General features: G+C 40.4%; 5 protein-coding genes across 5 annotated transcripts; 2 read left to right on the forward strand and 3 right to left on the reverse strand.

Annotated features, from left to right (window-relative positions):
• Window positions 1-5,178: 5,178 nt before the first annotated feature.
• Window positions 5,179-10,221, forward strand: LOC309382134 (C-type lectin BpLec-like). The gene is made up of 6 exons (XM_081933642.1): window positions 5,179-5,216; window positions 5,487-5,565; window positions 7,216-7,307; window positions 7,436-7,576; window positions 9,152-9,266; window positions 9,978-10,221. Exons 2-6 carry the CDS (start codon window positions 5,499-5,501, stop codon window positions 10,043-10,045), a joined length of 483 nt encoding a protein of 160 aa, XP_081789768.1. The 5' UTR covers window positions 5,179-5,216; window positions 5,487-5,498; the 3' UTR covers window positions 10,046-10,221.
• A 9,331-nt stretch (window positions 10,222-19,552) lies between these two features.
• LOC309401321 (C-type lectin lectoxin-Thr1-like) lies at window positions 19,553-22,896 on the forward strand (the record flags this gene model as incomplete). The annotated part of the gene is made up of 5 exons (XM_081970389.1): window positions 19,553-19,565; window positions 19,714-19,808; window positions 19,893-20,036; window positions 20,172-20,286; window positions 22,829-22,896. 5 exons carry the CDS (start codon window positions 19,553-19,555, stop codon window positions 22,894-22,896), a joined length of 435 nt encoding a protein of 144 aa, XP_081826515.1.
• A 4,998-nt stretch (window positions 22,897-27,894) lies between these two features.
• On the reverse strand, window positions 27,895-30,578 carry LOC309401322 (C-type lectin Cal-like; the record flags this gene model as incomplete). Its single annotated transcript, XM_081970390.1, has 5 exons — window positions 27,895-27,974; window positions 28,318-28,432; window positions 28,626-28,766; window positions 29,182-29,273; window positions 30,512-30,578. 5 exons carry the CDS (start codon window positions 30,576-30,578, stop codon window positions 27,907-27,909), a joined length of 483 nt encoding a protein of 160 aa, XP_081826516.1. The 3' UTR covers window positions 27,895-27,906.
• Window positions 30,579-41,071: 10,493 nt separating this feature from the next.
• LOC309401830 (C-type lectin Cal-like) lies at window positions 41,072-43,040 on the reverse strand (the record flags this gene model as incomplete). The annotated part of the gene is made up of 5 exons (XM_081971117.1): window positions 41,072-41,139; window positions 41,721-41,835; window positions 42,022-42,162; window positions 42,564-42,655; window positions 42,974-43,040. The coding sequence occupies 5 exons, from the start codon at window positions 43,038-43,040 to the stop codon at window positions 41,072-41,074; spliced, it is 483 nt and encodes a 160-aa protein (XP_081827243.1).
• A 14,302-nt stretch (window positions 43,041-57,342) lies between these two features.
• Window positions 57,343-62,447, reverse strand: LOC309381591 (C-type lectin Cal-like; the record flags this gene model as incomplete). The annotated part of the gene is made up of 5 exons (XM_081932750.1): window positions 57,343-57,468; window positions 59,815-59,929; window positions 60,121-60,261; window positions 60,694-60,785; window positions 62,381-62,447. 5 exons carry the CDS (start codon window positions 62,445-62,447, stop codon window positions 57,401-57,403), a joined length of 483 nt encoding a protein of 160 aa, XP_081788876.1. The 3' UTR covers window positions 57,343-57,400.
• Window positions 62,448-72,089: the final 9,642 nt, after the last annotated feature.

Raw genomic sequence — 72,089 nt, forward strand, 5'->3', positions numbered from 1 at the left:
CCAGCTCAGCTCCACTGCACATGCATGCACGCCCCCCACTGGCCAGCTGATTTTTGCGTTTTTGCTGTGCATGCACCCCGTTTTTGGTCCCAGGAGGCTTCAGGGAGGCCTGCTAGGCCCAAAATGGGGCATGTGGGGGTGTCATGTGTGCATGCATGGGGAGCACAGGGGTGTGTCACACATATGCGCAGGGAGCGGAGTGTACAGGGGGGTGTCACGCACACGTTGCATTATAGGTGTGGGCACATGTGCATGTGCTGTCATGGGCATATGCATGCTTTTGGCACGCGAGGGCAAAAAGGTTAGCCATCACTGGATTAAATTACAACTGGAGAACAGTTATGCAACATTGCCTTCATGGAAAGCTAACCATTTTCCCTAAAGGGTATAACAGGTGGGGGAAAATATTAAATAATGTACTAGAGAACAGTTATCCAGCTTTTTCTTTATGGAAAGCTAACCATTTTTCCTAAAGGCTACTATAAAAAAAATACAGATATAGAAACAAAGACAGAGAGGACACCTACAGCTTTGAATGAGGAAAATTCTATGGAACCTATGGGCTCCATTCCTCTGTCTTATGGGATGACTCTAAATTTAAAAAAAAACACCCAATCCCTATTTTCCTAATAGTCCTGGCTGGTTCATCAAGGATGAAGATTTGGTTCATCAAGGACACCAGGTAAGAAGAGTTGACTTACCTGAGAAATATGTCAGCTCTACACATTGCTCCACCTGATTTGTGTTTTCTACCCAGCTTATCACCTAGGCTTTTAGTTGTAGTCCTGAATTAAATCTTTTCAATTGGGAATAGATATGAAATCTTCCAAATGACTAATTAGCATCATGCCATACAGGAGTCATTGGGGAAGATTTCAATGTCTGAAGGAATTACTATTACTAGCCATAATGTGGAAAATTAGGTTAAAATGGGAAATCTGCCAAATCAACTGTTTAAATATATTCATTTTATTAGTGCATCTCAGCAGTACAATTTCAGAATGCTGGAAGCAGCATAGAATCCTATCTAATCTGTATAGGATACATGGAAATGTCTAAAGAGCTTACTTATCTAAGTTGTTTAATTTGCTATTTTTTCCATATCATGATTAATTTGGGGGGCTCACTCCCCAAAAAGGATTGGTGGTCAATATTCCAAGACAACAGAGGCTGATGTACATGGAGAGGCCTATCTTCTGGTTGTCCTTTAGGAGAAAAAAAAGTAGATATAATAGAAGAATTAATAGAGCGGGATTCATATTAGCTGACAGGGAAAAAAAACAATTTTTGAATTCCATAGCTTAATTTTGATGCTAATCTACTTGCAAACTTTCTATTGCAGTTTCTTGCATACAGCTCACATATGTAAGCTCTATTGGTACTTTAAAAAAAAATCCTCTCCTTAGCAATGCCATATCACTGAATAAATAGCCAACACTTCCCAAGAATAGCTTCAACCCAGTGGCGTAGCGTGGGTTGTCAGCACCCGGGGCAAGGCAAGTAATTTGCGCCCCCTAAAGCGAGGGCGGCCCGACTGCAGCTGCCCCTGGGTCGGCATCAGTCAAGTGAGGCTCTCCATGCTGGCCTCCTGCCTTCCTCCCGAGGAGGAGCTCGAAGGGCAGCGGGAAAAGGCTCGACTGAAGGGAAGCAGGTGCCGCGGGGGTGGGAGGCGCACCGGGGGCTTCGGGAAGGCGCCGGCTTCCCGGGGCGCTCCAGGCGGAGCGGGAGGACGCGGTGGCGTTGCAGCGGCGGGCAGACGGAGCGCAGCGCAGCGCCGTTCTCCTTCGGCTCCACCTGGAGCGCCCCGGGAAGCCGGCGCCTTCCCGAAGCCCCCGGTGCGCCTCCCACCCCGTGGCACCTGCTTCCCTTCAGTTGAGCCTTTTCCCGCTGCCCTTCGAGCTCCTCCTCGGGAGGAAAGAGACGGCCACAGTCCGGCAAAGGGCGGCGCAGGGCGAGTCAGGGCGCCCCCCCAGATGTTGTGCCCGCTGCGGCCGGCCCCCCCTGCACCCCCCACGCTACGCCACTGCTTCAACCTCTTTCTTTGTGACGTTTTTCAACCAGAGAGGTTAAGTTAGTGAAGGATTGGACTTGTGGACTTCTAAGTAAATAGTCCCTAGATAGGCCTGATACAACATTAAGTTGGAAAATTTTCAAATCAAGGATTTCCTGGTCTATCCTCTTCTTTTTCCCATAACTGAGGAGAAAGCAAGTGAAGCTCAGGTTGAAATATAGTTGGCTACTTTTTCCTTAGGTAAAGAAAGGAGTTATGAAAAACCAATACATTGATTCCACATCTTAGTGGGAAGCAAACATCATGCCTCATTAGTCATGATCATATTTACTAGATTTCTTCATTTTATTGATTTTAACTATCATGGTTTCTCGCCTATATTATGTCAAATATTAGCATAATTCAGGAAGACACACAAATCCTTCTCTCAGATTTGCCCTGAGAAAAACACACTTTGCTTGCATTTAAAAAAAAATAAATTTTATTAAAACTTTTACAAGAAATATAAAAGCTAACAAAAGCCAAGAAAGAGCAAAAAAAAAAAAAAGCAAAGATAAAAGAAGAAAGAAAGAAAGAAGAGAAGACAAGCACTCCAGAAAGAGAGAATAAAAAGAAAAAGAAAAAAAGAAGCTTAAAGTCAGCAGAGATTCTTTTGGGACATCTTTGGGACAAAAAAGAACTTTCCAATTTCTTCTGCAGAAAATATTATACTTACAATGTACTCTTATTTTATGACTTGACTTTATGATTACCAAAAAAAAGAGCTCACTTTTTTATAATCTAGTATTTTTCTAATCATCAAAAGTAGATGTACCAGATCCTGAAGATGAAACTCAAGCACTTTGGCCACCTAACGAGAAGGAAGGACTCACTGGAGAAGAGCCTCATGCTGGGAACGATTGAGGGCAAAAGAAGAGGGGGACGACAGAGAATGAGGTGGCTGGATGGAGTCACTGAAGCAGTCAGCGTGAGCCTAAATCAGTGCTTCTCAATTATTTTCTGTCATGCCCCCCCTAGGAAGAAGAAAACATTTCGCGCCCCCCGCGCGACTGTAAATAGTATCATTTGTCTATAAAATTGTTATAAGTACACCTCTGCATAACACTGTATCCTTATTAACGTATAAGAGAATAAAAAAAAGAAAAATGTGGATCAATTTACAACAAAGAATAGCTTTATTAACTGTAGCAGAAAAGATTTAAAGGAGCACAGCTAGAACATATACATACATATATTTATATATAGAGTATCACAGAAGTGAGTACACCCCTTAACATTTTGTAAATATTTAAGTATACTTAAATATTTGCAAAATGTTAAGGGCTGTACTCACTTCTGTGATAACACTGAAGAAATGACACTTGTATGTGCATGTATACACACACAAACACACACATATATTTCCTGCACGCAGTGATTTCTAGAAACAACACCTGCTCGTCTCAGTGGGAAAGACCCACGCATCCCAGATGCGAAGACAGTCCAAGTGGTCTCTCCCTCTGTCTCTCTCTCTCCCTCGTCTCTCTCCCTCTCTCTCTCTCTCTCCCTTTCTCTTTCTCTCTCTCCTTCTATTTCTGTCTGTCTTTCTGTCTCCCTCTCTCTTTCTCTCTCTCTGTCTTTATCTCTCTCTCACTCTCTCTGTCTCTTTCTGTCTCTCTCTCTTTGTCTCCTCTCTCTCTGTCTCTTTCTGTCTCTCTGTGTCTCACTCTCTCTGTCTCTCTCTTCTCTCTCTCTGTCTTTCTCGGTCTCTCTCTGTCTTTCTCGGTCTCTCTCCTCTCTCTCTCTTTCTGTCCCTCTTTCTCCTTCTGTCTCTCTCTGTCTCTCTCTCTGTGTCTCTCTCTCTCTCTGTCTATCTCTTTCTGTCTCACTTCTCCCTCCCTCCCTCTCACTAGCTCTCTCTTTCTCTATCATCTTCTGAAGGTGGGGGGGGGTGAAAAGGGGCCCATTTTTTGTGCCTCCTGGGGCATCTGTGCACCCCATTTTTCACCTCCCCCACCCCCAGAAGCATTCTACTGGCAACAAATGGGCAAAAATTGCCCGTTTTTTGGCCAAAACCTGCCATTTTCACCCATTTTTTGTGCTTCCTGGAGATTTTCAAAAGACTTGATAGCAAAAGCTTTTGCTTCCGCTTCCCCTCGCGGCCAGTTGCAGGGTGTGGATCCTGCTCGGAGAAGGCGGAGCGGCAGCTCCTCCCTCAGCCAGGAGCCAGTGGGGGCTGGTCGGACAGGCAACCTTGGCGGGAAACTCCAGTCCGCCGCCTTCGCCGTTGCCGCCTTCGCCGCCGTCATTGCACCCAGATGGAAAGGGAGCCTTCGCGCCCCCCTTTACGGAGCCTCGCGCCCCCCCTGGGTGGCGCGCCCCACTATTTGAGAACCACTGGCCTAAATGGACTCCAGGGGATGGTAGAGGACAGGAAGGCCTGGAAGAACATTGTCCATCAGACACAACTTTGCAACCAACCACCACCACCACCACAACAACAATGGCCTGACATTGACACTTATGCTTTGTGCTTTGGATAATTAGAATAAAACTAGGTTATAGGAAAAAAAAATTAAGGTCTTTTTATGTAATCATAAAGTAAGAGTCAAAATTGCAATATAATATGTTGCAGAAGAAATTGGAAGGTTATTTTTTTCTGTTCTTTTTTGTTTTGATTTTCTGCACTCTTTGTCTTCTTTTTTTCTCTTTTCTTTCTTTTCTCTTTTCTTATTTTGCTCTTATTAGCTTGGGTTAGCTTTCATCTTCCTTATAACACTTAAAAAATATAAAAAGCAAAAGTGGAGGAATAGTGGGTTTTTTTTTCCTTTAGGGTAAATCCAATGGATTTTTTTCTTAATTGTGTTAATATTTGACATAACGTACGCTAGAAATAATGAAAGTTAAAAACAATGGAACAAAGAAATCAAGTAAATATTATTATGTTTAATGAAGGGTGGTGTTTGCTTCCCATTAGGGTGTGGAATCAATTATTTCTTTACCCAAGGAAAATGTAGCCAATTATCTTTTGACCTCAGCTTCACTTGCTTTCCTATCAATTATGGGAAAATGAAGAGGGTGGACCAGGAAATCCTTGAAGAAAGTTATCTATTTTGATGTTAGGCCAGACCCTATTTGGAGACTATATAATGGTGGCTCTGGAAATGAGAATCCACCAGTCCAACCATTTACCAACTCAATCTCCCCAGTTGAAGAACTTTGCAAGGTGAGAGGCTGAAGGCATTCTTGGTAAATATTGATTAGATATTCTCTGTTATCTGTACAGTGATCTGGCATTGCAATAAGATAGGTTTTTGAAATAGCAATACAGTTTTTCATGAGTTGTATGCTAGGAACCACAACAGAAAAGTTTGCAGGTGGACTAGGATCAACATTAAATTATGCAACTACAAAATTGCCTTTCTTTCTCAGTAAGCTAATACAAATGCCACTCTATTAATTCTTCTATCACATCTACTTCTCTTTTCTCCTAAAGGGCAACCAAAAGATGGGACTCTCCATATACATTGGCCTCTGTTGCCTTGGAATATTGATCACCAATCCTTTTTTGGGAGGTAAGTCATTCACACACACATACACCCCAATAGTAATCATGACATGGTGAACGTAGCAAATTAAACAACTTAGTAAAGTAAATAGCATCTTCTGATATTTACATATGTAATATACAGGTCAGAATTTTCATGCTGTCCCCAGCATTCTGAAACTGTACTGTTGAGGCACACTAATAATATGGGTATACAGCATTTCAGCAATGTGATTTCCCAGTTTCCACATTTAAATGTAATTTTCCATCTGAAGTGCAGAAATAGTAATAATAATTCTTTCCCTTAGACATCAAAATCTCTCCCAATGACTCCAATGTGGCACAGTTTTAGAGATTTAGAATAGTTCACATGAGATTTTGGGAATATTTTAAGGCAGAATATAAGGTATGGGGAACCTTTGGACACTAATATTCTCCCAACCTCCTTGAAGGCCTTGAAATTGGTCTGGAAAATAGATTTTGGACCACTTTCAAGGTTGTGAAGGATCAGGTGAGATACTAATACCATTCAATAAAGCCTTAGTAGAACCAAACCTAGAATACTGCTTCCAGTTTTGGTCATCACACTATAAAAAAAGATGTTGAGATTCTAGAAAGAGTGCAGAGAAGAGCAACAAAGATGATTAGGGGACTGAAGGCTAAAACATATGATGAATGGTTGCAGGAACTGGGCATGGCTAGTCTAGTGAAGAGAAGAACCAGGGTAGACATAATAGCAGTGTTCCAATATTTGAGGGGCTGCTACAGATAGAAGGGAATCAAGCTATTCTCTAAGGCACCTGAAGTCCAGACAAGGAATAATGGATGGAAACTGAACAAGGAGAGATTCAAACTGGAAATAAGGATAAATTTCCTGACAGTGAGAACAATCAACCAATGGAACAGCTTGCCTTCAGAAGTTATGGGAACTTGATCCCTGGAAGCTTTCAAGATGAGACTGGACTGCCATCTGTCAGACTCAGAAATGGTGTAGGGTCTGCTTGGGTGAGGGGTTGGACTAGACGATCTACAAGGTCTCTTCCATCTCTGTTAATCTGTATCTGAAGTGGAAGTTGAAGTATTTTGTGTCCCTGGATTGTTTTGCTCCATCTTAAAATCCTTATCCCTCAATTGAGAAAAACTCCTTCCTTTCATGCTAAACGAGTGATCGCTAACTTTTTTGGTGCTGAGTGCCCAAAGCGCGGGTGCACGAAACCTCAAAATGCAATGTGAGCACCCCCCATGCATGCCTCCTCCCACCCACCCATGCATGCCCCCCTCCCCATTTTTTGGCTTCCAGGTTGGTGCAGGAGGCCTTCCAGGCCCAAAAAGGGGTGGGGCGGGGCACACACAACCCCCCAAAATGCAATGGGAGTGCCCCCCATACATGCACTCTGCCCCTGCACATGCACACCACCCGCATGGGCAGCAGAGACCCGAAGGCCAGCTGGCCAGCTGGAGGCGGGGAGCGCTTGCCCTGTAGAGCTGAGCTGGAATGACAGCTGGTATGACTGCAGAGAGGGTTCTGCCTGCCACAGGCTCGCCATCACAGTGCTAAACCATAACCCTCAATCCTTCCAATTGTGTCTACACCCAACTGAAGAGATTCCATTTACGGACATCTGCAATCTATCCCGTTTACCTATCATTTCTTTTTCCTCATTTTGTCTCCCTACAGCCAAGGCTGCGCATTGCCCCAGAGACTGGTTGCAGAAACAGGGGAACTGTTATGGATATTTTGATCGGGGACTAAGTTGGGATAATGCTGAGGTAAGAACCATTTTTTTCACAGCCCAGAAACCAAATCTGCACAAATGGAGACGTGCATGGGTTAAAGTTTGCAACCATCACGCCCACGAGCATGTGGTGCCATCTTCTTGTCGTCTCTCTGTTCCTAGCTTGAGTGCCAGAGCTATGGCCCAGGATGTCACCTTGCCTCTATCCTCAGCCCTCAAGAGTCCTCACTGGTGTCTGTATTCGTCAAAGACAAACAGGAATCAAATAGACATGTCTGGATTGGGCTCCGTGATATCTCTGGGGTGAGCCTAAAATTCCTGGTCTACATATTACATTCTGTATAAATGTTATGTTGTTGTTTTTGGTGAACTGATATATGATCAGAGATTGTTTGTTGGTGCTCATAACTGCAGCCTGTGCTGGATTTAGGCACACACTAAACGAAGTACAACTGAGGCCTCATAAAAGATTAGATTTTCTTTCTCTTTGGTTTTTGGAAATTTATGTCTTATTTTATATATACTGTAGCTGTTAAAATCTTGTGTAGCCATTGTTTAAACAGTAATGTTTATTGATGTTTAAAAATACAAAGATAAAAAGATTCCAACTCATTAAGATTGAATGATTGACAGTGAGGTATGGATGAAGAGATCTTAAGCTGACATGTTAGAAAACGTGATAAATGACTGAAATTGTCCTGAAGAAAGGGGAAGCCATTTCTTTATTATTATATTTCCCTTTTTAAACACATATCCTTTCTTGTTTTCAAATTTTTAGTGAGAAATAGAGAATGATTTTCTTAAAGTTGTACCAGATATACGTTTTTTGATTTGGCAGATCATTTCTTTATTACTTATAAAACTGATCTTGATTACTTATTTTGTCAGCACCGTGCTTTTGTGCACATCTGTATGTGTGTTTAATGTGTGTATAAATTAGACACACACAGAGACACACAAATTATACACACACATACATAGGTGTGTGTGTGTATCTATATATCTATATTTCTATATATCCTTCAAGTATTTTTCCAGGTTACTGCATTATAATCTATGAGAGAGATCAAGGTAGCTGAATGAAAAATATATAATCAATATATGCCTGTATTTGAAAACAATTTGCATTTTTCACTTTAAGTTGACTACTAGTAAATAATATTTAGCTATGCACTTCTCATGCAATTTTTTTTAACATCGAACCCCTCCAAGCTTCCTTTAGCTTAGGGCAGGGGTGTCCAAACTTGAGAACTTTAAGACTTGTGGACTTCAATTCCCAGAATTCCCCAGCCAGCATGGCTGGCTGGGGAATTCTGAGAGTTGAAGTCCACAAGTCTTAAAGTTCTCAAGTTTGGACACCCCTGGCTTAGGGCCTCACCTCACTTGCACTGACTTCAGTGATATCAATAAGCCTTCTAAATTCGGACCAAATAGCAGTGCTATTTTACTCCCCATTTTTTTTGAAGGCAGGACCACTTCATCCAGAGAGTAGAATAATAAAAGTTCCTTGCAAGTGGCCTTTCACTTTTACTTTTAAGGTAAATATGAAGGGTGGGAGAAGAGTGGTTGTAATCGCCCAAAATATTTAACAAAATGCATCTCTGCAGTCCATAATTTCATAGAGCTGAATGTAACCATTTGCACCAGACTCACTGTCATGAATTTGGTATGATGTGATGCCTTGCTAATTTTTTAAAAAATGTTTTAATGCATGTACGCTACAAATGGTCACTTAACCATTTGAGGAGACTGATTGAACTTGTTCAAGTATCTAAGAGCTGCCTACCAGTCTATTTTTCCAGGCAATCTGCTTAGCTTATCATCATAAAGGTAACTTACTTTCTTAACATGTGATCATGGATGATCTTCTCTCAACAGAAAAGGCGATGGAGATGGGCTGATGAATCCACCTACAATTACGAAGCCTGGGTGCCAACCCAGCCAGACAACTTTAGGAAGATCGAGCATTGTGTGGAGCTGACAAATTATTCAGGTAAGCCAACATTTCTTACCTGGTGGTTCTTGATGTACCAGGTTTTCAAGGCAGGACCATCAGAAAAACAATGCTTTGCTTGTTTAATTAGGAGTGATCCCATAAATCAGTGCAATGGAACCTATGGAGTTTTCCATAATTCAAACCTAAAGATGTCTTCTCTCCCCCCCCTCCCCCAGTAATAGCCTTTAGGAGAAATGCTTAGCTTTCTACAAGGGCAAAGATGGATAAATGTTCTCCAGATATAATCTAGTCTTTCCAAAAAAGTGTTATTTGAATTGTGACATCGGGGATAAGGTTCATGTGAATTCCTTCCTTCTTTCCTTCCTTCCTTCCTTCCTTCCTTCCTTCCTTCCTTCCTTCCTTCCCTCCCTCCCTCCCTTCCTCCCTCCCTCCCTTCCTCCATTCCTCTCTCCCTCCATTCCTCTCTCCCTCCCTCCCTCCCTCCCTCCCTCCATTCCTCCATTCCCCCCTCTCTCCCTCCCTCCTTCCCTCCCTCCATTCCTCTCTCGCTCCATTCCTCCCTCCCTCCCTCCCTCCCTCTCTCCCTTCCCCCTTCCAAATGTGAAGTCAGCATTCACTTTCCTTTTCATGGAAAGTTCCATTGGGGCCAGAGAGGATGTTGCATGCAATGGAAACAAATGACAATCTTTTCCAGACTGCTGTTGAAGGAATTAAGAAGTAACTTCTGTCTTATCCTTGGCTTTTTAGGTTTTAAATTGTGGAATGATGATATTTGTGGCAATCTAAATGCTTACGTTTGTAAGTACCAACTGTAGAGCCATTTGGACTACAACAGCTGGGATGCAACCAGAACCAGCTACGAAACACCTGCACATTTGATCAACGCTCTGTTGATTTTACTGCTTCTGAATCACCCGCATCAAGGAAAGATCAGATCGTCTCTCTTCACATCCACATTTCCTCTTAGAATAGACAACTACACCATTACCCTGTCCTCAAGTACAATGTGAATAAATTCTCTGCAGCATGCATATAATACAAAGTTTCTGGGAATATTTCTATCATTCAAGAACAAGGAATGGCAACATTGGGTTGGGTGGGGTTGGGTGGGGCAGAAGCAGTTGTATCAGCTGCATGAAACACAAGTGGTACAGCCCAGTGTTTCAGGAGAAAGGAATAAAAATAATGAATGGAAGAGAGAGGAGAAAACACATGTTGGCCCCCCACCCAGGGCATCATAGCACAAGGGGACCAGAAAGCATCAAGATGGCGGTCATGACTGAAATTAAAGCACCAACCCCCCCTTTTTTCATGCATCCTTTTGAGCACACTACTATGGCCGCCATCTTGACTTGTATAGCTTCCTTACAGATGTTCCTTTCTGCTTCCATTGCCTGGTGTTTTTGCCTAAATATATTCTTAAGGGCTCACTTAAACTTTCAAAGTGTGGAAAGGTAAATAAATGAAAACTAAAACACCTTTGAAATTCAATTTTATATGAAAGGCAATGGATGTCCGAATCAGATTTTCTCCTGGACATTTCTATGGCCAGCAACCTTTTTAAAAATTCTGATTCAAACTTTTTGGAAAGCTTTTGAGGTTGACTGCAAATTTCAACAGCAGGAATTACTGCAATACATTAATCAATGATAAGAACAGTGCCATATGGCCAATAGGCTGGTAACTCTTTGTGTGCGTGGGGGGGGGGAGAGAGGGGGGGGGGAGAGAGGGAGAAACTACCATATTTTTCAGACTATAAGACGCACCAGAGTATAAGACGCACCAAGATTTTGAAGAGGTAAATTTAAAACAAAGTTTTTGCACTCTGCAGGCCTTTCAAATCCTCTGTATGCCTTGTTCGGTTTTTTTTGTGAAAAATGGGGGCATGCAGAGAGTTTGAGAGGCCTGCAAAGTGCTCCTGGGGACTGGGCGGCGGGGGGGGGGGGGCAAAAACAAGCAAAAGATAGCCTGTTTTTCGCAAGAAAATGGCCCTTTTTGCAAAAAAAACGGCATGCATAGACTTTGGGAGGCTTCTAGAGTGCTCCTGGAGGCTGGGGGGGGGGGCAAAATGTGCAAAAAGTGCCCCGCTTTTCATTCATTTTTCCCCTCTCCAGCCCCCAGGAGCACTTTGCAGGCCTCCCAAACCCTCTGCTCATCCATCTTTGCGAAAAATAGGATGCACAGCGGTGAGGTTTCAAGGGGCCAAAAATGCTGTATTCAGTGTATAAGACGCACCCAGATTTTCACCCTCTTTTTTTTGGGGGGGGGGTGGAATGTGTCTTATACTCCGAAAAATACGATATATGTTATGCCATGAAATGCATACAGAACCTTTAGAAAGGAATTTGGCCAGATGGCTAAAGTAAATATTCCTATTATTGAACCTTATTGCTTTAATTGATGTCTGCCCCATTAGCCTAGGTGAGCGTAACTAGCAAAGCATACTGCCAGAAAAATTGGCATGAATATGAGAACAATATGTCATTGACAAAGAATATTTACAGGTAGTCCTAGACTTACAACTGTTCATTTACTGATCATTCGAAGTTACTGAACAGCACTGAAGAAAGTGACTTACGACCATTTTTCAGACTTATGACCTTTGTAGAATCCCCATGGTTATGTGATCTACATTCAGATGCTTGACAACTGACACACATGAAGCCAGATTCACTTAACAGCCATGTTATTAATTTAACAACTGCAGTGATTTGCTTAACAAATATGGCAGGAAAAGTCATAAAATGGGGCAAAACTCGCTTAATAAATTTCCCACTTAGCGACATAAATTTTGTGCTCAGTTGTGGCTGTAAGATGAGGACTATCTGTATTTGTGTTCACTTTTCAGTGAGCAAAGAACAATAAGGCTTAATAAAGTGTGGGTCGACTGAAAGTTAATTGTAAATGAGGGGTCAGATCTATGAGGATGGGTCCTGAATGAAAGAACGCAGATTTGCTTGGATTAGAAAAGATTGCTTGAACTCCTGTTTCAGTGAAAGATTGTTTAAAATGATCTGAAATCCTGAATTGAACCATGATGATCTGAACCAAAAATTGCTTTATTCAATCCAAACTGGGTTTGATTTTTCTAGTCAACTGAAAGTTGTAGAATATATAAATTTCTCCTGAAGTATAAAATGGAAGAGGAAATTGTGAAAGAACAAATGATAATATGGGCACAGAACTTTGGCTATAATATTGAATTAGACAAATGGGAAAATTTTGGGGGAACAAACTTAAAAATAACATTATCAGTTGCATACAAGGAAAACCAGTACAAAATGTTTTATAGATGGCACCTGGCACCAACAAGGTTAGCGAAAATCTCAATAAATACCTCCCCAAAATGTTGGAAATGCGAATCAATACACAGAACATATTACCATTTATGGTGGACCTGTGAGGAGGCTAAATTTTTTTGGAAAAAGATCAAAAATTGATCTTTTCACTCACCCCATACCTATGGATGAGTAAGCTACACGTCATGCCATCTTCTGTCTAATAATACTGCAGACATTACTTTCACTTGTGTCAGATTCAGAGATTTTCATGTCATCTCCTTCAACCTTTACAGAATTTTAGTCAAGTTGTCTTCCTGCTTATGTCTTCCTGCTTATGATTCTGGGTATTTGTCCAAACTGCTAATTACCTTCAAATGTCATTAAATGCTACTATTCACTGCTATAGTTATTCTATCTACAATTCTTTGTTCTTTAGCCCCTTGGCAAAATCAGCCCTAAGGCAGGATGCTAATTCTAAATGCTGAAGAGCTATAAAGCAACAATTGGATGCAATTTCAATGTTTTCTGGTTAAATCAATATCCATGAGAATTCTCTAGTCAACAAAGAATCCATGATTACATATACATGGATCATATTTGCATTTTCTTTAAGTTTCCTGGAAGAAACAAACTTAAAGGGACTATTGTTTGAATTATAAAGAGGTTGCTTGCTGCTTGTGAATTTTTAAGTGTTGCTGGATACTTTCTATGTCAAGATAATAGACAGCATGGTAAATTACATCTCCCCTTTCATTCTAAATGCCCCCCAGCTTAGCTTGCCCACAGTTACACAACAAGGAAGTGAATACTTCATCCTTCTGCCCCAGGTTTCCTCCAGATTCCAACAGAGATCTAGATAAAAGCAGTAGTGTCAGTAGTGTCATGACACTCAAAAGCTGACTATCTAGGGAAGCTTCTTGAGTCTGGGTGAGTGTTTAAATACTTATGCTTGAGACTCTGCAATGAATGGGCAGAAGACTTTCTATTGCTTATCATTTGATAATGGGCAAGCAGATAGAACCTACATACATACACACACACACACACACACACACACATTTTCATTGCCAGTAAAATCTTCTAATATCATTCTTGGTTTAGAAGTCTAGGTAAAAGGGCTTTGAAAGATGTGCTTACAGAAAAAGAAAACTCCTTAAAAATATATATCCTTCATTTCACATTGAATGCAATTTTAACACAGAGCTCTGTTATTCGCAACCCTAACCCTGCCCTTTTCTCCCACTTGTTTTCTCATCCTTCCACTTTGCGGTTTTTCTGTTATCCTTCAAGATTTTCTTTCAGAAGCATTATCTTTATTATTGCAAAACCTCCTTGTTACAAATGGGAAAATGCTATTTGGTGAGTTGGTGAGATGCTGGCAGTAGTAGAAAAGAGTAATTTTGAGCTACCACTTTTCTCCCCGCAATTCAAATGTTTCAATTTGTCTTGGTAGAGTAGTCTGGATGTTAAGCTGATAAGTTGAGGTTCAAGTCCTTAAGTTGAGGTTCAAGTCCTTAATTGACCACAGAGTTTACTTGTTGATATTCACCAATGAATTTCTTTCAGTTCAGACTAACAAATAGTTCAGTTCAGTTCAGTTAATATGTCTTCCCCTTCTGGGTTTTTAAAGATCATTAGCCTCTACTGTGTTGGTTTGACTCATGATTGTTATGTGATAGAAAGATATGGTGAAGCTCCAGTTTCCTCAATATTCTATGTTATTGACCTAATCATATTGGTTCAGTTTTCAGAAAACACCCTTTAGGGGTGTTTTCACACAGAACACTTTAGAGACTGATCTATACAACTTATTATAGAGCAACTTTTTTGCTTGTTCTGTCAGTTGGTCCATTGGTCTTCACCCTCATCTATTGTCACTCACAATAGTAGAACTATGATGAATGTCTCAGAGATCATGGCTAAGATATGGACATGATTATCTTCCACATCCAGAATGTTGCGGTTGCGAGGATAAAATTGTACGACTCCAATATATGCTGTTGTGTTCAATTTAAGAGAGAAAATGTGTACACATTTTTTCCTCTCCACATATACACACCTTGCTGGGAAATTGACAACCTTGTGCCCATTACTAAGAAGGAATAAATGCCTGATTCTAAGGTAATCTACTGTTGCAGAAAGTCTAATGATCTGCCCACTGATTGGGAACTGTGAGTTTCATTTCAGGATTTATTATTGACACCAAAGAACTGGGAGTATATATATAAGAGAGAGAGAATATTAGATTAAAAAGAGTGAGATTTTCACGGGTGTAGGTATGCTGGTCTTGTTGTAGTCTTGTTGTATTCTGGTCTTTTCCTGTGTAAGATTGAGATTGTGTTGGCAACATTTCAGCAAGGTCTCACTTGCCATCTTCAGGCTGGGTTTTGGGCTGAAGATGGTGAGTGAGACCTCGCTGAAACGTTGCCAAGACAATCTCAATCTTATACGGGAAAAGTCCCAAATACAACAAGACCAGCATGTATGTATGTATGTATGTATGTATGTATGTATGTATGTATGTATGTACGTATGTATGCATGCATGCATGTGTGTTACAACCCCTGGTATGCCCAAATATGGGAGGGAGCTCACTCCTCCCTCTTTCTGTCCTTCGGCTCATCACAGAAAACCATCCAGGCAGAAACCCATATTTTTATTTTTAATGTTGCCTTTTTATATTTGTGTTGTATTTGTGCTGATAAATAAATAAAGGGAGACTAGTATGGATCCATTTCAAGCTATTTAGCTCTCATACTAGTCTCCCTTTATTTATTTATAAGCACAAATACAATACACACACACACATATAGATGTCTCTCTGTCATCTATATATCTCTATCTTTATCCTTATCTCTCTGCATCTCTCTCTGTCTCTTCTGTCTCTCTTTCTCACTACCTCTCTCTCTCTCTCTCTCTCTCTCTCTCTCTCTCATCTCTTGTCTCTTTGTCTCTCTCTCCCTGTCTGTCTGTCTCTGTCTGTCTGTCTGTCTGTCTGTCTGTCTGTCTGTCTGTCTGTCTGTCTCCCTTCTCCCCCCAGAATGTCTTTTATGGCTTCTTTGCTGGAAACATAATGGTAAATTCTTAACTCAGAATTTCCATAAGTGGAACTTTATCTATATCAGCTTTTTATAAAAACCTGTGGTTAAGGATCCACTATTTGATCTCTCTTTCAACACTTTGTAAATGTTTAGTTGCAGAAGCTGAAAGGGCATTGGGATTGTAGGAAAAATGTAGGTTGAAGGACGTGGTTCCTTCAAGCTTTATAAAAACTGCGGTAAGTCAAAACAAAAGCTTATGTTTAACATGGCTCCTTTGGTTAAGCTGCTGTGTTAAGCTTTCCAAAGAAAGCCAAGGTTATAAATGGATTATGACTTTGTGATTTCTTTGATGTATAGTCTGTTTTCTTTAGGAGCTAAAAGTATCTATACTTTATGCTCACAAGATCGATTCTAGGCTGGGAGACAAAAGAGTGACTGGTCCAAATTCATGCAAAGAGATTTTCTGGTCCATGGTCCTAATCCCAAAACTTCATCCCTACACAACACTAGCCCTCTCTTCTGGTGTAATAAATAAATATATTTTTAATGGAAAATATATCTTGATTTCCTCTTAGCTGAAGAGCAAAAATGAGACCTTTGGCATATATTAGTCTTTGGCTTCTTGGCTTCTTCATGGCAGGTGAGTTGTCCCTTATATATAAAAATGGTCTGAAGTCCAAGATGAGTGAAGACAGAGAAATTGCTTTTTGGTCAGTCAAATATAGCAGAATGGAAGGCCAAAATACATGGAAGAAAATATTTGTAGTTCAAAGTTGAATTATGCAACCCTTCCTCTATGAGCTTGGCTGTTTGCCTGCAAGCATTTCAATTCCAGACTAGGTATGCATATTGTTAGATACTCCCCCCTCTAGTTGTTGCAAGGACAATAGTAGTTTCCAGTCAGGTCCTCTCTTTTCAGGCGGAAACAGAGAGAGACCTGATTGGCTGAAGCGCTGGCCAGCTCCCCTTTAAAAAGGGAGCTGCCAGACCTCTCACTCAGTGGATGCCTGTACTTGACCAATTTCAATTTATTAGCGCTTATAGACCGCCCCCTCTCCCCCAAGGGACTCGGGGCGGTGTACAGTCCATGTCAAAGAACAAAATTAAAACAATTAAAATTACTAAATGGACAATATATATATATACAAATATAAAATAGATGGATAAGAGGAGGATAAAAGATGTGCAGGACTGTATTGCTAATAAATAATTAAAATAAACAGACATTAAAATCCCAATACCCAATAAAATTAAGTCTACAGAATAATCCCCTTAAAAACCAGTAAAAATATAAATGCCAGGAGACAGGCGTTGAAATTATGCCAGGCCAGCCAGTCGGAACAGGTGAGTCTTTAGTTTCTGCCGGAAGGAGCGGAAGTCGGTGGTGGTTCTAATGTCGGGGGGGAGGTCATTCCAGAGGGTTGGGCCCATCACAGAGAAGGCCCTACTCCTTGGCGTCGCCCGCTGGCATTGCCTAGCAGACGGCACCAGGAGAAGCCCCTCCCTGTGAGAGCGAATTGGCCGCTGGGACCAAATAAAGAGCTGTTGTTATCTTAGCCTTTTGTGCCTTTCATTACCCAATCTAACACATATGAAGTGCACTGATGAAGTTACCTAAACTGGTAATGAAATGTTTGCAAGCAAGCTCAGAGAGCACCAAGCACTATCTAAATGACTGACAGTCTTCTAGTGATTTTTCAGGCTGCAGTTAGGGTCAGTGGTAAAGTACCTGTTCTGCAATCAGGGGATCTCAACTTTAATTCCTGGCTTCTCCCTATCACAAGATCTGGGAAACATTTATCTCAAACTGTGGGCAGCCTTACCATAGTTAGAATAAAGGAAACAAACTTAAGGACAGACACAAAAAAACCTAATAAAATCCTTCGTTGTATAAACAGAGGCATAGAATCAAAATTGTGTGGAGTATTAGTACTGCTTTATAAATCCTTAGCAAGGCCACACTTGAAACGCTGCATCCAGTTTTGGTCACCACATTACAAAAAAAAAAGATGTTGAGACTTTGGGAAAAACTGCAAAAGAAGAGAAACTAAGATGATTAAAGGCCTGGAGACAAAAACATATGGAGGACATCTGCAGGAAATGGGTATGGCTAGTCTAGAGAAAAAAAAGGACTAGGGAAAATGAACAGGAAGCATCCATGAAATAACTAATTGTAGTTATTATGATTTAAATACTTAAAATAAGGGAACAGAAATTATTCTTCCATAAATGGAAGAAAATAGTAGAAATACGTGCATTTTTATTAGATACAGCAAAACAGATACTTAGCAGTCTTCAGGTTACTTTCACAAATAAAGCTTACTACTGTAGATACCTTATTGCTGGGAAATACCCTAAGTGATCCAACATATAGATTGGATTTCTGTGCTGGAAACTTTATGAAGTCCATTATATATTCCAGAAATATTGCTTGAGAATCTGAATTTAACTATTATGAATATATGTGCATATTTAATATGAAAATAAGTGGATGTCCCAGCTATTTCTAATGGAAACTAGCCTTTAAGAACTGCTCTATTTTTTGAAGACACTAGGAATTCATGATATCAATTTTATATAGCATCTTTTCAGTTTGCTGAAGTTCTACAACTCAAATCTCTGTTCAATCTATGCCACCTCCTCTATTAAAATGATGCAGTTGTAAATTTGGATTTAAGCTGTATATAAAATAATTATATTTACATTCATTTTTTAAAATCGGATGTGTGAATATTAGCTTTTAGTATGCATTCTTTGTGGTATATTTGCAAATTTTATAAAAATACAAAAAAACCCATAGCGCAAGATATGATAGCAGTATTCCAATATTTAAGGGGCTGCCACAAAGAGAGGGGGTTAACTTATTTTCCAAACCACCAGAAGGCAAGAAAAGAAACAATGGAAACTAATCAAGAAGAGAAGCAATCTGGAATTAAGGAGACACTTCCTAACAGTGACGACAACTAGTGGAACAGATGTTCAGAAGTTGTAGAGGCTTCAGAAGTTGTAGCGGCTTCATCACTGGATGTTTTTAAGAAAAGACTACACAGTCACCTGTCTGAAATTGCATAGTCTCAATTTGAGCAGGGAGTTGGATTGGACTAGAAGATCTCCAAGGTCCCTTCCAGCTCTATTCTTTTTTTTTTTTTGAAAAAAGAATTTTATTGGTTTTTAAAAAAATTATGGGAAAGGGTAAGTGGATATACAATTTTTTTTGCAGCTACATCGTGCTAAGGGTAGAAATCCCTCCAGATCTCACAACTTTTACAGAGAAAAACAAAAAACAAAAGATAAACAGAAACAGCATCTTGTTATACATTGTATCAACCATATGTTCAGTCATCTCTTTTGCCACTTTCTAGTATATCAACAATTACAATTATTTTAGATACATTTATTTTTGTGACCTGAGTCTTTTCAGTATTGCTCCCTCCCCCCTGTCTTCAGGTGGAGCCCCTGCTCCTCCCTCCTTCATATCTTGTGTATTGTCACCTTTTTCACTACCTCTTATATTTTCGTCCTCTAGGAGGGCACTATGTTTTTTAATGAAGGCCTCTGCCTCCACAACTGTATTCATTCTAATTCTGTTTCCCTCCCAAAAGATCAACATTCCTTCTGGCAATAACCATCTAAACCAAACTCCTTTGTTGTATAATTTCTTAGGTAAGGAGGAATACTTCCTCCTCTTATCTCTTATTTTTTGGGGAATTTGTTTAAGAATGGCAATTTCTTTATCTTTGCATTTTAGTGCATTTTAGGAGCCCCCGCTTTGGGCTCCTAAAACCTCATCCCTTGTGGTCTTCCTAAGAAATTTAATGTGTACTTCTTCCAGCTCTATTCTGATTAAATTGATGGATTAATAAATAATGGGGACAGGGACCCTCCTAATTCCCTGTTAGGCCCAACTAACTTAAAGAAACAAAGTTGCTATCTTAAGTTGCTATCAAAGTTCCCTTTGTTTTTAAGATAGCTGATATCTTTGTCTCCTGAGATGGTGTCTATGTCGGGCCAATGTAAACAACATAACAGCAATGGTGCTTAGTGGGAAAACGTAATTTTATAGAGGTTGGGATACTGAGCTCCTCCCTGCATTCACTTATTTCATAGTTATGACATAACCATATCCCCTTTCTGTCATTCATGTCTACTGTGCTTCTCCAGCTTCTCAAGCCGGATTCTGTCCAAGGGAATGGTTACGATATCAGAGGAACTGTTATGGGCTCTTCCATGAGAAGCTGAGTTGGCATGAGGCCGAGGTAAGATATGAAATATCTAAAAAAGTTGTGAAGAATAAAATGGATGAAGCATCTCAGCCTCATGTGCTCCCCTCTTCTCTTCAGATCAGATGCCAAAGCTATGGCCGGGGGACCCACCTTGCCTCTATCCTTACCTGGCCGGAAACATTGATTGTATCCAAACATATCATTGCTTATATGAAAGAAAAAGGGGTTGACGTCTGGATTGGACTCCATGATGTTCGCCATGTAAGCAAGACCTTCCAGATTTCTCTATCAATAATCAGTCCCCCCTTCCTAACATCTACAGTATTAAACCTCTGTTGACTTGATAGCTCTTTTGTTCAGATTTAGTGTGTACTTCGTCTGTCTTGGTAATTTCAGAATGGGAACTGGAGGTGGACTGATGAGTCGGTTTTCAATTACAAGAACTGGCTGCGTGGAGAACCCAACAATCTTTGGAACTCTGAGTATTGTGTTGCTCTCCGAGCCGCTGCAGGTAAGGTTTTTCATTCAGAGAAGGTTGCAGAGTTTTGGGGCAGTCTGCAGTCAGGGTTGACCATCCGAAAAATACAAGTAACCTTGTCTTATTGACTATTCACTCATCAACTGTTTGAAGTTATGATGGTGCTGAAAAAAGTGATCGATGATTGATCAAGTGATTGATTTTCACACTAACAACCATTGCAACATTCCCCAGATCATGTGATCAACATTAAAGTGTTTGGCAATTAGCGTATATTTATGGCAGTTGCAGTTGTCCAGGGTTATGTGACTACCTTTTGCAACCTTCTCAGATGCTTACAATAAATAAAGTCAATGGAGGAAACTGGATAGGCTGAACAGAAAAAAATAATAATCTTAAAATTGGGTTCAACTCACTTAATGACCACATTGCTTAGCAATGGAAGTTCTGGTCTCAATATAGTCATAGGTTTAGGGCTATGTGTATGGTAGGTTAAGTGGATCCATATCCTAATCTCGTGATTGGGCAGCTTTTTATAGTAATTGGACGCAATATTGACGTGGTCATCTCAACTGAATATGACCCAGGACCTCAAGAGGTTTACAAACCTTTTGGTATATTGTTGTTGTTCTTCTTTACTTCCTGTTTTACCACTTTGTGGTATGGAGCGAATTAGGTACACTACAACATTTGCCCAGCGGCTTTCAGTTGATTTGCTATTGTGCTATGGTGTTATGTATAAATCTACATCATTAGTCTATATTGCTGCCCATCTCATGACAATTCTGCCTAGAAATATTACACTTAATACCAAAAACCCTAAAGAACTTATAATTGACTTCAGGAGGAAGAAAGATGTACAATTACCATTGTACATAGATGGCAAGGAGGTAGAGAGTTTTAAATTTCTGGGCATTTATATCTCAGAGGACCTCTCATGGACTATGAATGCTAACATGCTTTTACTTTACTTTACTTTACTTTTATTTAGATTTCTAGACCGCCCCCTCTCCCAAAAGGGACTCGGGGCGGTGTACAGTCAAATTAAAACACAAATACATAGGAATAAATATAAATACACAAATCCTTAAATTAGATGAGGAGGTTAAAAGACTGTATCTTAAAGTAAAGCTATTAAAACCATATTAAAAATAACCCCTAAAAATACCCCAGAAAGTTAAAATTAACCCAACTAAAATATCTGGCAGGAGGTGAGATAAAACTATGGATGGGCCAAGCCGGCTAGTCGAAACAGGTGAGTCTTTAGTTTTTGACGGAAGGAGCGGAAGTCGGTGGTAGTTCTAATGTCAGGAGGGAGGTCATTCCAGAGGGTTGGGCCCATCACAGAGAAGGCTCTACTCCTAGGCGCCGCCCGTTGGCATTGCTTGGTGGACGGCACCAGGAGGAGTCCCTCCCTGTGAGAGCGAATTGGTCGCAGGGATGTGTGCGGTAGGATGCGATCCCGCAAGTAGCTAGGTCCTGTGCCATGGAGTGCTTTAAAGATGGTAATCAACTTCCTCATGCATGTGAGGAAGGCACAAAAGAGGCTGTACTTCCTGAGAATGCTCAGAAAGATAAATCTATCCCAGCATCTACTTCTGTCCTACTATCACAGCACCCTTGAGAGTGTCCTGACATACAGTATTCTTGCATGGTATGGGAGCAGCTCTGCAGCAAAACAACAACAACAACAAAAAACCCCTCTACAGAGAATCATTAAAACTGCCCAGAATATCTTTGGCCTCCAGCTACCAGCTTTGGATGACATCTTCACATCTCACTGTTTGAGGAAGTTGCACAACATTCTCAGAGACTCTTCCCATCCAGCTTACAATCTTTTGGGACTGTTGCCTTCTGGCAGAAGATACAGAACAATTAAAACTCAGACCACACGTTGTCTGAATAGTTTTATCCCAGAGCTATAATTGCACTCAACAATGAACCAAAGCCCCACCCTTAGTGAGCTGTTGGACAGCAGTACTTGGTCTGTTGTGTGGATGCTTGAGTGGTTTCAGGATGGGGAATTTTCAGAGGATGGGGGGTGTTTGGGGATTGTCATGTATGTTGGGCCCGGTCTCTGTGTGTCACGTAAATTTCATTGTATGGGTACATTGTATGATAGCAGTGTTCCAATATCTCAGGGGTTGCCACAAAGAAGAGGGAGTCAAACTATTCTCCAAGGCACCTGAGGGCAGAACAAGAAGCAATGGGTGGAAACTAATCAAGGAAAGAAGCAACTTAGAACTGAGGAGAAATTTCCTGACAGTTAGAACAATTAATCAGTGGAACAGCTTGCCTCCAGAAGTTGTGAATGCCCCAACACTGGAAGTCTTTAAGAAGATGTTGGATAGCCATTTGCCTGAAATGGTATAGGGTTTCCTGCCTAGGCAGGGGGTTGGACTAGAAGACCTCCAAGGTCCCTTCCAACTCTACTATTGTTTTGTATTGTATTGTATACTGTTTATATACGTACAATGACAATAAAGTAAATCTAAATCTAAAATCTAAACAAACATGGTATGCTGAAGAGGGAAAAGGGACAGAGATGAAACCGGGCTTAATTTTCTCATTACAGCGTATAAGGGATGGATCGATGCTGTTTGCATGAAGAAAAAAGCCTACATCTGCAAATATCAACTTTAGAAAATGAAGACATCTCACCTAAAGAATCATCACCTTGAATCAGGCAGAGATCCATGCTGTTCCATCCAGACGCCCTTCTTTAAAGTATCATATGTATGAGTAGTTTCTGTGGTCATTTGCTTTCTTTGTATTTAGCATCACACAGGACCAAATCTTCGGCATGGTTATCGCTTGACAATATTGTGTCAATAAATATCATTACAATCTGCATTTCCTGCATTTTATTTCTCTCTGAGGTTTCTGCACTCAGTTCCCTCTCGATCACCAAATTAAAGGAGTGTGTGTGTGCGTGCACACGTCTGTCATATAATTGTTTTTGCTTTAATGGATATGTTGAGCATCAGATAATCGCTAGTTCTAAATTCTATTGTGAAATCAACTTATTTGTGCAGCAAAAGAGTCTATTTGTAGACTATTTGGGGAGCCTGAAAGATAGCAATAACAATAGCAGACTTGTATACCACTTCACAGTGCTTTTCAGCCCTCTCTAAGGAGTTTTCCAGGGTCAGCCAATTGCTCCCAACAATTTGGGTCCTCGTTTTACACACCTCAGAAGGATGGAAGGCTGAGTTAACCTCGGGCCTGCTAGAGTTGAACTGTCAAATTGCAGGCAGCTGGCAGGCAGCAGAAGTAGCCTGCAGTACTGCACTGTGCCACTACAGCTCAAAATGATGGACAATACATATTGCATGTTGAAACTACATGTTCAATGACTTACATCTCCAGGCCAAAAGATCAGGAAACAGAGCCCTGTTGTACCTTGCTGAGATGTGCTATCTGGAGAAAGCTACAGCAAGAAAACAAGACAAATAATATTTACCCAGGGATTACATGCTAGAAGAGAGAGACAATATGATAATTTAGGGTTGAAACTATTTTAAATACAATAAGGAACTTATAATAATGTTGCCTAGGTCTAATGAATCTATTCCAATGCAAGACATATAACCCTGTTCCATTAAGCAAGATTTTCTGCTAGAGATGTAGAGAACGGGATTAAAGTAAGTTTATGCACCAAAGTGGTATGCCTGACAATGCAAATGCAGCAATACTATGGGATGGTGAATTGTTGTCTGCAATTCAGAACTGCATTCAATTCAAAGTCATTTTTCACGAGATGGGCGGCGATATAAATTTGATGAATTAATGAATATTTCACATGTCATCTTCCTTTGTTATCTGCTTTCCACTAGGTGATGCAATCATTGTTGTACAATCACCCAAATAAGTATTAGCTCAGTGCTCTTTCTTCAAAGCTGTCATCAGCTGCTTTTCTTTTGATTAATGAAAAGGTTGGATCACAATTTTCCTGAAGCACTTAGCATTGTGGCTAAGTTATATCTGTTTGGGCTGTTTGTATCTGTTAATTAGAAAGCTGTCCTCAAAGGAAAAGAAATTCACATGGGAAAATCTCAGTAGATGATGCTTAAATCTCTTGATCAATCTTTGCAGGAAAGTTTGTTTTTATGTCTTTTAAATAGAGATAGTGGTAGGAAACCTGAATAAGATGGTTCTAATAGGAACAATATTTCTAACCTGGTTATTAATAGCAATAGCAATAGCAATAGCATTTAGACTTTATATACCGCTCCATAATGCTTTACAGCAGTCTCTGAGCAGTTTATAAATGTCAGCATATTGTCCCTCAACTATCTGGGTCTTCATTTTACTGACTCAGAAGAATGAAAGGTGGAGTCAATGTTGAGCACGTCAGGATCGAACTCCTGGCTGCGAGCAGAATCAGCCTGCAGTACTGCATTCTAACCACTGCACCATCAGGGCTCAGGATTAAACAAGGAATTGATTGGTGAATTAAACATGGGCACAACTATGAAACTAAGTGCTTTATGTATTGCTAGAAACAGGGCTGCAAAACTGTTTAGCAGACGGAGCATCTCATATTTGAAGAGAGAAACTCTAATGTAATCTTAGCAAATTTCACCAGATGAATTACCATATTGCTTACATCATCATTGTCAATGCTTGCAAAGCTCTAATAAACTTAAAGTATGAATGCAAAAATAATGGGATTTCAAATTTGTGGATGATGAGGTTACATACATATATGGATTTGTTTCAATGTATTATGGAATTAAAATATATTGGGATGGGGCGGAGCTGCACCCCCCCCCCCAAATGTGACAGGACAATACAAGGGCCACAGGAAAACACAACCAGTTTGGGGTGTGGAGGTTGCATTTCACCCCCCCTTGCTGGAAAACCCTTTGGATTTCCCCCCACTTGCTTGAAAAGCCTTTGAATTAACTTTCCTGTGGCCCTTGTGTTGTCCTATCACATTTCGGATGGTAGGGGGATGCAAATGGTTTTCTAGCTTGGACGAGGCAACTGGGCAGAGGAACAAGCCCAAGAGAGGAAACTCGACACAGAACCCTTTCTTCCTCCCCCCCTCTCTCTTTCTCCCTTCCCTTCCTCCGATTGGCTGGCATCCAACTGTCTCCTGAGCCCAAAAGGCTGGGATGAGCAGTATTTCCCCAAATCGCCCACAAGGAATGTTCTGGGACTAAAGAGGCTGGGTCCCATTGCCCAGGGCGAATAGCTAGTGTCCTTTCAGCGGAGGCGAAATGGTAGGGGTCAATGTCTGGGAGCAGAACCCTGGGGGTGAACAAGGGGCGGTGAAGGGTCCTCCTCAAAGTCATTCTCACACACAATTATATCAACACAAACAATATGTGTGAGGGCAAAAACCTGGTGTCCTCTTTCAACTGACCCAAAAGGGCCTCTTTCTTGAGTGATAACTACGTGAGAGAACAAGCCTTTTACTTGACTCTAAATTATTATCTAAAGCTCAGTTACACAAGCTAAAAGAGGAAGACCTCTCAGATGGTGGCCAAATAGATAGTTATTTTGGATGGTGAAAAAGTCAGAGTAAGCGTTGTCTTTCAAGTCCAACTGAATATTATGCAATGAATGGTGCAATTCCAATATGGGAATTTGGGACTTTCTTCCAAGGGAAGTAACTGCGTTGAGAATGATTGGTAAATTAAACAACTGGTAACCCAAGTGGGAGAACTAAATCCAATTATACTACTTTTAGGCGTACAAAAACAGCGGGGCAAATTATGAATGGGATGAAAAATTAAAGTTATGTAATAAGTTGAAGGACTGAACAAAATGGAAGTGAGAGAATGCTGGAAGGAGCAGCTGTATGGGAATAAAATAGAAAACAGAATTAAAACAAAAGTTAATAATGTCCAAGAAAACAAATTGTATGAAAAGGATATCCTGACTATTGTGAGAAGATTGGAAAATGGCATGATGCCAGGTGGAAATAGTGCAACTGAGAAATGCTAAAATATGATTGTGGTTTGTTGATGGATTGGCTGTCAAAGTTGCAGTATTTAATGTGATCTATACATAACTTAAATATTGTTTGCTGTTATTATTCTCCTGTGCAAGGAGGAAATTTGCAAAGCAAACTCTGAAAGCTACAGAGGGATTAGTTTGGTAAAGGTGCTGAGAAGGTCATTGGCAGATTTCTGACTAAAAGGGAATGTGAGGTGAGGAGGGAAAAAAATTCAAGAAATGCACTATAGATTTGTATGGTAGATAGGGAGAAGGGATATCGAGGTCTGACTTTTGGTAAATCAGTGATGAATACTATCTGCCTTTTATGATCAACCATCAACAGTAAAAGAACAAGAAGCCAAGAAGTACACTGTAAACTAACACTTCGTAGAGCAGCCATGAAGGCCTTAGAAAAGATATTCAAAAGGTCAAAGGCCAACCACCATTGACCAGTATTTAGTTCTCTACTGTCACATTGAAAAATACTCTTCCTGTAACGCTGCTATTTATTCTGTCTTCATAGAATTCAAAGCAGCATTCGATTTTATAATTGTAGGAAAAGCTGGAGATCTCCTCAACTGACCAACATTTACTTCGTTTAATATACATGAATGGACATCATTCCAAGTAGGAATGCAAGATGTAACCCTCAGGGCCATCTCACCAGTGCCATTGAAACTCAGAAAGGTGTCTGGTTAAGTAACATATTGGCTCCATTCCTATTCATTTTTTGCATTAACTCCATGGTCATCTCCACAACACAAACTGTCAATCCCCCAAACTTGCTGAAAAACATTCTCGGTTCTGGTTGATGTGGATCATGTAGCATACACTTTCAAGAACATTGATCTTAGAAGAGTACTGAGAGCAGTACTGTAAGGAAGACCAGGGAGAACTCAACTGTCAAAGAAATAAAATATTGTCAAAACTTGTAGGACACCCCCTGACATCCAGATTGAAAGAAGACCCATGCTGTTAACAAGGTATGCAAAAGAGGGAATTTGGAAGGACCACCTTTTGATAAATGAGCAACATGCGTAAGTTCTACACCTTCACAACTGAGAAAGAAGCACAAAAGGATTCTTGTCCTTGCATCTTCTTAATGGAGAGGAAGGGCTAAGTGGCTAAGACACTGAGCTTGTCAATCAGAAGGTCAGCAGTTCAGTGGTTTGAATCCCTAGCACCGCGTAATGGAGTGAGCTCCCATGACTTGTCCCAGCTTCTCCCAACCTAGCAGTTCAAAAGCATGTAAAAATGCAAGTAGAAAAATAGGGACCACCTTTAGTGGGAAGGTAGCAGAATTCTGTGCGCCTTCAGCATTTAGTCATGTCGGCCACATGACCATGGAGACGTCTTCGGATATGGCTGGCTCTTTGGCTTTGAAACAGAGATGAGCACCGCCCCCTAGAGTCGGGAACGACTAGCACATATGTGCGAGGAGAACCTTTACCTTTAATGGAGAGGAGGGTAAATGAACCAAAAACGAAAACTTCAGAAAAGATTTGCATCAGAACATTTTTATTGATATTGCAAGACAAAAGAAAGCCTCAAAAGAAGAAGGTGGCCAAAGTGGTAGTTCTTGTAAGTTGATGTTTTGAAGAGGATGGAAGTGAACTTTATCTCTGTGGAAGGTGATGAGACTAGAAGGAAAGCAGCCCATCATAGCAACATCCTGGGAAGCACAGGGACAAGCACCAGACAACTTTACAACTCGTGTTTGCAGATGTAGGCATTACGTGTGTTGCATTGAATGTCGTTCCATTGTTTAAAGCCTAAAATGTGAATGAAAAGTATTACTATTTGAGGGGTGCTTTACTTTTTCCAAAAAAGAATGGTCTAGATAAATGAATACACACATGCAAAATACACACAAATACATATGTATGAATCTTTCTTTATAACACAAGAAAAAAAGCTTGTTTGGTTTTAATGCTGCCTTCAAAATCATCTTTATGACTGCTATTGACACTTTCATCCATTTCTCTCCTATAATTACACCTAAGAATTTTGTCCGAGGCAGATTAATGAAAAAGGATGAGATGCAAACTTGAAAATTGATTGCAAATCCATGTCGTTAAGAATATCGAAATGTCCTGCAGGCAGAGGTTTGCTTACCAGTGGATCGTCGCAGCTCCACACAGTGCTCATTGTTGTCATAGTTATCTGGCTGGTAATTCATCCAGGATTTGTAGTTATAGGTGGATTCATCAGCCCATCTCCACTTCCCAGTCTGTGGAAAGGAAATGAGCATTAGAGAATGGGAACGAAAGATTGGCTGGTAATTTTAGTCTATGATTACGAGGTATGGGATATTTAGCAGCAAAATATGGAGCAGGAGTCTACAGGATTAAGGCAAGTCAATGAACATTGTGTTATTTGCTGTTAGTGAAACATAGGAACAGAGTTAAGTCAGATGATCTCACCTGACGGACATCATGGAGTCCAATCCAGACATTGCCAAGTTCCCGTTGGTAAGTGGATACATGCTCAGCCACCAAGAGAGTCTCTGCTGTGGTAAGGATGGAGGCAAGGTGGGCCCCACGGTGATAGCTCTGGCACTCGATCTGAAGAAAGACGAAAGGAATATGAGTTCTGTGATCATTTCCCAACACCAGGATCTGTGAAACTTCCCATGTGTTGAACTTTGTAAAATTCTAAATACAGTCTATCATTTGCACAATGTGAATTGAAGGGACATTTTAAGTTTTACTAGGAGATGATAATATTACAGATCAACTTAGCCAAATCCTATATTTGCACTTAAACATGTCTCCTTCCAGCTCAAAATTTAAGAGTACCTTAATTCAGAGTGTTGGTAAAGAATATATAAGTTTGAATTATAGGATAATGAGATATATTATTTACTGTGGCTTTTCTGTGTCACAGATAAACCCAATCTAGCTATCACCCTACAATATTTTTCCTAAATCTGTAGATCATTCATTATAGAAGATGTTGATTGTGAGAAATGCTTCTTACCTCAGCTTCATGCCATGTCAACTTCTGATCAAAATATCCATAGCAGTTTCCTTGGTTTTGCAGCCATTCTCTGGCACAGGTGTCAGCTTTCACTGCATTGAAAGAGGGAAGTGAAAAAGAATATTAGAAGACAGAAGAACATGATGTTTATGTAGAATCCTGGGAACAAAAGAAATGTCTTGTGTCAGAATACAGCTGGACGAGACATTGGGGGTCTTCTAATCCAGCCCCCTGCTCAAGCAGAAGCCCCTATACTATTTCAGACAAATATTCAGACATTTCAGACATCTCTTCTTAAAAATCTCCAGTGACAAAGTACCTACAGCTTCTAAGGCAAGCTGTTCCACTGATTAATTGTCCTCATTGTTAGGAAGTTTCTCCTTAATTCCAGATTGCATCTCTCAATGGATAATTTCCAGCCATTGTTTCTTGCCTTGCCTTCTGATGCTTTGGAAAATAAGTTGACACCCTCTTCTTTGTGGTGGTTCCTCAAATATTGGAATACTGCTATCATGTCATCCCCAGTCCTTCTTTTTTCTAAACTAGCTCTGCCCAATTCCTGCAACTGTTCTTCATGTTTTTGTGTCCATGCCTTTAATCATCTTAATTGCTGTTCTTTGCATTTCCCCCCCAAAGTCTCAATATCCTTTTTGTAATGGGGTGATCAAATCTGGATGCAGAATTCCAGTGTGGTCTTACTAAGGTTTTATAAAGTGGATGAATACTTCGTGTGATTTTGATTCTATGATTATACAACCAAGGATTGTATTACTATTTTTGGCTGTTGCCATACACTGCTGGCTTATGTTTAAGTCAGGGGTGTCCAAACTTGGGAACTTTAAGACATGCTGGCTGGGGAATTCTGGGAGTTGAAGTCCACAAGTCTTAAAGTTCCCAAGTTTGGACACCCCTGGTTTAAGTGATCATCCACTAGGACTCCAAGGTCCCTCTCACAGTTACTGTTTTTGAGCCAGGTTTCACTTAATCTGTACTTGTATCTTTGGCTTTTCCTGCCTAGCTGTAACACCTTGTTTTGCTTCACATGAATTTCATGGTGTTGGATAGGGCCCATTGTTCAAATCTGTCAAGATCTTTTTGGATCCTGCACAGAAAGTTAATCTTTCACAGAATCAAATGGCTAGATTGGGTTTTCTAATTCAACATTTTGTTCAGCTTGTAGCCAACTAGGAGAAGACCCCAAGTGTGAAAGGAAGGGTTTCATTATGTGGTTATTATCACTTTGACATTAATGAGGCCCTTATTCTGTAAGATATAAAGCAAGTTGAAAGCCAATGATGTACTCGCCTTGAAATTTGTCAATGGAACTCACCTTGAAGGAAAGGACTGGTGAAGAAAATGCCAAGAAAACAAAGGCTGAAGTAGGCAAGGAGACCCATTGTTTGGCTGACCTTCAAAGACAGAAAGCAATACAAAATACAAGAAATCTGTTTTCTTCACTGACCCAAATATAGAAAGGAAGCATGCATGCATTTCTTCTTTAAGTTACATTTCTTATCCTGCTCTCTTCTTCCTTGACTCCCATAGCAGCTATATATTTAGTAAAGGATTGGATCTAAATATAATGATGTTTTCACCAGATCTATTGAAATCGGTGGGACATAAATTAATTATGAGCAAGTGCTCAGCAACTAAGCAAAGTATAAAATGAGGAAATAAAACATCTCCAAGGATCAGACCTGTCATTTGAGAGGCTCAAGAATGATCTTGTTTTAAAAGTTGTGAGTGGTACCAGGACCAAAATGAATCATTGTATGGGGTAGGTGGCCATATGTCCTATAAATAAATACATCTGGATTTCATTTTGTTTATATTAATATTAAATGAAAATTATCTAGACAGAGAGTGGCAACAATTGGACAACCTTGCTTGATCATAAATAGCTAAGCAAGATAATACGTGGCTAGTTTTGGAATGGGAGCTATCAGGAAATTGTATATGAATATGAAAAGCCAAAGAAACATCTGGAAGAAGATACTGATGAGCCACTTCTCTAAATGATATAGATTAGTCTATGAAGCCAGGTTGAATTACATGGCATGTTCTACTTGACCTTGGCTGATCTGGAAAAGCTAGATGGGTTAATAGTTTGAAAGAAAAGGAGACTATTAAGTTTTCTAAACAGGAAGGTTAAAAGAAGACAGCAGGAAATCAATTTTATACTGATCCCAAGAAAAAATATGACTGTTGTCCAAGGAGAGCTCAACTTTACCTTTTTATAATTTACATTGTGATTCTCCAATGTTATCAATTAATGGGGGCTGACAGCAATGGCTTAAACCGTGTTCTCCCTATTTAAACTTCCCAGAAATCCATGTTCATCCCTTTCTTTCACTACTTTGCTTGAAAGCCTTTGACAACATGTCCTTCTATACTTTCTATAGCCTGAGAAGTAGCCCTCTTGGTAAGAATCTTATTTATTCAGCCACTTACCTTGAGATGATCTGAATGGACAGAAGTGGTGGAGAGTCAAGTTGGATCTTTCTGATACTCTCTGGCTTTCTGAGCAAAGGTTTTATAGAGCCTAAGACAGAGATGGGGCAACATCAATGACCTGAGTCCTTCAAGGAAATCCTGGTCTGTCCTTTCCATTTTTGTGTAAATGAAGGCCAAAGTAGTAGGAAGTGGCTTGTGAACTCTATCATCAGGATCACTGAAGAAAGGGCACGATCATTTATTTCAGAATGCACACACAGCTGGAACCAGTGTTTTGACTTTGTATCCTTGATAAAGGATGTCAAATGAGACTATCAATTCTGTGAAAACATGTCTTCATTTTCCTCATTCCATTCACCTTAAAGGTAGAGAGTAGCATGGTTCAACCCACAAGTTCCCCAGCCTGTGGCAAAATTCTGATTTTTGCAATGTCAGAATTCTCCAACAGAACAGAGTTGGAGAGGACCATGGAAACATTCTAATTCAATCTCATGTTCAATCAGGAGACCCTATACCATTTCAGACAAATGGTTGACCAATCTCTTCTTAAAAACCTGCAAGGATGGAACATCCACAACTTCTGGAGGCAGCTTGTTCCACTGGTTAATTGTTCTGTCAGGAAATTTCTCCTTAGTTCTACAGTAGGTTGGTTCTCTCCTTGATTAGTTTCCATACATTACTTCTTGTCCTTCCTTCTGGTGCTTTGGAGAATATGCTGACCATCATCTTCTTGGTGGCAGCCCCTCAAATATTGTAGCACTGATATCATGTCATCCTAGTCCTTCTTTTCACTAGACTAGACATACCCAATTCCTGCAAAGGTACATGTCTCTTAGCCTCCAGCCTCCTAAACATCTTTGTTGCTCTTCTCTGCATTCTTTCCAAAATCTCAACATGCCTTTTATATCTTGGTGACCAAAATTGGATGCAGTAGTTCAAGTATGGTTTTACTAAGGCGGTAAAGTGGTACTAACACTTCATGTGATCTTGATTCTATCCCTCAGTTACTGCAGCCTAGGCTTGCATTGGCTTTTTTGGCATCTGCAGCACACTCCTAGCTCATGTTTAAATGGTTGTCCACTAGGAGAACAAGATCCATCTCACAGTTAATGCCATTGAACCAAGTTCCACATATTCTATAGCTGTACATTTGGTTTTTCTTGCCTAAGTGTAAAAATGTACTTTTCTCATCACAGAACTTCATTTTGCTAGATAGAACCCAGTGTTCAACTTTGTCAAGATCCTTCTGGATCTTGAACCTATCTTCTGGGGTGTTGGCTATTCCTGCCAGCTTGGTATCATCTACAAATTTGTTGAGTTCCCCTTCTCTTGTCTCAATTAAATAATTTATGAAGATATTGAAGAGTAATAAGATATTTTTTGTATGACATCTTCACCTCTTTCTCCTACACCTTCTCTAATTGTAATATTTATATAGCTTTATAAGAGGATTCATGTATCCTCATGAACTCCTAAAAGGAAAAGAAAGGATCCAAATGCATGACATCAGGAAAACTTAACAAACACCTGGGATGAAACAAGAGAAGCCAATGAGGGTCAGACAGATATTTTTGAACAAATTGAAGGGATGGAAGTATTGTCGACCATTTGCAATACATGATTGCTCTCCAGCTCCTCTTGGCATATCACACCACACTGTTATTCCTATCCTGCCTATTCAGTTGGAAATTCTGGAACTCTTGAAGAAACTCAACAGAATATCACAATGGTGGATAGTAGCAACATAATGCTCAGTTTAGAGAAAGTCCTAGTTTCTTAAGGAAAAAAGAATATAGATGTTATGAGGTATGATTATGAGGTTATGTGAGGAATTTTGTTGTTTATCTTAGTTATTATATGCCCAATTTCATTCATTTGGGCGCTGTCTTTAACAGAACATACATGTTTGAGCCCATTAATTGTATTTAGGGATACATTATTAAGGTCCAAGTGGAAAAAACAAAGTTCATTAAGATAGTTAACTATTTCAATAGAAAGCCTACCTCTTGAAAGACACTGTCTTCTACGTGAGGAAACAGAAGAAGGAAGGAAGAACTCTGACCTTTCTAAAAGTAGTTGAAGGGAAAAGGCCAAAATCATTTCCTCACTGGAAACATAGAATATTTCACAGATCTACAGAGTTATTATTGAGACAACATAAAGCCTGTTCTTACTACACCTCTATCAGCTCAGTGATGGCTGGAATGCCTCATGGCATTTCCCCCCTGGAATGGGGCAACTTGCCACAGCCAACTTGCTGTGACCAATTTGCCATGGACAACTCACTGTGGGATTACTCAACATGCCAACTTGCTGTAGGACAACTCACCACAGGACAATTTAATAACTCAATTTAATTTTTCAAAATAAATTTAAAAATGTTTTAATTTTTGTCATTCACATTTCATTCTGTTCCTCCTTTTGCATTCTTTCTTTAATCATTCGATTCCACCATTTCTTTGATATTAGTGTCACTCTTGACCCGCAGTGAATTGTCCCGTGGTGAGTTGGCCATGGGGTCAAACTCAAGGCCCAGGGGCCAGATCCAGCCCACAGGACTGGCTCATGGTGCCTCTGCCAGTGTAAATGGAGCTCAGGAGGGCCACATGCACCCCTCCTGAGCTCCATTTTCACTGACAGAGGGTTACAGGAGGCCGTCACAACTGAAAATGGGGCTCAGGAGTCCATTTTGTCTGGCAGAGTGCTTGGGCCACCACAAGTGCCCCCAACACTTGTGACATAGAGCTGGCCACACCCACTCATGCCCCCCGAGATCAAATCCTTGATACAGCCCTCAATAAAATTGAGTTTGACATCCCTGATCAAGGGGTATAAAAGGTTGGGGAATAGTTGTATGTGTGTATATATGTAGAGGTCAGCTGAGCAGGCCCTAATCAAATTGATTTAAATAGTGACACTATAGAAGAAGTTAAGATATGGAAAGGATTGAGACAGGGTTGTCCATTATCACCTTTATTATTTATACTATCACTGGAAGTTCTACTAACAGAAATTAGAAACAATCAAGAAATAAAGGGATAAAAATTTAAAAAGAGGAATATGAAACACAGGCATTTGAGGACGATATGGTATTCATATTAGAGGATCCATTAAAATCAGGAATTAAATTAATCCAAAAAATAGAGGAATTCGGTAAGGTAGCGGGACTTAGAATTAATAAGAACAAAACAAAGATCATTACAAAGAATTTTACTAAAAAACAAGAGCAAGAATTAGAGGAAAACATGGGAATGCAAATAGCAAAAAAAGTAAAGTACCTAGGAATTTGGCTGACAGGGAAACGCTCAACAATTAAAGAAGATAATTATGTTAAAATGATTCAGAAAATTAAGAAGGATCTGGAAAATTGGAGGAAACTACAAATATCCTTAATGGGAAGAATTGCCATCATTAAAATGAATATACTACCAAAAATTATTTTTATTTCAAGTGGTGCCCATTAGCCAAGAGAATTTTTTCCCCATAGATTTAAACAAATTAATTGCACAGTTTATTTGGTCAGGGAAAAAAACCATAAATGAAATTAAAATTGTTACAAGACTGTAGAGAAAGAGGAGGATTTGGACTTCCTGATTGGGAGCTTTATTATCAAGCAGCAGCTCTCACCTGGATAAAGGACTGGATCAATTTGAAAAACAGAAGATTATTAACAATAGAAGGTTATAATTTGGAATTGGGTTGGCACGCCTTTATTTGGGATGGGAAACACAAGATTCATAGCTATTTCCAAAAACATTTAATTAGAAAAGCTCTACTACAAACATGGTTAAAAATCAAAACAAAACATTACACTAAAATCCCAACCTGGCTATCTACCATGGAAGCTCTGATATACCTGAACGTATTGGACATAAACAAGATAATAAGATATAAAGACATATTAGACAACCAAGAAAGGCTAAAAACAAAGCAAGAACTGAAAGATGAGGGAATAGATATTGGCTGGTGGCCCTATTTACAAATACAGGCAAGGTATAAAAAAGACAGGGAAAGGGACGGATTCTATAAGGAGCCGCAAGAGCTGGATAAAATTTTACAGGGAACCGAAGAAAAATTGATTAAAAAAATATATCACTACTTATTAAAATTTAAAACGGAAGAAGAAACTGTGAAAGAAACGATAATAACATGGGCGATAAACTTTGGGTATAGTATAGAATTGGCGGAAAGGGAAAAAATTTAGGAAATAAACTACAAATTAACGATGGCAACGGCTTATAGAGAGAACATGTACAAGATGTTCTACAGATGGCACCTTCCACTAGCGAGAATGGCAAAAGTGTTCCTGGAATGTTCACCTATCTGCTGGAAATACAACAAACAACATGGAACATACTACCATATGTGGTGGATGTGCACAGCTGCGAAAAAGTATTGGAAATAATAATAATAATAATAATAATAATAATAATAATAATAATAATAATAATGATAATAATAAATTTTATTTCTAGACCGCACCCTTTCCTTGGCAGGACTCGGGGCGGTGTACAGTCATGTTAAAACCATATACAAATACATAGACAGAAGCGTAGACGTAGACGTAGACATAGACGTAAACGGAGGAGGTAAAAAATATACTGTACAGTTCTTAATTAAAATACAAATACAATTAAAATTCCCTTTAAAAATTCCCCAATAAAATGTTTAAAATGTTTGCCAGGAGATTGTTTGCCAAAAAGATTGGCTAGAGGAGATTACTACACATCAAATTGCACTAAAACCTGAATTATTTTTGTTTAGAGATTATAAAAGGAAATTATGAAAAAAAAAATACTACATACTTAATTTTACACATCGTTACGGCAGTGAGAGTTATATTCGCACAAAACTGGAAAAATAATTATATACCAACAGAAGAAAATGTAATTAAAAAAATATTGGAATGTGCAGAGATGGATAGGCTCACAGATGAACTAAAAGAGAAAGACGAATCTGAATACTACTCCGTATGGGATTTATTGTACAATTGGCTAGAGGAAAGGAGGGGAAAAGCAGGAAAGCAAAAAAGAAAGGAAGAAAGATGAACAAAACAATAGACAACTACAAAACCAGAAAAGGATTAAAAGATTGAAATATGAGATAGACTATAGCAAATAAATATTACACAAAATGACGTAAATATAGTAAAAACTGTTACACATAGAATATATAGAATATTACATATAGAATGAAAAAAATACATAGAATATTACATATAGAATGAAATAATGTAAATGCACAAATATATAAAGTCATAGTTACAAAAGATTTAATATATTATATATTATACAAAATGACATAAATGTAGTAAAACTGCTACACATAGAACATATAGAATATTATATTAGAATGAAAAAAATGTACGAAGTAATGCAAATACACAAATATATAAAGTCATAGTTATAAAAGATTTATTGGTATAGATAAAACGGACACAACAGACAGGTACAAAAAATGTAATGTGTTGCAAAGACGTGAAGTTTGTACAAACAAAATAAAATGTATTTAAAAAACCAAATTGATTTAACTGTGTGTTACAAGACAATCCTTAATTTCAAAAGTGATTGGTGATGATAATAATAATGATACAATACTTGCCTAAAAATTATACTAATCTATATAGGACAATCAAATAGTCTGAGCCAGTTGATTAAAGTACTACCATCAATAGTATTAAAAAGAAACAATTAGAGATCCAGGAAGATCAGTTAATTCTCTTTTTTTTCTTCATGCCTTGATAGACCCTTCAGTATAATAAATATATATTTTTGAAGCTCAAACATTTCTTATAAGAAGTTGGGAAATAGATAATCTTTTTTTCCAAAGTGTTTTTTTAACTAGTTAGCCAAAATTATTTGAGACATAAATTAGATGACCTGCTGTCTTAATCTGATAATTCTAGGGTGATATATTCACTTTTCATGACATCCCTTGACTTCTTTTCACAAAGTATGTGACTACTTGGTTGGCCAACATTATCAAGTTAATCTCAAGTCATGGATCATTTTGTGGGACTTTAGCAGCACAATTTCTATTCAGGTTTTGTTTTGAGAGGAATAGTCAGTGTCCTATTTCCCCTATTTATGAAGGATCAGATTTCCATTGCCTCAATTTATCAATATGGTGTGAAACTTTTGCTTCCATCCCCAACTTCTTCTGTCCTCCTCTTCAGTGATGGGCATTGCTCTCTGCAGAAGACAAATCTCACTCATGGGGCAATATCAATTATAATGCAAAGGCTGGTCATTCCAGAAACAAGTTAAAAAGATAAATGTTTAAGAGATTCACCAGGTAAGGTGCAGCGATTAGAAAGTAATTTATGACGTAGTCAGGGGGCAAGTTATGCATCATCTTCTGCTGAAAATTGTAACATTACTCATGCAGTTTCATCCAGAGGTGGGTTCCAACTTCTGTTACTTCCGGTTTGCTCAGGGACGTGCTTGATATGTGCTATGCATGCGCAGTAGTAAAAAATGGCTTCTGGGCATTTTTTGTGTGCAATAGACCTGGTTTGGGGTGGGGGTGGCATGTGACCGAGTTACTAACTACTTAGCCGAACTGGTCTGAACCAGTAGAAACCCACCTCTGGTTTTACCTCCCCAAACGTGATGAGTCAAATAGTATGATAGAGAAAGTTGGGAAAATTCAAAACAGACAGTAATGATTCTAGACAGGGATGTGCGGTCAGGGGAGGCAGGGGAGGCAGAGCCTCACCTCTCTTCATGAAATAATAGTATATAATATTATATACTATATATATATATATATATATGTAACATACATACATACATACATACATACATACATGTATATATATATATATGTATGTATGTATGTATGTATGTATGTATGTATGTATGTATGTATATGTATATATATATATAATATTATAATATTATATACATAATATTATAATATTATATACATCCGTCTGGCCGCGCCCAGGAGCTGCGGAGGCAGAAATGTTGTCGGCGCTCCCGGATGACGAAGCCACGAAAGTGACTGGGGAACGACAAGAACCTTCCTGCCTCTGCTGGATTTCGCGCGCTCTCGCGACTGCAATATGCAGTCGTGAGGAGCGCGCAAAGTCCAGCAGAGGCAGGAAGGTTCTCGTCGTTCCCCAGTCACTTTCGAGGACTGCGGAGCGCGAGCTGGCGGAGCACGCTCAGGAAGGCGGGGAATGGGATCACGTGTGCTGGAGGCTGAGGCAGCCTCATCCTCCAGCACACGTGGTCCCATTCCCCGCCTTCCTGATGACGTCACCAGCCTCACCAGCCATAAACCTCACCACACGTCACTGATTCTAGATAGGTCCTATATATGGAAAACAACAATGCTGTTTTTCTGGGTACTGAACGGATATGTCTGGCATTGTTTTCTTCTGTAATATATCTTGATTTCCTAGTTTATTCTACAATACTGATGGCTTCTTTTCTAAGCAGAATTTGATCCTGTTTAGCTTCTAAATCCAGGAAGATTGGCCAGATGGTAATGTCTGCTAAGGTAGGAAAGGGATACATTTTTATATTCTTTGATTGATTTTTGAAGATCCTATTGCTTCGAGGCCCATGTGTATAGCTTGCAATCCATTTATTATCTGATAAAGAGGGAATCCATGATCCAATATTTGAGGGGCTGCCATAGAGAGAAAGGGGTCAAGTTATTTTCCAAAGCACCCAAAAGCTGGACAAAGTATAATGGATGGAAACTAATCAAGAATAGATTCGACCTATAAATAAGGAGACATTTTCTGACAGTGAGAACAATCAACCAACATAGCAGGTTGCTTCAGAAGTTGTGGGAACTTCATCACTGGAAGCTTTCAAGAAAAACTGGTTTGCCATTTGTCAGTAATGGTGTAGGGCCTCCTGCTTGGGTGGGGGTTGTACTAGATGGCCTACAAGGTCCCTTCCAGCTCCGTTGTTAAATTCTGTTCTGTTCAGGACAATTTCATGTACTATATCCATAGACACAATGCATTCTATTGTCAAGTGAGTCATGGAACATTTTTTTAAAAACCCAGCAACCGAACTGGTCTGTATTCATTCAGCTCCCTGATGGAGAATTTCTTAGGAACCTGGATGATAATAAAGCATGTGAAGCAAGAAGAGACACAATACATCTCCAGTGATTTAAAGATGTGGATGAAGTTGACGGCCAGTTGTTCAGCACAGGCTTTCAAGCAAGAAGTAGTTCCTTCATCTGGACCTGATATTTTTTTGGATCTTTTGTCTATGAAATAGACCTTGGACATTTTTTTCTAAGATCACCAGAGGTGGAGGGCCCAGAGGAATGGAGATAGGTGTACGAGATTTGGCTATTGTTGGTGTATCTGAGGTGGGGAAGGTAACAGTAGATCAGCCCCACTTCTGTGATCTCCTCTCACACCTACAGTAGAACACATTCAGGTCATCTGCCAATTGACAATTCTCTTCAGTAAGGAGGGAATTCTGCTTTAGCCAATGATGTTGATTCATTGGTTAAGAACTAACTCATCACCATATTTTTCAGAGTATAAGACACACCTTTTTCCCTCAGAAAAGAGGGTGAAAATCTGGCTGTGTCTTATACACTGAATACAGCATTTTTGTTCTCCCAAAACCCCACCCCTTCACCATACATAGCCTTTAGTAGGCTTCCAGAGTGCTCCTGGGGGCTGGTGAGGGCAGGAAGGAGCAAAAATTGGCTGTTTTTTGCTCATTTTTGCCCGCCAGCCCCCAGAGGAGCCTCTATAAGCCTCCCATTTTTTGACAAAAAATGGGCCCATTTTTATGAAAAACGGGCTACTTTTGGGAGGTCTGCAGAGTGCAAAAACTTTTTTTTAATTTGCCTCTTCAAAATCTTGGTGCGTCTTATACTCCGAAAAATCCAGTAGTTAGGCACTAATGAACCACAGTTGTTGGTTCATTAGTTAAGAACTGATTTCTCAGCTTTTTGGAGTAGCTACCCTGATCTCCTTTGTTAATGCATTCTACCCTGATCTCCTTTGTTAATACATTCCTGGCCTGATTGTACAGAATATTGTACAAGATAGTACGAGACTATGCAAGGTAGGTAGAACATGGGATTTGTGCAAGAACACCTTTTGATAAATGAGCAACATGCATACGTTCTACACTTATGCTGAGAAATAGGCACGAAAGGACTCTTGTCTTCCTTTGCATGTTGCTACTGGGGAGGAGCATTAATGAACCAAGAATGAAAACTTCAAAAAAGATTTGCATCAGAATATTTTTTATTAATATTGCACTGTATGCAAGCCATGAGAAAGGCCAAGAAGAAGAAGACCAAAGAGGCAGTTCTTGCGAGTTAGTAATGTTTTGAAGAGGCTGGAAGAGAATTATATTTCTGCAGAATGTGAAGACATAATAATGTAAGTGGGAAGGCAACACCTTAGCATTGTGGAAAGCACTGGGAGAAGCTTCAGGCACCTTTAGAGCTCATGTTTGCAGATATAAGCGTTGCGTACATTGCACTGAACATCATTCCATTGTTTAAAGCCTAAAATAGAAACAATACGAAAAATGCTGATATTATTATTTGCTATAAAGAAAAGGTCTTTATTTCTTCCTCAAATGTGTAGGATCCACAGGAATCAGATTATGTACACATATGCATACATGTCTGTGTATATCTAATGGGACAAATTATGAAATTTGGTTTGAATTCCATCTTTTGAACTACTGAGTCTTATCCCCTTCTGTTAAGATGTTTATCCACTTCATCCTCAAATTAGATCAAATAATTTCTCGCTGAACTAATGTTGACAAAGGATTAGATGCAATTTAGCAACCAATTTTAAATATATATCATCTCCAATTGGGGAAAACATAGCAACTATTACAAGGTATCCAATGTAACATCATTGTCTTTCATGTGAAATGGACTCTAATCAGTTATCTAAAGAAATTAAACTAAACATTTTGGTCATATTTTAAGTTTTCTTGCTTCCTTAGATCCTGAAGAAATAAACGGCTGCTGCTGAAGAGATAGACAGACCAAATTACCTATGAATCCCCATAGACTGAGAAAAATTGGAAACTTCTGGAGAAGTTCAGAGAACCTTTGAGAAGTTTGGTTACCTGTGGATCGTCGCAGCTCCACGCACTGCTCATTGTTGCCATAGTTGTCTGGCTGATAGTTCATCCAGGATTTGTAGTTGTAAGTGGATTCATCAGCCCATCTCCACTTCCCGGTCTGTGGAAAGGAAATGTGCTCCAGAGAATTAGAACTTTGTCTAAAGATGGACTGGTAATATTTATCTATGATTATGAGTGTTTTAATAGGTGAAGTATTGAGCAGGAGTCTATTGGATTTAGGCAAGTCAATAAACATTGTGCCACTGCACATAAATAAGGGCAGGGTTAAGTTAGATGATCTTACCTGACGGACATCATGGAGTCCAATCCAGACATTGCCAAGTTCCTGTTGATAAGTGGAGATGTGCTCAGCCACCAGGAGAGTCTCTGCTGTGGTAAGGATGGAGGCAAGGTGGGCCCCACGGTGATAGCTCTGGCACTCGATCTGAAGAAAGACGAAAGGAATATGAGTTCTGTGATCATTTCCCTATTGCAGGATCTGTGAAACTTCCCATGTGTTGAGTTAAGCTTCATAGAATTCCAAATGTGGTCAATCCTTATTGCAATATGAATTGAAGATTTTTAAATCTTACTGGAAGATGCTAATATTACACATCAATGTAGTCCAATCCTGTATTTGCACTTAAAATTCTTTCTTTCCAGCTCAAAACTCAAGACTATCTTTAGTCGGTAAAGGATATATAAGTTCCAGATGCAAAATGTTGAGATATGTTGTTTATTGTACTTCAGGATTTGAAGAACAGATAATCCCAATCTATTCATCATCCTATAATGTTTTTCCTAAACATGTAAAGTATTCATTACAAAAGATGTTGATTGTCCTACCTCAGCTTCATGCCATGTCAACTTCTGATCAAAATACGCATAACAGTTGCCTTGGTTTTGCAGCCACTCCCTGGCACAGGTGTCAGCTTTCACTGTTTAAAGTTTAAAATAGAGAATGACATGATGTGTATATAAAATGCTGAGAACATAAGGAACATCTTTCTAAATCGGGTTGCCGAATTCAACAGTTTCTTCACAGTGGCCAACTAGAAGAACTTAAGAAGAAAACCAAGTATAAAAGGTAATATTGGAGACCTTTTATTATGTAATCTCCATCACTTTGACGTCAATGAGGCTCTTATGCTGTAAGATACCAAAGCAACTCTTGCTTCTTATATATATTTTTTAAATGGTGCAAGGTGTTGAAAACCAGTGATGCACTCCTATTGAAATATGTCAATGGAACTCACCTTGAAGAAAAGGACTGGTGAAGAAGATGCCAAGAAGACAAAGGCTGAAGTAGGCAAGGAGACCCATTGTTTGGCTGACCTTCAAAGAGATAAAGGAATACTAAACACAAGAAATATATTTCTTGTCTGATACTCATCCATCCAATGCCAAAAAGGAAGCATGTTCGTTTCCTCTTTAAATTAAAATTCTTATGCTGCTTTCCTCTTCCTCGACTCCCACAACAGTTTATATATTTAGTGAAGTGTTGGAACCAAATGTAATTCAATGGATTATGTCCAGTGAAATCAGTGTGATATAAATTAACCAGGAGCACTGTGCAGCAGGTGTAGTAAGCAAAAAATAAAACAGGGAAGGAAATCATCTGCTTTGAGAGTCAAGCGTGTCACTTGAGAGGGCCTCACAATGACCTTGTTTTAAACGTTGTGAGAGGAGCAAAGACAAAATCGAGTCATTGTATGAGATACAATGACAGGCAGCCATGTAAATTCTCCAAATAAATGCATAAATAAATAAACCTAGGATTTCATTTCATTGACAACTTCTGGAGGCAAGCTGTTCCAACAATTAATCAGTGAAACAACTTGCCTCCAGAAGTTGTGAATTCCCCAACACTGGAAGTCTTTAAGAAGATGTTGGATAGCTATTTGTCTGAAAGGGTATAGGGTTTCCTGCCTAGGCAGGGGGTTGGACTAGAAGACCTCCAAAGTCCCTTCCAACTCTACTATTGTATTGTATTGTATTGTATTGTATTGTATTGTATTGTATTGATATTAACATTAAATGAAAATTACTCAGGATGGTAGTAGCTACAACCTTGACCGGTCATGAAAAACTAAGCAGTATCAGACATGGTTACTTTCTGGGTGAGACCTGGCAGGAAATTGCAAGATGGTACACGAGGTCAAAAGTCAAAGAACTATCTGGAAAACCATAGAGGTGAACCACTTCTCTAAAGGACATGTACCAAGGCTGAGCTAGACAGCAACATCTACTTGATCTTGACTGATCTGGAAAAACTTGATGGATTGATAGTTTAAAAGAAGGGAAGACCATAAAGTCTCCTAGAAGAAGTAGTCAGAGGGAAAATGCTTTTATACTGATGCCAAGAAAAAAAAAAGATTGCTATTATAGTCACAAGGAGAGCTCAAACTTTACTTTTTTTTATTTAAACACTTAAACATACACATAACTTACAAACCACACAGGAACTGCACGTTCCTTCTTACAGCAGATACATATCGGTGCATCTTTATAGTTATTTTTCCCCTACCATACCTTCAAAATTTACATTTGTGGGTCATTTTGTTTCTTACTCCTTTACTTAGTTGTTTATGTTTAGTCATTTGTATCAGACGTTCATATTACCCTTGTTCTATTCTATATATTTTTCTATTTTTGTATATCCTATTCTTCCTACCTTCTTATCACTGTTTCCAAGTTCTTCTACAATACATTTTACATTTCCTGATTTCTTATTTCTATAATCTAACCATTTGCACCATTTCCCCCAAACTAAGTAGTACTCTGATTCTTCCTTTCCTTGAATTTCCTTAGTCAACTTGTCCATCTCCGCACATTCTAAGATATTCCGTATTGCCTTGTCTTCATTCAGTGTTCTGTTGTTGTTCCATTTCTGTGCATATGTTATTCTGGCTGCAGTAATAAAACTTTACTTTTTTATGAGTTATATAAGGGTTCCCCAGCCTTACAGATTAATGGGAGTTGTGCAGCAATGGCTAAAACTGTGTTTCTCATTCTTATATTTAAGGATTCTCAGAAATCCTTGTTTATAATCCTCTAAACTACTTTGCCATCAAAGCCTTTCTATACTTCTATACTTTCTACCACCTAGAAGAAGCCCTCTTAGTAACAATCTTATTTTTCCAGCAGCTTACCTTGGGTTGTTCTTCTCTTTCTGAATGAACAGAAGTGATGGAGAGTCAAGTTGGATCCCTCTCAGATGCTTTCTTGCTTTATGAGCAATGGTTTTATAGAGCCCAAGACAGATATGGTGCAACATCAATGACCCAAGGTCCTTCAAGGAAATCCTGGTCTGTCCTTTGCAGTTTTGCATAACTAAAAGCGAAAGCGGTGTGAAGAAATTTGTGAACCCAATCATAAGAAATAATGAAGAAAGAGCATTATGATTTATTTTGAGAATGTACACACAGCTGAAACCATTGGTCTGACTTTGTATCCTTGAGAAAGGGTATCAAACGGAGACGACCAATTCTGCCATGAAAACATGTCCATTTTCCTCATTCCATTGACTTCAAATGCCAGAGATTAGCCTGATTCAACCCAAGAGTTTCCTGTTCTGTGGCAAAATTCTGTTTTCTACACTGTCCTTGCTTAATATCTTTTTCATAAGACATCTGTTTCTTTCTCCTACTTCTCTAATTATAATATTTATTCCATTTCATAAGAGGAATCAGGAAGAATGGATGAAAGTGGAGAACAGAATTCAAGATTATAATGGATTAAGAAGAGAAGACATCTGTATAGTCTATTATTATTGTGAGTTGATTTTTCCACTCAGGTGAAAATATGTGTTCAGGTCCATCAATACAGCAGATTTAGATGTGTTACTTTGCTACCTTGAACTCTTAAAAGGAAAATAAAGGATCCAACTCCATGTTCTCTGGTACAGGTAAAGGTTCCCTTCATAGATATGTGCTAGTCGTTCCCGATTCTAGGAGACTCCATTTCAAAGCTGAAGAGCCAGGGCTGTCTGAAGACGTCTCCGTGGTCATGTGGATGGCATGGCTTAATGCTGAAGGCGCACGGAACACTGTTACCTTCCCACCAAAGGGACTTTTTCCCCCCTTTTCGAACTGCTAGGTTGGCAGAAGCTGTGAGAAATAATGGGAGCTCACTCTGTTACGTGGCACTAGGATTTCGAACCACCGAACTGCCGCCCTTTCTGATCGACAAGCTCAGTGTCTTAGCTACTGAGCCACCATGTCCATCATGCTCTCTGGAGACTTTTATAATTCCTGGAATGAAACAAGGGAAGTGTCATTGAGTGTCAGGCAGCCATTTTTGAACAAATTGAAGGAATGGACATATTGCAGATCATTTCCAATACACGATTGTTCTCCAGCTGCTCTTGGCATATCACACCACACTCCTTTGTATGGTGTTGTAGATCATTTCCAATACACGATTGTTCTCCAGCTGCTCTTGGCATATCACACCTGTCAGGTCTGTAATTCTGTTCCTTTTAGGATCTTTGGCCTGCCACATATTTAAAACATATATATATATATTATGCTGTTTCATTGGTATAGTAGTTGGGAGGGGGGAATAGAAAGGAGTAGGATTGTGGAATGTATTGTTATGGATTTCTTAGAAGCTCAAGGTCGTCTTTTGTCTCCGCACCTCGACACCTGGCTGGAAGAAGAGGGGTGTACATGCCAGCGTGGAAGATGAAGATTGGACCATGTGAAGAATTATGGGGTGTGGGGATAGATGATGAACTTTTAACTGGGTGAACTCACCGGATGTACGTTAGAGTTGAAATTCAACAGCATAATGCCAAAATGCCTGTCTTATTAAATTGGAGTTTTAAGGATCACTTTGCCTTGGACAATGATTTAATTCTGCATGATATTTGGAACGCTGACAACACCACACTCCTTTGTATGGTGTTGTTCCTGTCCTGCCTATTTAGTTGGAAACTCTGAAACTCTTGCAGAAACTCAACAAGATATCAGAATGGTGGATAGTAGCAACATAATGGTTGGTTTAGAAAGATACCCAGCTACTTGAGAAGAAAAAAGAATATGATGCATGGTAGCACAGGGACCTTTGTTGCTAACTTTATTAATTGTCTCTTCATTTCATTCATCTAGGCTCTACCTATTGCAGAACATTCATGTTTGAATACAACCAAGCTCATTAATAGTTTTTTGGGGGGATGCATCATTAAGGTCCCAAATATAAGAATAAAGTTCATTATGGTAGTTAACTGTTCCAATAGAAAGCCTACCTCTTGAAAGACTCTGCCTTCCATGTGGGAAAGGAGAAGAAGGAAGGAAGAACTCTGACCTTTCTAAAAGAAGCTGAAGGGGAAAAGCCAAGGTCATTTCCTCACTTGAAACACAGAGTATCTTGTAGATCTAAAGAGCCATCATTGGGCAACCTAAAACCCATTCTTATTACTCATTTATCAGCACAATGATGGCTGAAATGCTTCGTGACTGTTGTGGCCCGCCAGCGGCCAGTGGAGCTGGCAGAAGATTCAGACAGTGAGGAGGTTGGGGAAGAACATGGGCCAGTCCTGTAGTCTGGGGAAGGCTCTGATGAGGGCTCTGTGTCGGAGGCAGAGAGGGGGCCAGAGCTGTATGCCAGTTATCATCTGCCTTCAGAGTCGGACATCAATGAGACAGACGAATAGCTGGAGCCTGTTCCCAGTGTGCGCTTGTGCAGAGTTGTCAGACGAAGGGAATAGCTAAAGAACAGGGGTCAACTTGGGAGTAAGGCCAGACAATGAATGCCCCCTCCCAGAGGAAATAAAAGAGGAGTGAAAGGGGAGTGGAGTTTTCAGGAGACAATTCATTCGCTAATTGGTTCGTGACTCTCTGAGACTCCTTGCCAAGTTCTGCAGATATCAGCCTGTCAGCTCTCCAAGTCAGATAAGGTCTGTGACCGTAAATCCTCTTTTGAAAGACTTTGCCAACAGAATTCACAGCAAATTAATAAAAGGGGTTTTTGCCGGGACATGGAGTTTGTTTCATTCTCACTAAAGTTCATACGTTCCTAACCACCATTATATTAAGGATTTAGTGAAGGTGTAAACCTGGTAAGGAAGTAACCTTGAAGGTGTAAATCTGATGAGGACAGGAAGTGTCCTGTCAGTCACTAATGGTGACTCATCCAATGAAAGGAAAGCAGAAGAAGGAACAAGTATGAATAAAGGAGAAATTTCCAGCTAATACCCTTTATGGTGTCCGAAAGTGGTGTCCAAGGTCTAAATGGCAAGGATTTCAAATATTGTCACCACCAGATATTGTGGAATGGAGAAGTTAGTAAGAATGGAAATGTTACCAGTTCACCTCATGTAACTGGACACCAGGTCTTCTAATGTAAGCTAGAGTTCTCCTTTGCAAGACAATTCAGATATCCTCGGTGTTTTCAAAGCATCCATTGGACTCTTAATTATGTTCTGGTGCACTGAGGCAGATAAATCAGCCCAAGTAGGTAGAGAAATCCATTTTACAGGCCCTAATCCCATGATTTCCTTCAGATATTTATTCAGCATTTCTATCCCCTCCTTGGGAACATAGCCATGTTTCTTATTTATTTCATGTATTATCCTTCTGGTAAACTCACAAGATTTGTTTTTCTTGCCATGTAAGGTATATACCCGAACCAGACTATGTTGTTTCTGTTGTCATCTAATACTATATGTGGGTATATGCACAATTCTGTATTTATCTGTATTTATTTATTTATTCATTCTGTTATATGATGTAGTGCAATGACGTGCGGTGACTGGTGAGGCTGGTGACGTCATCAAACCACGTGGTTGCTCCGATCGCACGGGCGCAGCCCAAACGGAGAAGTTTCTTCAGCTCCAGCCTCAATCAGCGCAGCCGCGGCCCCCTTCATCTTGCCTCAGGAAGGAGGGGAATGGTACCATGTGTGCAGGGGAAGGGGATTGCGGCTCTGCTAATCTGAGGCTGTGCGCTGAGGAGCCACCTGCACACGTGGTCCCATTCCCCTTGCAAGGATCCCGGGCTCGCCCGATGCAAAAAATGCCTAGGTACTGTGTTTCCCCGAAAATACAACCTGTCCCGCGCTCACTGACCTAGCGTTATCCCGAAAGCGCCAAGTTACAGGAGCCAGGGGTGGGGGGAGCGCTCATGTTGCTTGCTGCCTTTGGTATACCGCTAGGTTGGGGAGTGGCATTCTGTCCGGCCAGAGGGGAGAGTTGACAGGCGGCTGCTCTCTTGTGAACTGGCTCCCGAAGAGCCGGGCACAGCAGCAGCCGCCCGGCAAATCCCCTCTCCAGCCGGGAAAAGCGCCATTCACTGACCTCCGCAGCCGCCCGGCAAATCCCCTCTCCAGCCGGGAAAAGCGCCATTCACTGAACTCAGCAGCCGCCCGGCAAATCCCCTCTCCAGCCGGGAAAAGCACCATTCACTGACCTCAGCAGCCGCCCGGCAAATCCCCTCTCCAGCCGGGAAAAGCGCCATTCACTGACCTCAGCAGCCGCCCGGCAAATCCCCTCTCCAGCCGGGAAAAGCGCCATTCACTGACCTAGGGGGTACCAAGCCCTTGCGCAGCTCTCCCAGGCCACCGCCGCTGGCTGCTGCTGCCCGCCGCTGCCCACCGCTGCCCCGCTCCGCTCTGCGCATAACTTCCAAACTCCAAAACTTCCAGCATCGGCCGCTCTAGGAGTGCTCTCTATGGTGGGCTGGCTGCCGGACAGAGAGTTTTCCGGACAGAGTCTTCCAGCAGCCGGCCCACCATAGAGAGCACTCCTAGAGCGGGCGATGCTGGAAGTTTTGGAGTTTGGAAGTTATGCGCAGAGCGGAGCGGGGTGGCGGGGGGCGGCGGCGGGTAGCAGCAGCCAGCAGCGGTGGCCTGGGAGAGCTGCGCAAGGGCTTGGTACCCCCTAGGTCAGTGAATGGCGCTTTTCCCGGCTGGAGAGGGGATTTGCCGGGCGGCTGCTGAGGTCAGTGAATGGCGCTTTTCCTGGCTGGAGAGGGGATTTGCCGGGCGGCTGCTGCTCTGCCCGGCTCTTCGGGAGCCAGTTCACAAGAGAGCAGCCGCCCGTCAACTTTCCCCTCTGGCCGGACAGAACGCCACTCCCCAACCTAGCGGTATACCGAAGGCGGCAAGCAACGTGAGCGCTCCCCCCACCCCCGGCTCCTGTAACTTGGCGCTTTCGGGATAACGCTAGGTCAGTGAGCGCGGGACAGGTTGTATTTTCGGGGAAACACGGTACCTAGGTATTTTTTGCATCGGGCGAGCCCGGGATCCTTGCAAGGGGAATGGGACCACATGTGCAGGCGGCTCCTCAGCGCACAGCCTCAGATTAGCAGAGCCGCGATCCCCTTTCCCTGCACACGTGGTCCCATTCCCCTCCTTCCTGAGGCAAGATGAAGGGGACCGCGGCTGCGCTGATTGAGGCTGGAACTGAGGAGCCTCCTGCACACGTCCCATTCCCCTTGCAAGGATCCTGGGCTCGCCCGATGTAAAAAATGGCGAGATCGGCACACTTGGGGCTGCTGCTGAGATGTCCAGGGAGGCTAAAGCAAGCCGCGCGCCTCTCCCAGCCACTTTCACGGCTTCCCGGAGTATTTTTTTTAATATTTTCATGATGAGAGCGGTGAGGCTCTGCCTCCCCTGCCTCCCCTGACTGCACGTCACTGATGTAGTGTATATTGGAGGTAGTGACCCTTTGAGAGCTGTATGCAGCAAATTTTCACTTTAATGTATGCTGATTAGTCTACATTCAAAGTGACAATAAAGTTACTGTTCTGTTGTTCTGTTCTGTTCTATTCTTATTATGAGAGATTTAAAAAATGAGGAAAAGATATACAGTAGCTGGAATATCCTATCTGAAGAAATCAGCACGCTAGTATTTCAAGTAGGGCTTCTACATTCTCAGGTCTTTTCAATTTCATAATGTGCCCTTTTTAAAGGGCACGGAATGTTCTAGAGCAGAGGTGTCAAACTCAAGGCCCAGGGGCCAAATTCGGCCCACAGGTTGCTTAGATCTGGCCCACTGGGCCACCCTGGAAACAGCAAAGGACAGGACTGCAGTGTCTCTGCCAGCAAAAATGGAGTTCAGGAGGGCTGTGTGCAGCACTCCCGCACTCCATTTTCACCAGCAGAGGGTTGCAGCCAAAATGGAGCTCAGGAGCCCGTTTTTGTTGGGAGAGCGCTTGGGCCACCACAGGCATCCCCAACACAAGTGACAGTGAGCTGGCCATGCCCACCCCAGCCCCTGAGGTCAAATACAACCCTGATGTGGGCCTGAATGAAATTGAGTTTGACACCCCTGCTCCAGAGAATCTTTAGAATATTTTGGATTTGAGAATGAGAACATGGGCTTGTTCTGTTTTAATTTAATGCTTATACATTTCTCTATTAGGTGCTAAGAAGAGATGTGCAAAAAGATGGTGCAGAGAAGACCAACAAAGGTGCAGAGAAGAGCAACGAAGATGATTAGGGGACTGGAGACTAAAACATATGAAGAATGGTTGCAGGAACTGGGCATGTCTAGTTTAATGAAAAGACTAGGGGAGACATGATAGCAGTGATCCAATATCTCAGGGGTTGCCACAAAGAAGAGGGGGTCAAACTATTCTCCAAGGCACCTGAGGGTAGAACAAGAAACAATGGGTGGAAACTAATCAAGGAGAGAAGGAGCTTAGGAGAAATTTCCTGACAGTTAGAACGATTAATCAGTGGAACCGCTTGCCTCCAGAAATTGTGAATGCCCCAACACTGGAAGTCTTTAAGAAGATGTTGGATAGCCATTTGTCTGAAACGGTATAGGGTTTCCTGCCTAGGCAGGGGGTTGGACTAGAAGACCTCTAAGGTCCCTTCCAACTCTGCTATTGTATTGTATATAATGTGTAAAGAATTTGATTGTTTAGTAAGGTTCCACATTTAGGCAAGAAAAACAAAATGCACAGGTTCAGTATATGTGGTACCTTGCTCAGTAGTAGTAGTGACTGTGAAAGGGATCTTGGAGTCCTAGTGTCCAACCATTTAAATATGAGCCAGCAGTGTACAGCCTGCCAAAAAAAAGTCCAACACAATTCTAGGCTGCAGAAACAGAGGGATAGAATCAAGATCACATGAAGTGTTAATACCACTTTATAATGCCTTGGTAAAGCCACACTTGGAATATTGCATTCAGATTTGATCATCACGATATAAAAAAGATGTGGAGACTTTAGAAAGAGTGCAGAGAAGAGCAACAAATATAATTAGGGGATGGGAGGCTAAAACATATGAAGAATGGTTGCAGGAACTGGGTATGTTTAGCTTAAGAGAAAGAAGGACTAGGGGAGACATGATAGCAGTGTTCCAATATCTCAGGGGTTGCCACAAAGAAGAGGGAGTCAAGCTATTCTCCAAGGCACCTGAGGGTAGAACAAGAAGCAATGGGTGGAAACTAATCCAGGAGAGAAGGAACTTAGAACTGAGGAGAAATTTCCTGACAATTAGAACAAATAATCAGTGGAACAACTTGCCTCCAGAAGTTGTGAATGTTCCAACAACGGAAGTTTTAAAGAAGATATTGGATAACCATTTCTCTGAAGTGGTGTAGGGTTTCCTGCCTAGGTAGGAGATTGGACTAGAAGATCTCCAAAGTCCCTTCCAACTCTGTTGTTCTGTTCTGTTCTATTTTATTCCGATGTGATGTTGAGGCTTAGACCAATAATTTGGAATTTACCTAACCGTGGCAAATTGGGCTTATGGTGCATAGGTTGTAATGATAAGAAGACTCTGGTGAATGAGATATGCTCATTTTCCACTTTTGAACATCTTTTACTCTAATGTAGAAGTAAATCTGAACAAGGCTATTTCATTCAGTTAACTATTCATTTATGGTTTCAAAAATAGGATTCTTTTTTCCTCCTGAGATTCAGTGACTTTATAGCCATCCCAGAGGTTCTTTTTCAAGAGAACCTTCTGGTTTTGAAGACATTTTGCTTCTCATCCAAGAACCTTCTACCTAAACCTTGGGACAATCATGACCTGGATAACTGAAAATCTCCATAGACATTCTCTTTATAGACATGTTAGCTGATAATCTGGCATTGCCCAGGTATTTATTTATCCTAATCCTGTGTTAGACAGGAAAAGGAATTAATTATATTTATAGTGTTAAATCAATCCCCCTTACCAGAGGGAGCCTCTTTGTTTTTTTTAAAGAACCAATCCCCCTTACCAGAGGGATCCCCCCCCCCCCCGTGGAGTACTGTGAAGCTGTTACCATGGCAACTCCACTGTGCTGTACAGCAGAAGCCATTTTAAGGTACAACTGGCTGTATCTTAACAGAATCTGAATCCAAAATGCACGCTATCACTTTCAAAAGTACTGTGATTTGACACTATAGATGTAATTCATTCCTTTTCCTTTCAGCGGCCCAGGCATTCGAGAGTTATGCTGGAACATACACACAGAGACACTGATACAGACACAGACACACCAAGAGGTGTTAGGGGTGTCTTAACCCACAGTATTTTTTCCATAGAGTAAGTCATCTGTGTACCAAGTTTGGTTGAAATTGTTCGAGGCGTTCCGGAGTTATGCTAGAACACACACACACATACACACAAACCCATTTATACACAACCCAGCTGATCGGGAGGAAATGGGAATTTTGCAGTAACCTTCCCCTGAAGTGGGGTGGAAATGGAGATTTTACAATACCCTTCCCCTGCCATGCCCACCAAGCCATGCCCCACAGAACCAGTAGTAAAAAAAATATTGATGTGTGTTATGTCTGAATGTCCTTTTTTGGTTAATTACACCAATAAAAAAATAACTTTCTCAAGACTTATGATCTGAAGAGATTATCCTCAACTTAAATGTTCCTCAGATGCAATTCAGGTGACTCAAGTTAGTATGGGAATTTTATTCTCTGCATCTGGGGTTCTATACAGTTGGAGAAAGGTTACATGTCTGCCCATGCAGAAGTGATTTTAACATGTTCCAATCAAATTGATTTAGTTGTGCAATCTATCAGAATCCTTAATTCTAAATACAGGTAGTCCTCGACATAACAATTCATTTAGTGGACGTTCAAGATATTTTATGTGCATTGCACAACCAAACCTTCTAAGCCAGTTGATTAGGATGCTACAAATAATACCAATTACAAGTGGTCCTCGGCTTATGTATACAATTGAGCCCGAAATATATGTTGTTAAATGAGACATTTGTTAAGTGAGTTTTGCTCCATTTTACAACCTTTCTTGCCTCAGTTGTTGTTAAGTGAATCACTGCAGTTGATAAGTTAGTAACTCGGTTGTTAAATGAACCTGGCTTCCCCATTAGCTTTGCAAGAAGGTTGCAAAAGGGGACATGGCAACCGCCATAATTGTGAAGCGGTTGCCAAGCATCTGAATTTTGATCACATAATCACAGGTATGCGGCAAAGGTCGTAACTGAAAAACGATCATAAGTAACTTTTTAAAGTGCTGTTGGAACTTTGAACGGTCATTAAATGAACTGTTGTTAGTTAAGGACTACCTGCAGAAAATGAAAAGATTAATTAAGATACACTCTCTCTTGATACCTTTAATTTATTTATTTGTCAACAAGTACAAGGAAACAAGTATGAAAAAATGGCACAAACAAATGGAGATAAATAAGCAAAAGATAGCCATAAACACATAAAAAGAGTACATATAAATGGGACAGTGGGACAGGGACGGTAGGCACGCTGGTGTGCTTATGCACGACCCCTTAGGGACCTCTTAAGAAATGCGTAAGGTCCACGGGAGACAGTTTAAGGTAAAAGGTATGGGGGTTAGAGGATCTAGCAACAGGATCTGGTAGGGTGTTCCACACATTTACTATTCTATTGCTGGAATTGTTTTCTCTGCAATCAAGATTAGAACAGATTACATGTACCGTATTTTTCGGAGTATCAAACGCACCTTTTTCCCCTCAAAAAAGAGGCTGAAAATCTGGGTGCGTCTTATACACTGAATACAGCATTTTTTGCCTCCTGAAACCCTGCTCCCTTCACCAAAATAACTGTGCAGAGCCTTTAGGAGGCTTTCAGAGTGCTCCTGAGAGCTGGGGAGGGCAGAAATGAGTGAAAAATGGGACCTTTTCGCTCAATTTTGCCCCCCTCAGCACCCAGGAGCAGTCTATGTCTCCTAAAGGCTATTTATTCCTGTTTTTTGTTCATTTTTGTTCCCCCCCCTCCATCCACCCAAGAGCACTCTACAAGCCTCCTAAAGGCTATTCATGCCCTTTTCTTTAAGGGGCCCATTTTCTCAAAACACGGGCCGTTTTGGGGTGGTCTGCAGAGCACAAAAACCTTTTTTAAAATATTTGCCTCTTCAAAATTTTGGTGCGTCTTATACTCCAAAAATAGGGTGTTACATCGGGTAAAGGAAAGGCACACTCAGGCTTAGGCAGCGACAGCTCTTTTTTTTAACTCAGTAGCAACTATGTACAATCCAGCGAAGGTTCAATCTGATAGCAGCCCTTTTATAGGGAGCTGTCAGACCCTTCGACCAATCAGGTTGAATCTCTGTTCCCGCCGGAACAGAGGACCTTGGTGGAAACCATTGTAACTGATTCTGGTATCTAACACGGTAGTTTGTATCTATTGATTGTGTTATTGCAGTTGAAGTAAAAGTAGTCATTAAGAAGTAGGACGTAGTGGCAGATTATCTTGTGCACTAAGCTCAGGTTGGAACGTAGTGGCCGTAGCTCAAGGTTATCTAGGCCTAAAATTTCAACCCTGATGGTATACGGAATTCTATTACGAGCAGAGAGGAGTTGAGTACTCTTCTTGTAAAATCTATCAGGGGTGGTGGGTTCCGGCAGACACTACTATCGGTTTTACTTTGATAGATCCTACAGTATAACAAAGGTTTTTTTTTTTTTTTTAAACCATAAACTTTTTCTGTAAGAGGCTGGAGAATGGATGGATAATCTTTTTTCCAAAATGTGTTTGACTGGTTCACTGGTTCCACAAACTATTATCTGAATCTGACAATTATATAGTGCTATTTTCTCTTTTGATTACATCCCTTGATTTGTTTTCACAAATATGGGAATTCTTTTCTGGCCAACGCTATTCTATTAATCTCAGGTCAGATTTTTGCTTTGGGGGGAAGAGTCAGTGTCCCATTTCCCCTATTTGTGAAGGGTCAGATTTCAACTGCTTCTTCTTATCAATAAGGGATGAAACTCTTCATGTCTGACTCCCTGGGTCCTTCTTTTCAGTGATAAGTATTGGGCTTTGAAGAAGACAAATTTCCCATGGGTGGCAATACCAGTTACGATGCATAGCTTGGTCATTGCAGGAGCAAACTGAAAAAGGTAAATTTCAGGGGTTTGGCAGGTAAAGGTGTACTAATTGGAAAATACTTTACTAAATGGTTCTTTGAAAACTGCAACATTATTGCTGCCCCCTGACCTGCCCAAATGAGATGAGGGAAGTAGTGCCATAGAGAAAGTTGGGATAATTAAATAAAATCAAGACAGATTCTGAAAAACTACCGTATATGGACACAACTATGTGGTTTTTCTGGTTAAAGTAATGAATGTAACTGGCCATTGTCTTTCTCTGTAATATATCTTCATTTCTGAGTTCAGTGTATAATATTTATGGCTACCCATTCAAGAACTAATCCCCCTCAAACCTGCTTAGCTGCTAAGTTCGGACAGAGTGGTTAGATGACAACATCTGCTAAGGCAGGAAGGGCTAAATTTTATCTTCTTTAGTTGATTTTTAAAATCACTATTACTATTAGGCTCACCTGTTGGAAGAAATGTCCTTCTGGGTTCAGTTCCAAGTGGGGAAAAAGACACTGGCAACATGGAGGCTGCTTTGAAAGATGGTTTAATGGTGAACAGGAGGACGTGGCTTGAGCTCCTGAACAGAAAAGTGGGATCACATTCTTCAAGATGTTGGGTGAAGAAGAAAAGAGGCGGAGATGCTGAAAGTCCCTGGTTTTATGCCGTCTCTGGGCTTTGAACCTGAGTTTGTATTCTGATTGGTTATCAAACTCCCATGGGGCCATGCAGGGGCAACTCTGTAGGCTGTGTTTTGAGTCCATGTATGGTTGCCTTGCTGGCTGATGCAATTTTCCCAGGTACCTTTCTGTAGAAGGCTAATCCTACCTTTGTTAGGTAGAATAGACTGGCCCAGGCCTTTAATGGCCCATTGACAAAGGTGGGGGCTATTAAGAACGAGTCTGTTTCCTGCCTAAAACCTTTTTCTCCATTTTTTTTTTATCCAGGGAAATATAATATTCTGCCTTTTTAATATTTCCTAGGATATTTCATTCTTCTAGGAGAGGGGGTGTGTGCTAACGCCCTACACATCTGCATAGCTTGCAATTAATTTACTATCCGATAAAGAGGGCAACCTTTCATTAAAGAGAAGGAATACACTAATCACTAAGGCAGAAGTGATCAACAATATGCCTATGTACAATATCTATGTATGTTATTTACAAATAAACCAAGAATGACAACTTCAGAAAAGATTTGCTTCAGAATGTTTTTATTGATATTGCACTGTGCACATGTCACAAGAAATGTTCAAAAGAACCAAAGAGGCAGTTCTTGTGAGTTCAGATTTTGAAGAAAACAGAAGAGGAGAACTTTATCTCTATGGAATGTGAAGAGGTAATGAGATAAGTGAGAAGGCAGCGCATCACATCAGCATCCTAAGAAACACAGGCAGAAGCTTCGGTCACTTTTACAACTCATGTTTGCAGATGTAGGCATTACGTGCGTTGCATTGAATGTCGTTCCATTGCTTAAAACCTAAAACAGAAATGAGAAGAGTGCTATTATTATTTGCTGCAAAAAAGACTATTTTTCTTTCTCCAAAGTGCAGGAGTCAGAAGAATGAGAATACATTCCAATAAACATTTACCATAGGTTGTCCTCAAGTTACATTTGCTTAGTGACCATGTGAAGTTACAATAGCACTGAAAAAAAAATAGCTTATGACTAGTGACATGCGGTGAGGTTTATGACTGGTGAGGCACTGACACAGTGCTGAGTTTCAAATATTTTTAGACTTGTGGACTTCAACTCCCAGAATTCCACAGCCAGGCATGCTCAGTTCCAATTTAAAGCGACAGCATTTGTTTTTCTCCTTTGCTCCTTCTTTCTTTTTCTTTTTCTTCTCCTTCCCCTCCTTCCTCCCTCTCTCCCTTCCTCCCCCTCTCTCAAACACACACACACACACACACACACACACACACACACAAGTTGGATTGGACTATCTCTCCTACCCCTTCCCTCTCTCACTCACTCTCAAACAAACCCCCCCACACACAAAAGTTGGATTGGATATCTTTTCCAGTGGCTTGAAAGCAGCTCCTCTGCCATCCCCCACCCCCCATTCCCCTGCTGCCTTTCCCAAACACCTCCACCATTGCAAATGCAGCCTGCTGTCTGGGTGGGAAATGCCTGGAACACAATAAAGCCCACCCACCACCTCCTGCTGGCAGGCTGGGGTGAGAGGAGAGGCAGAGAAGCCGGAGGGGAGCTGAGCCAAGCCTTCCAAAAGAAAGAGGCTGGGAGGAAGTGTGTGTACTACAGCATGGCTCTTTGCCTGGCTTCCTGCCTCCTCCTGTGGTCTCCTCAGTGCTCGCTTGTGCTCTCCCTCCCCAAGTGTAGTTTGATTGCAGGTGGAGCCACGTTGCCTTTTCAAACTTGTAATCAGTGAAGCTGGGCTAGATTTTTATATAGTTTTATCCAGCTGTGTGTGTGAGAGAGCGAAATGAATGGGGGCCTGGGGAGGAAGTCACTACACTTGGGGAGGGAGAGCAGAGTCATCCACGGTGAGGCAGCAACTAGCTCAGCTTTTTCCTTTTACTTTTTTTTTTCATGATGAGAGTGGTGAGGCTATGCCTCACTTGCCTCACCTGACTGCACGTCACTGCTTATGACCATTTCTCACACTTACAACAATTGCAACATCCCCATGGTCACATGACCAAAACTTGACAACTGGTTTATATTTATGACGGTTTCAGTGATAATGTGATCACCTATTACGACCATCTGACAAGCAAAGTGAAGCCAAGTTCACTTAACAACCATGCTACTAACTTAACAACTATAGCAATTCACTTAACAACTGTGGCAAGAAAGGCCGTAAAATTCACTTAATAACAGTCTCGCTTAGCAAAAGAAACTTTGGCCTCAATTATGGTCATAAGTCAAAGACTATCTTTGCAGTATATGTCTGCGTTTGGGACGGATTAAGAAAGTTGTAGTTTGGTTTCAATTCCATCTTTTGAATTTATAGGAACATTTGCTTCTTATATGGCACTCTGTAAAGATGTTTACTCACTTCATCCTAAAATTAGACCAAATAATTTCTCTCTGAAATAATGTTGAAAAAGGATTAGACACAATTTAACAACCAATTTAAATCTATATCATTTAAAATTGGAGAAAAAATTGCAACCATCAAAAGGTATCCATTTCAACATTATCCATTGCGGTATTGTCTAAGCACAGTACACAAAATTGTGTGCTACAGGGTCCTACCTGCCAACGACTACTTCAGCTTCAACCTCAATAATACATGGGCAAACAATTGATACAAATTCAAGGTAAACTGCTCCAAACCCGATTGCAGAAAATACGACTTCAGCAGCAGAGTGGTCAACGCCTGGAATGCCCTACCTGACTCTGTTGTTACATCCTCAAACCCCCCATAGCCTCAACCTCAAACTGTCTACCATGGACCTTACCCCATTCCTAAGAGGTCCGTAAAGGGAGTGTGCATAAGCACACCAGCGTCCCTACGGTCCCTGTCCTACTGTCCCCATTTATTTGTTCTCATTTCCTTTGTTCATGCCCCTGTTTATACCTGTTATTTTATACATGTTTGACAAACTAATAAATGCAAATACAACACTGACACTAAAGCCTTTAAAAGAAAACTGACTCCATTTTGTTATCTAATAGAATTCAACGATGCATTTTGGTCACATTTTCTTGTCTCTAGCTTTCTTAAATCCTGAAGAAACAGAGTATATGGCCACTGCTGACTGGATAGACAGACTGACTGACTTATGAATCCCCATAGGCTGAGAAAAGTTGGAAACCCTTGGAAAAGTTTAGAGAACTTTTGAGAAGTTTGCTTACCTGTGGATCGTCGCAGCTCCACGCAGTGCTCATTGTTGCCATAGTTGTCTGGCTGGTAGTTCATCCAGGATTTGTAGTTGTAAGTGGATTCATCAGCCCATCTCCACTTCCCAGTCTGTGGAAAGGAAATGTGCTTCAGAGAAGGAGAACTTTGTCTAAAGATGGACTGGTAATATTTATCTATGATTATGAGTGTTTCAGTAGTGAACTATTGAGCAGAAATCTATAGGAATTAGGCAAGTCAATAAACATTGTGCCACTGCTGTTAGTGATAAATAAGGGCAAAATTAAAGCAGATGATCTCACCTGACGGACATCATGGAGTCCAATCCAGACATTGCCAAGTTCCTGTTGATAAGTGGAGATGTGCTCAGCCACCAAGAGAGTCTCTGCTGTGGTAAGGATGGAGGCAAGGTGGGCCCCACGGTGATAGCTCTGGCACTCAATCTGAAGAAAGACAAAAGGAATATGAGTTCTGTGATCATTTCCCAACACCAGGATCTGTGAAACTTCCCAAGTGTTGAGTTAAGCTTCATAGAATTCCAAATGTGGTCAATCATTTGGGCAATAAGAATTGAAGGGATGCTTTTAAGTCTTATTGGAAGATATTAACTTTATACGTCAACTTGGTCTAACCTTGCAGTTATGCTAAAGCCTCTTTCTTTCCATTAAGAGTAAAGAGTAAAAGTACTCTTAACTTTAAGAGTACTTTTACTCAGAGTGTTGGTAAAGAATATACATGGTTCAGATATAAGATGGTGGGATATATGTTATAGCTCAAAATCTGTAACAGAGACAATCCCAATCTATCCATCACCCTACAAACCTTTTTCTATATTTTCTATACAGTAGATGTTGATTACCAGAAACACTTCTTACCTCAGCTTCATGCCATGTCAACTTCTGATCAAAGTATGCATAGCAGTTGCCTTGGTTTTGCAGCCATTCCCTCGCACAGGTGTCAGCTTCCACTGCATTGAAAGAGGATGATGGAAAAAGAATATTTGAAGACAGAAGAAGATGATGTCTATATAGAATTCTGGGAACAAAAGAAGCATCTTGCTAGATTGAATTCACAGGTTGAAAGTGAAGCAGGAGACTTTTTCCACTGCATCTTCTAAACACCCATTTTTGTGGCTATGATTCTGAAGTCGTAGGCAGCTATCAATCTAGCAGCCATGAATAGTCCTGTTCACCCTAAATTTGGTATCATCATCTTTTTAAACTATCTAAACACATGGCTATTACCATCCTTGATATTAATGAAAAAAGTTCTTAACCTTCACTCTATATTAACATAGGAAATGCCAGTTTGCACTCCATGGAATTCTTCCTTCATTATTTAGTTTACCTTGTTATGGTACTAACTAGATCAAATCACATAAAAGTGTTCAAGCTGGTTTAAATTAATATGAAATAACTCCTAAACCTGAAATGAGAAATCACATTTATCTTGGTTTTGCAATTAAAAAGAAATTGGGATGCTGCTTTTTAGCTATTGCGTGATAGCAATACATTTTTAATCTTTGGTTCTACAGACAATACAAATACTGGTCTCTGGGTCTGGAGTGGCTGGCAAAAATGGACTTGTGACGAATCTTGACACAAGCTATAGCTTTTTCAAATGCACTGCATAGTGGACATGTTAATTTCCCAATATGAGTGTCCCTGATCCCAAGAGAAAACTCTCATACAAAAAAAATACTGTTCTACAGTATGGATTTTCCTTTATTATCCCAAAATAATGTGTTATAATGCACCAATAAAAATTCCCTTTTATTTTTGATTGATATAATTGGTAAATATTCTTCTAGCTTCAGAGAACAATTTATTTTATTTGCCTTTTGATGAATCTAGAACCAATGACACATCTTGTCCTTTCCTTATATTGACTCTGGCCTTCTCTAACCTAGAACCAGAAGTGCCCCAGAAAGCAATCATATATATGGATTCCCAAAAGACAACTAGTAGAAGGTCAAAAGAATCTCTCCATATAATGGAAATCAAACCCAGGGAGTTTAATTTAATTTTAGCTAATGCGATTCCAATACTACATCATGATACATCATAATTTAGTGGTAGTCCTTAAGGATTAGATGCCAAGGGTCCCATGTTTAATTACTGACACTGCAATTTTACAATTGTATCTTTGTCTAGAAGTGTCTTGTTTAAATATATCCACTTCTAGGAGCTGTGGTGGCACAGCTGTTTGGCAGTTCAATTCTCACTGGCTCAAAGTTGATTCAGCCTTCCATCCTTCCAAGGTTGGTAAAATGAGGACGAGATTGTTGGGGACAATAGGCTAATTATGTAAACTGCTTAAAGTGGGCTCTAAAGCACTGTGAAGTGGTATATAAGTCTAAGTGCTATTGCTATTTCTATTTCTATACTTTTGTGAAGAGCAACTGTGGTTAATTTATCATCACTTTAACATCTACTGAATGCTTGTATTTTCAGAACAACTCTTTCCAATACTGTGAAGTAACTGTACATTACTCTTTCCAAAATCTGCTGGGTGTTGAATTGACAACCATCCAATGGGGTTGAAAAATATCAAACAAATTACCTTGAAGGAAAGGACCAGCAAAGAAAATGCCAAGAAGACAGAGGCTGATGTAAGTGAGGAAAGCCATCTTCTGATTGACCTTCAAAGAAAGAAAGGAACACTAAATATCAGAAGTGCATTCATTAATTGCTATTCATTGAAGAAAGAGAATAAAGAAAAGAAGTATATGTGTGGTTTTTAATTGCAGTCCTTATCCTGATTATCCCTTATTTGGAAGAAACTGAAGAAACTACATATTTGATAAAGATATAGAACAAGATCTACTGGATCCATTGATCTCAGCAGAACATCATATGCTTCAGATCTTGCCCCATTCATGTTATGTAATTTTGAGAGCAAAAGTTATGAATGAGCTCAGATGTTACAAACATAACTGGTTATATCTCACATTGTACAGCAGGGCAGTATCAGGTTCTTGCTTAACCTGAGAATGTCAATTCAGGAAATATGGACATATATTTAGAATTTAAAACAACAGAGTTGGAAGGGACCTTGGAAGTTTTCTAGTCTGACCCCCTTCCTAGGCAGGGAACCCTATACAATTTCAGACAAATGGTTATCCATCATCTTCTTGAAAACTTCCAGTGTTGGAGCATTCACAACTACTGGAGGCAAGTTGTTCCACTGATTAATTGTTCTAACTGTCATGAAATTTCTCCTTAGTTCTAGGTTGCTTCTCTCCTTGATTAGTTTCCACCCATTGCTTCTTGTTCTGCCCTCAGGTGCTTTGGAGAATAGCTTGACTCCCTCTTCTTTGTGGCAACCCCTGAGATATTGGAACATCAGTTCCTGAAATCATTATTCATATGTTTCAGCCTCCAGTCCCCTAATCATCTTTGTTGCTCTTCTCTGCACTTTTTCTAGTGTCTCCACATCTTTTTTGCACCATGGAGATCAAAACTGAATGCAGTATTTCAAGTGTGGTCTTAGCAAGGCATTAAAAAGTGGTATTACAGAAGATCTTTTGGTGTAAACTTTCTCCCCATATTAAAATGCACCGTAAATAAATATTATGACTTAAGAGTCTGGAAATATTCCAGTGTTGTTATTCAAATTAAGTTTTGTTTTTAATTTTCAATATAGTCTCACTTGCTTTTCTCTGTGAGGCATCAAGAAGCAGATATTGTCATCAGCCTGTAAGCCCGGGTGCCAAAACTTCTATTGTGAGAATATAAATCTTGTTCATAAAGATCTTATTGCTACTATGCCTGTATGCCTTCCATATCTGATTCTCCTATATTTTCTACAGCTTGCAGGGACATCTTATCTCTTCAGCCACTCACCTTGCGATGTTCTTCTCCTGGATGGGCAGAAATGGTAGACAAATGAGCTGGATCTCTCTCAGATGCTCCCTTGCTTTCTGAGCAGTAGTTATATACAACCCAGGGAGACATGTTGCAACACTAATGACCTGAGTCCTTCAAGGAAATTCCTGATCTGTCCTTTTCAATTTTGCATAAATAAAGGCCAAAGTGGCAGGAAGTAGTTCATGAACCCTATCATGTAGCACGGAAAAGGGGGCATTATCTTTTATTTTAGACATGCAAGTATTGCTAAAATAATCACTTTGACACTATATCCTGAGAAGAACTGTCAAATGAAGAATTTCAAGCATTTGTTCATTTTTTTCATTCCATTTATGTTTAATTCCAGATATTAGCTTGGCAGAAGCCCAAGATTTCTCTAACCCACTGCAAGACCCTGTTTTTCTTCAATGTCCCTGGTTTAATATTTTCCACACAAGATTCCTTCTCCTTCTTCTCCTCCTCCCTCTTCTTTTGAGTGTTTAGAACAACACTCAAAATGTCTAACAACAATGAAGATGGTGATGTTATCCATTCAGTCTGATTCTTGGCAATTCTATGGGCCAGGTCTCTCCACATCTTCTAATCTTACACTATTTCTTTGAGTTTTTCTATTTTCTGGTGTCAACTTTGGTGGTGTTGAGTAATGGCTCTGTTTTCTTTTATCACTAACTGTACCAAACACACTTGCCTTATCCAGTGAATTCCCCAATATGGCCAAAGTAAATGAGACACAGTTGTGTGATTTTGCCTCCTAGTTAGGCTAACAACACAACAATAGTAATGAAACATGGAACACAGAACATCAAAATCAGATGAAAACCATTAAAATGGCTTCAAATAATTTAAAAGCTGGTGATATTTAGGAAACAATACCAGCTTTGTAAAGTTACCAAGGACAGCACAAACCAATAAAGATCTCCTTCAATTATTTGCACATAGACTTAGTTGTAAAGATGTTTTGTTTGGAAATTGGCTCAGATTTTCATTCATGATAACTGCTTGTGAATTGATTGCCTCTGGATGTTTGCTTATATGTGCATGAAAGTTGGGCTCACTTTATATATTTGAGATAAGCTTGAAGAATTTACTTCAATGTGAAATTAGATAAACATAACCATTTATGAGCCTGTATACTCTGTATTTAGATTTTCATGTGCTCAAAGATTCCACATCTAGGAGGACAATATCAAAACACCATAGAGTGTCAGGAAATGAATGAAATGAAGATTGGACTCCTCAGAAAAAACATTCAGCATCTTCTTGTGAATAGAGTATTATTCATCAGTAGGATGAAGTTTCTCTAGATCGCTATGCGATCATCTTTTTGGATTTCCGGTATTTGAGTTCTGGATTTTCTCTGTAGGCCATTTGAACTCGGATTGCAACTAGGATTAAACCAGGCTTGGCTTGTTGTTTATTGAAATTGCCTTGCAGACTGTGGCTTGTTTCTTGATTCTTCTTCCACTCCAATTGAGTTTTCTGTTCATTGCCTTGAGAACTCTATAGCAAAGAGAAACCAAGGCCAGATTTCATGTTCTGATGGTTGACAGGTCCATAATGGTCACAGCCTGTGATAGAGTAGGCAGAAGATTATGTGTAAATTTGGTAATTAAGCAACCTGCTTCCCCTAGTTTCAAGATTTACATAAATCAGCCTTGACGGTATCTCCTAGGACAGTGATGGCTAATCTTTTTTCTCCTTGCGTGCCAAAATTGCGAGCACGCATGTGACAGCATGCCCACACGTTCCCACATCCATAATGCAATGTGCCACGACCTCCCGTGCTCCCCACCACATGCATGTAACCCTTCCCATGCCCTGTGTAGAGAGGGCCTAGCAGCTCTCCCTGCAGCTTCCTGCGACCAAAAATGGGACGTGGGGCGGGGTGTGTGTTGCACCCCTCCTGTGCCCCATTTTGGGCCTAGCAGGCCTCCCTGAAGCCTCCTGAAACCAAAAACAGGGCACGGGGGGTACTGTGCCCCCATGCTCCCCCAACCCCCTGTGCATGCATGCACAATCCTGCCGCCCTCCCACGCATGCACCTTCATCTCCCACATGAGCGGCAGAGACCTGAAAATCAGCTGGCCAGTGGGAGGCGCACTCACATGCACGGTGGAGCTGAGCTGGGCGATGCCTCCCGTGCGCACAGAGAGGGTTCTGTTTGCCACCTGTGGCATGCTTGCCATGGATTCACCATTATGATCCTAGGACACTTACAAATACTTCACCTATAAAAACAACTCTTCCACCTTGCATGGATTCAGCTATCTCGTGTGTGTTATGAGGACAGCCAGTGCAGTATTTTTACTCATTCCCTTTCCTGGATTTTCCAACATCTGTGGATATCATTAAAGACATCCAACTTGTCAGCAGAGATTATTGGTGCAAAGATTCTTACCCAATGTTGCACACTGAAAAATTACCACAAAACCTGAAACTTCCATTTTTTTGACAGTTCATGATAAGGTGTCAAAGGCGTTTCCCTCTAGGCTTATACATTTCCTGGTGGCCTTCAAGAGTGAGCTAAAAGGAGGAACAATGTTACAACTCAAGAATTATATTTGCATGTATACGTAGTATTTTACTACTGTCTCTCAAGATAATCGATCACCTTAATTTTTGCACTATAATGGAAGACCAGTAGTTGCATAAATTGTATGAGTCATAGTCAGCTGCAGATCAAAACCTCTCAACATATCTTCTCCTTCAGCTTCCTTTTCATCACGTTATTTTGCCTTTGTTTTTTATAGCACTTTTGTTTTTATTTTCAAAAGACTTTTCATCTAAAAAAAAGAATCTATTGGGCCCCAAAGAAACTGCCCATGTTTAGTTCAGAGCTATCCAGTTCTTTAATTTTAAAATAAAGAGCACAAAGATAAATTATTTTTAGATAAACGAATGGTTTATCGGATAGACAAATTTAGAAGGCCATCTCTACAATGACTCAGTATTGGGAATGGTGCCATCACATCTGCATTTTTGTTAAGTTGCCTGCAAAACTGGGAAAGAGCAGTTTCTTCAAAATATCTGTCTATGGAGATTCTTACTCAATCAGGACATGATCATCCTAAAGGTGCTTTTTCAAGAGGCAACTTGAATTTCTGGTTTTAATTTAAAGACATTTTACTTCTCATCCAAGAAGCTTCTTCAGCTCAAAATACCTGGTTGCACCACTAATGATAAAGTTTTCTTTGTTCATCTAAGAAAAGATTGGGTGATCATTGATAAATATGGACCATGTATCTTTCATGGTAGATAAGTTCAATCTAAGATAATTGAATTTCTCTAATTGAAGTTCTCTGTCTGAAAACTGTAGAGATAACCTTCAAACTGGTCACTTGTGAGTCATTTGTGACAGAGACATTCACCTTGGGGCTTGTTACAGCATTTAGCAACTGGACATCCTGGTTTGCAATGGTGTCAATAGGGCGTCAAGGCATTTCCTGAAACTTTTTATCCTTGTTATTTCATCACACCTTCTTGAAATGTATATAACAGACCACTGTGGAACACAACACCTCTAAGATCACCTTCAGCAGGAAAACCCAACACAACTTCTGGTGGGAGATTCAGGTGAGGACCTAAATTACCACTTTTTTTGGTTGTTTCCCCTATGGGATTGTTGTTGCCATTTAAGTTTTTAGGGAGTCCTCAGCTTATGAGCATTTCACTTTAGTGGCTGTTGAAAATTATGATGATGCTGACAAAAGGAACTTAGGTTTGGTCCTCAAAGTTCCAGTCATTGCAATACCTCCATGGTCACTCAAACAAAATTTGATCACTTAGCAACCAGGTTCTACTTATGACCGGTTGGAGCTTCCCATGTAATTGTCATTTGTGACCTTTCCTACCAGTCTCCCCTTAAGCAAAGTCAATAGGAAGCTGGCAAAAAAAAAAGGTTGCAAGTCATTGTGGTAAGTCTCCTCTCTGCTTTTTTTCCTCTCTCCTGCACAAACCATCCCTTCTTCTGCCTTCTGCCTGCTTGCACACACCCTGCCCTCCTCTCCCGCTTCTGCTTTCTTTCACCCTCAGTGCTCTCTTTCACTAGCCCACCTGCACTTGCACACATCTAGACCCTCATAAGACCCTCAACAGAATAACAGAGTTGGAAGCCCTAAACCATTTCAGATAAATGGTTGTCCAGTGTCTTCTTCAAAACCTTCAGTGCTGAAGCACCCACAATTTCTGGGTGCAATTTGTTCTACTAATTAAATGTTCTAAATGTCAGGAAATTTCTCCTCAGTGGTTGCTTCTCTCCTTGCTTACATTCATTGCTTCTTGTCCTGCCTTCAGGTGCTTTGGAGAATAGGTTGACCCCCTCTTCCTTGTGGCAGCCCCTCAAATATTGGAACACTGCTAACATGTCATTCCCAATCCTTCCTTTTACCATACTATATACCCAATTTCTATAATTGTTCTATGTATGTTTTAGCCTCTAGTCCCCTAATCTTCTTTAACTTTAACTTTAACTTCTCTGTTGCTCTTCTCTGCACTCTTTTAGGCAAGACTTCCTTGCCTAGTCTCCCTATACCAGGGGGTCAGCAATCCGCGACACTGGAGCCACATGTGATTCTTTCAGCCCTCTGCTGTGGCTCCCAGGCACTTGTTGGTGCCACAATTTTGAAAGGAGCTTCCGGTTGGGAGAGGGGGGGAAGCACAGCATGCCAGTACGAGACTCTATGGCAAGGAGCAGGTTTTCTGGTCAGCTCCACAATTGATAGGGCTTTTGGTTAGGAGAAGTAGGGGAAAAAGGATGCCGCGCTGGAAGACTCTATGGTGGGGAAACCAGACCTCTGGTTGGCTCCAGAATTGAATGGGGGGCTTCCGGTTAGAACTTTGTGGTTCTTTGAGTGCCCTGTACTCTTCTCCCCCAAGTCACATGGGGCTTCTCCCACTCCTGTGTGGCATTCCTGCACTCTTTACCTGGGACTCCCTTTGCTTCCAAGTTAAGGACCTGTCCATCTTGCAATTACCAGATGACCAGAACTTCCTGGATTGCTGTAGCTAAGTCAATGAAGTCAATGACATCACTCTGTATGATTGCACCATTTAGTGATGTCAATCCCAGCCCCAATTACTGTTGTAACTCAAGGACTGTCAGATCACATACCATTGTTGAAGCACTGATTTTGCTTGAATCTGGTGCATCTTTCAGGAGGCCTTCTAGCCGAGAAAGAGCTTAACATTAATAATTTTTCTCCTCAAGAGTAGTAATAACAACTATAAATATTATGGTGGCAGTGGTGGTGATGGTCATATGCCTCATCAAATTCAAAGCAAACCGAATCCAATTCCACCCATATGTTTGTACATATGGAAAAAATCCATCTGATTTGAACTCCTGAATGTGACTTGATTTGGAGCATTAAATCACATGTGCAATATCCATATTACCTAAATTAATTTGGACCTATTTAGGCCCATTCAACATAAGGGACGTGATGGCTCAGTGGCTAAGACACTGAGCTTGTCAATTGAAAGGTCGGCAGTTCGGAGGTTCGAATCCCTAGTGCTGCATAATGGAGTGAGCTCCCATTACTTGTCCCAGCTTCTGCCAACCTAGCAGTTCAAAAGCAGGTAAAAATGCAAGTAGAAAAATAGGGACCCCCTTTGGTGGGAAGGAAACAGCCTTCCATGTGCCTTTGACATTTAGTCATGACGGCCACATGACCACAGAACGTCTTTGGACAGCGCTGGCTCTTCAGCTTTGAAACAGAGATGAGCATCGCTCCCTAGAGTTGGGAATGACTAGCAGATATGTATGAGGGAAACTTTACCTTTACTTTTAGGCCCATTCAATTTGACAAATACATTCAGTGTTCCAAAACTATCTGAATTGATTTTTTGGGGTGGGGGTCATATATTCATGCAAGCCTACTTAATGATTATTCTTCCTTCATATGTTTAATAATGTTCTTCTCTTATCTTAAAAATAACAATGTGCTAAGAAATTGCTATCACCACAGAAACCTGGAATATCAGGTTATGGTTACAAGATTCATGGTTTTGTCTGTAAGATAAACCAAACTCTGTGTCTTTACCATCAATTCAAATAAACCATGACTTAATTTACTTGGCTGAAAACCTATCAGTGCAAAGTATTGTGCAATATTAACTCTTGAAAATTGCAAATACAGAGCAAGTTTGAATTTGTGCATGGATGTTCCTACCAAAGGTTGTGCTGTTGATATGAGCCAGCAGTGTGCAGCAGCTGCCAAAAAAGCCAACACAGTCCTAGGCTGCATCAACAGAGGGATAGAATCAAGATCACGTGAAGTGTTAATACCACTTTATAATGCCTTAGTAAGGCCACACTTGGAATACTGCATTCAGTTCTGGTCGCCACGATGTAAAAAAGATGTGGAGACTCTAGAAAGAGTGCAGAGAAGAGCAACAAAGATTATTAGGGGACTGGAGACTAAAACATATGAAGAACGGTTGCAGGAACTGGGTATGTCTAGCTTAAGAGAAAGAAGGACAAGGGGAGACATGATAGCAGTGTTCCAATATCTCAGGGGTTGCCACAAAAAAGAGGGAGTCAAACAATTCTCCAAGGCACCTGAGGGTAGAACAAGAAGCAATGGGTGGAAACTAATCAAGGAGAGAAGCAACTTAGAACTGAGGAGAAACTTCCTGACAGTTAGAACAATTAATCAGTGGAACAGCTTGCCTCCAGAAGTTGTGAATGCCCCAACACTGGAAGTCTTTAAGAAGATGTTGGATATACATCTGTCTGAAACGGTATAGGGTTTCCTGCCTAGGCAGGGGGTTGGACTAGAAGACCTCCAAGGTATTGTATTGTATTGTATTGTTGATTTGGCTTTATCACTATTTGGTTTTTCAGGTGAATTTAGAAAATGGGATTATTTATTTATCTGAGTGCCTTCCTGGCCAGCTTTCTGCTTTCCTGCCCTTTCTTTGGAGGTAAGTTATTATATATTATTTTAGGTAGCATTGCCTCCTTCATTCCCAAGCCTATGACATTGCTACGGGTGTGACATTCTTTATATTAAAGCAAATGAAGCTATGGAAATGAATTACCCAAATGTATTTCAAAAGGGAACTGCTTATTTGAATAATTGCATTCTTCTTCTTAAAGCAAATCTTCAATTTGTAGTAATGATATTCAGTTACACAGTATTGCACATCCATGGTAGAACTAGTTTAAATTTTGGCAGGGTTTCCTGACTTGAATTTGCAAAATATGAATAAACACTTCCTCACTAAGAACACATGCCTAAAAAACAACTTTGTGCATGCTTATAAAAGAACATGTTTTCTGGTTTCTGTTTTATGCAGCATTTCCTCTAAACTAGCTGAGGGAGTTGAAATCTACAAAGGGTTAAGGTTGAGATACAGTGTTATAAAGGCTATTGATCTAGATTAGCCAACAATCTGAATAAATAAGCTAGACATATATATTGCAAGATCTTTTGGTTGAGTAGTAGATTATTCCTCTTCTGATTCCATTCTCTGTCCTTCCTATTTATCTATATCCCACCCATATAGTTAATGCTGACACATGTGCTAGAGAGTGGCTACAATACCAGGGCAACTGCTATGGATATTTTGAGGCCAAGAAGACATGGGAAGAAGCTGAGGTAAGAGAAAATTCTGAATATGAGAGCTGGCATTTAGACCATCTCACCTGGGATGGTCAAGTTCATCTTTTTGCTATTTGATCACAGATGGGTTGCTGCTGATTTAGCCTGGATTGGCTGAACCGGTAGTAGCAGCGGTGGAAGGCTCCACCCACCTGCCCAGACGCTTCTGTGCATGCGCAGAAGCGTCATGCACCCAAACTGGTAGTAAAAATATTGGCAACCCACCTCTGTATCTAATGCCTTCCCCTTGTTTCTCTATATGGAAGTTAACCAGGCAGACAGTTGGACAATAGTTTCACACAACTACATCTCCCTCCACATTCAGGATCAGCCAACTATGAGTCTTTTTAATTACACTCATTATGTGTAATTATGTTTTTTTTAATAAAATTTATTTGCTGCCCATCCAACAATTCTGAGCAGCTCACAATATAAAAACATTGCAGGATGCAGGAAAGAGTTGAGGTTAACCACAAGTAAACCTTATTATGGCTGGAAGACTAGATCTAGGAGATGACCTGAAAGGGGAGTCAAATATGTCATTAGTTTGGAATCCTGACACAATCATAAGAGATCCAAGTCCAGCCCTCCTATGAATTCCATTGATTCTTAACTAGTACCAATTTACTTTACCATTAGTAGACCAGATAATTGTATATAAGTCAACATGTAATAAGCATTTAGTGCCTTGAACCTGACTCCTGATCCTGGTTACTTCTATCTGATACTAAGTCAGTAAGGTAGAAACTCTTCTATCTCTCTTTTCTAGAGAAAATCTAGTTAACTTTACCTTTCAGT

The sequence above is a fragment of the Natrix helvetica genome (genome assembly GCF_964273705.1).
Source record: "Natrix helvetica genome assembly, chromosome: Z".
NCBI classification, from domain to species: domain Eukaryota; kingdom Metazoa; phylum Chordata; class Lepidosauria; order Squamata; family Natricidae; genus Natrix; species Natrix helvetica.

Bases quoted from the DNA above. Each gene is read 5' to 3' on its own strand.
- LOC309382134 (XM_081933642.1), top strand. From the start codon at position 5,499: ATGGGACTCTCCATATACATTGGCCTCTGTTGCCTTGGAATATTGATC. The intron at 7,577-9,151 runs GTGAGCCTAAAA...TTCTCTCAACAG, and splicing joins GGCTCCGTGATATCTCTGGG to AAAAGGCGATGGAGATGGGC. The intron at 9,267-9,977 runs GTAAGCCAACAT...TTGGCTTTTTAG, and splicing joins GGAGCTGACAAATTATTCAG to GTTTTAAATTGTGGAATGAT.